Source organism: Ipomoea nil, unplaced genomic scaffold (genome assembly GCF_001879475.1).
Source record: "Ipomoea nil cultivar Tokyo-kokei standard unplaced genomic scaffold, Asagao_1.1 scaffold1848, whole genome shotgun sequence".
Lineage (NCBI taxonomy): Eukaryota > Viridiplantae > Streptophyta > Magnoliopsida > Solanales > Convolvulaceae > Ipomoea > Ipomoea nil.
In genome coordinates this window covers 743,283-815,371 of record NW_017618276.1, presented here as the reverse complement: position 1 = coordinate 815,371, position 72,089 = coordinate 743,283, and the positions used below count along the sequence as shown (strand labels likewise).

The 72,089-nt window shown below is 32.4% G+C and overlaps 4 protein-coding genes and 1 long non-coding RNA gene across 5 annotated transcripts; 1 reads left to right on the top strand and 4 right to left on the bottom strand.

Moving 5' to 3' along the window:
• Positions 1 to 1,038: 1,038 nt before the first annotated feature.
• On the bottom strand, positions 1,039 to 3,580 carry LOC109193275 (patatin-like protein 1). The gene is made up of 7 exons (XM_019344122.1): positions 3,313 to 3,580; positions 2,777 to 2,955; positions 2,500 to 2,686; positions 2,258 to 2,419; positions 1,868 to 2,170; positions 1,375 to 1,550; positions 1,039 to 1,270 (listed from the first exon to the last, which is right to left on the bottom strand). Exons 1-7 carry the CDS (start codon positions 3,508 to 3,510, stop codon positions 1,207 to 1,209), a joined length of 1,269 nt encoding a protein of 422 aa, XP_019199667.1. The 5' UTR covers positions 3,511 to 3,580; the 3' UTR covers positions 1,039 to 1,206.
• Positions 3,581 to 7,304: 3,724 nt separating this feature from the next.
• Positions 7,305 to 10,143, bottom strand: LOC109193274 (patatin-like protein 2). The gene is made up of 7 exons (XM_019344121.1): positions 9,848 to 10,143; positions 9,569 to 9,747; positions 8,922 to 9,108; positions 8,677 to 8,838; positions 7,943 to 8,257; positions 7,670 to 7,845; positions 7,305 to 7,564 (listed from the first exon to the last, which is right to left on the bottom strand). The coding sequence occupies exons 1-7, from the start codon at positions 10,043 to 10,045 to the stop codon at positions 7,498 to 7,500; spliced, it is 1,284 nt and encodes a 427-aa protein (XP_019199666.1). The 5' UTR covers positions 10,046 to 10,143; the 3' UTR covers positions 7,305 to 7,497.
• Positions 10,144 to 41,087: 30,944 nt separating this feature from the next.
• LOC109193284 (E3 ubiquitin-protein ligase RNF170-like) lies at positions 41,088 to 45,609 on the top strand. The gene is made up of 5 exons (XM_019344144.1): positions 41,088 to 41,379; positions 42,185 to 42,384; positions 43,977 to 44,078; positions 44,992 to 45,043; positions 45,167 to 45,609. The coding sequence occupies exons 1-5, from the start codon at positions 41,289 to 41,291 to the stop codon at positions 45,280 to 45,282; spliced, it is 561 nt and encodes a 186-aa protein (XP_019199689.1). The 5' UTR covers positions 41,088 to 41,288; the 3' UTR covers positions 45,283 to 45,609.
• LOC109193285 lies at positions 42,704 to 43,721 on the bottom strand. The gene is made up of 2 exons (XR_002056242.1): positions 43,023 to 43,721; positions 42,704 to 42,765 (listed from the first exon to the last, which is right to left on the bottom strand). It is a non-coding gene; the product is annotated as an uncharacterized LOC109193285 (long non-coding RNA).
• A 705-nt stretch (positions 45,610 to 46,314) lies between the features above and the next one.
• LOC109193283 (beta-amyrin 28-oxidase-like) lies at positions 46,315 to 51,465 on the bottom strand. The gene is made up of 4 exons (XM_019344143.1): positions 50,915 to 51,465; positions 49,227 to 49,688; positions 48,191 to 48,378; positions 46,315 to 46,752 (listed from the first exon to the last, which is right to left on the bottom strand). Exons 1-4 carry the CDS (start codon positions 51,423 to 51,425, stop codon positions 46,453 to 46,455), a joined length of 1,461 nt encoding a protein of 486 aa, XP_019199688.1. The 5' UTR covers positions 51,426 to 51,465; the 3' UTR covers positions 46,315 to 46,452.
• Positions 51,466 to 72,089: the final 20,624 nt, after the last annotated feature.

The following is a 72,089-nucleotide window of genomic DNA, read 5'->3' as shown; positions in this document are numbered from 1 at the left end:
TTTATTTTAAATATTTTTTATTTTGATGTATTTTGATTGTTCATCTCTAGTCAACAATATTTATGACTCAGCTCGGTCTATAAGTATTTTTTTTTTCTTCAAAATATCTCGTTAGTTTTAATCTTTCGCCGCCATTAGAGAAGATCATTTCTGGATCCGCCCCTACCGGTAGCTATCATATTATTTGTTTACATGTACATAAACTCTGTTAACTGTATCTACAAAATGGGTTAAGTGAAGGTACAAAATTTTTGGGGATAAAGTACAAATAAGCCACTGAACTATTTGGAAAACAGCAATTAAGCCATCGAACTCGAATAACCCTCAAATAAGCCACTGAACTCGCGAAAAAAAGAGCAAATAAGCCATTGAACCCTGAAAAAAAGAACAATTAACATTTTTTACAGGTTAACCCAGGTTTTTGCTGATTGGATTGCCAAATGTTTATTTTATTTACGTTTATTATTATTATTTTTATTAATATTATCCACTTGGATAGTATTATATTTTAAACTAATTATAATCAAAATAGTTTTGTCTTGTCGAGATTTGATTTATTTATTATTATTATTTTTTCACTGGATCTTTTGTTTAAAAAATAATAATAAATAAATAAATTAGATCTATACAAAACAAAACTACTTTAATTATAATTACTTTAAAATATATTACTATGTAAGTGTATTATAATAATAAAAAAACGTAAATAAAATAAACATTTGGCAATCTAGTCAGAAAAAACCTGGAGTTAACCTGTTAAAAATGATAATTGCTCTTTTTTTCCAGGTTCGATGACTTATTTGGGGGTTATTTGAGTTCGATGGCTTAATTGCTTTTTCCCAAATAGTACAGTGACTTTTTGTACTTTATCCCAAATTTTTGTATCAAGGATCACAATGCAATATGAACCCTTGACTGCATGGTATAACAATTGGTTCATAACTATGCAGGCCATAGAGTTTGTGGGGGGGGGGGGGGATGAGGGGTGAGGCTAAATTATATTAGTCCAATTCACATCATTACGATTACACAATAGCAGAATATATAAATTTTCATCGTGATGTTATAAATAAATTGTACAATAAAATAAAAAGGTAATATAAACCTTTATTTTGCCCATGACAACAGTACAATTCAAGAACCATAAATTAAGAACACTCCATCTCAAAGAAGTATTACATTAGAGATCACACATCATCAAATTGGTTACTGGCCGTCGGCAGCAACGGTGATTCGGCGTTTTCTCTCTTCAGAGAGCAATTTAGCAAACCTGAAACCCATAAAATACCAAATTCCATCACTATCCAGACAGATATATATCATAGTATGGTACGATGGTACTATGTTTTGTGTAGTATAAACCTCGTACTATACCTTTTCAGAGCATCTTGGTTTGTTCCAGCTCCTTCGATGGGTTCATACTGCCCTGTAAAGAGATTCAACTTGGAAACTGCTTTCTTCAACAAGTTTTTCCCAATCTGTTCAAGCGCATTCAAGTTTTCCTTTGTCGAAACATCCACCGAGGATGCTGTCCCTTGTAAATTTTCCTCCTACATAATTATATCAATCAAGTCATTATACAAATTGAACCATATGCTCCATCTCAACTAAGCTGATAGTTGGATTGCACACTAATGGTTATATGCTCAACACGCCCCTTCACGTGTGTGGTGGGTTCCAAGCAACACGTGGACCGTAGTCGCTTATCGGCTGACGGTTTGACTCTATACCAAATTGAAGCATATGTTTCATCTCAACTTAAAAGTCTAAGTTGATAGTTGGATTGCCCATTAATGTAATATGCTCAACAATACATACATATGAGTCAAATCAACACTAAAACATTCAAATTTGATCAATCAATTACCTGAATACGGAGATAATTATCTCCGGAATTAAGGGCTTGGAAAATGGTGGCGATATGATAATCCACCATATCCGAACTTGCATCGGAGAACACATCAATCAAAGGGTTGCCGTCCCCTTGAGACAGCCACCCCAAAACACCCCACGCCGCCGCCTGCTTCGCCGTGTACTTGGAATCGTATTTCGCCGTGCCGGTGCCGATCGACAATATCAAGAACCGGTGGCACCCAATCGGCTGCTTCGACGGGTTATCTAACAAGAACTTCGGATCCTTAGTGACCATCCTTTGCGTCACCACAAGAGTCTACACATACATTAAAAATCACAAAATTAAATATAACGTTACACTTTACAAAAAATAATGTTAGAATCTAATTAGTAGTATATATACCGGATTGTTTGCTGCTACACCGCCGTCGACGAGGTTGTACTCGACCTTTGCGCCGTTAGCGTCGGTGGTCTCGAAGTAATGGCCGGGTAAGTACGTCGGAGCGGCGGAGGTTCCGATGCATATGTCGGACAACTTAGCATTCTTTTCGGGGGAATCCTTAACCTGTATTATTATATTATATTAATCAGAATTTTATGCACTTAGAGTTCGGAAAAATTAATGATAGATAGATGGGTTCATACGTCACAGGTGGTAAAAACTACGGGTTGAAAAGTCTTGATATCAAAGGTAGGAATGACAACGTGAGTCAAAGTTTGACTCAACCGAGTATCTCCGCACAGGTTTTGTATTAACTTGTGTAAGTATTTTCCGTCATACTTGGGACCTGAGAGCAACCTGGTTGCGTCTCTCACCGTTTCAAATATTCCACTGTACAAGTAAAAACATCCCATAAATCATTAAATTTGTCAAAAAAAAATCATTAAACTTGTCAAATCATTTAGAAGACAGTAGTTTTACGCTGAGGGAAAGATCTTTGCTCCGTGCTCCTTGTAGAAAGGGACAATATCCTTGCCGGCGTAGAGGGGGCGCTTGTTCTTGTCCGGCGCGGCTAACATGGTGGTCATCAGCCCTCCGGTGCTGGTTCCGGCGATCACGTCGAAGTAGTCCGCAACTCTTGCATCCGGACCGTCCAACGCCTGATCATATACAAAAATAAAATATTAACTTTTTTAAATATTTATCTGAACTTTAACCTGTACACACTCTCGGGCAGTGACTACAGTTTCTATATATATATATACTCCCTCCGCCTCATTTTACCTGTCCCAAAATAGTGTCATATTTCTAAAATTGAACATAACTATCACTCTACATTTCTCAATTTACCCTTTTGACTTTTCAAATTTCTAGAGGTAAGTACAATTGTACTTTATACAAACAACACCTACTTTTGAGAGACAAAATTCAAAAGTTAGTAACATTTGTTATGTTGTATTAAAAACCGTGCAAAAAGCAAGTAAGGCAATCAATTAGGGACGGAGGGAGTATCTTACTTGAAGCTGCTTTTCAAGATAAGCGACAATGGTGCCGGGAATGATGCCACGGATGCCACCTCCGTCGATGCTAAGAATGGTAATAATGCCGCCGGGAGGGATGGCTGCAGAGTTGTACTCTTGGGTGGCGGGATCGGGGACAGTGGTGGTGGTGGTGTCAGCGACCGTGGACGATGCGGTTGTGTGGCTGTTCCCCATTTCAGATGTAATGAAGAGATCCAAATGTTAAAGATTTTGGTTGGTGGTTTAATGTGAAGATTAGAGCAGAAGTTGAGAGTTTATATAGGACTAGGAAATTTGATAAATTATAGGAGTATATTACTATATTACTATTTCTGCACGGATGCATGGGCTAACTAACCTCGTGCCCCTCGAGCTTTATTTTATTTGTCTTTATAGTACTGTTTGGTTGTTGGATAATGCCGTTCGCATTTCACTCAATAAATAAGATGTTTGGACATATTTGGTACGTACTTTCTTAACTTAATTACATCCGTCAACTTTATCATGTGCCGGCCAAAAAATAACGAAAACAAGAAAAAGAAAAACAAACATTTTTTACAGTTATAATGCTATTGAGAAATGTTTGATAATTAATACTGTACTCAAATTTTTTAATTATAACAATGCATTGAGAAACACAGGATGATGTGTCCGTTCATGCTCATCATGAAGCTAGCAAACACATATGCAGCAAAACTAATTAATTAAAAAAAAATAATAATCATGAAGATTAACTGTTTGCTCAAATAGCATGTAGTGACCTCTCCTATATGGGAGGTCATGAGATTGAGCATCAGTTTGTTTGAACATATACTACAATGTAATAGAGTCAGTAGCATTCAAAAAAAAAAAAAACACTTCTTCAAACTCATTGCACATATAGTCTTCCTAATGTGATTTATTGGGTTTCCCTCGTCATAAAGAAAAACAAAACAAAACAAAAAAAGATTAACCTATTTGATGCTAAATAAATAAAATTATAACTTACTTGATAGTGTAAATACTCTCAAGTATACATATTGGAATACGAATTATAGAATAGTTAGGGCACAATAGCTCGGTGGTTACGGCTGAAGGTCGGAGGTTCCCGAGCATGTAAGTACTCTAGAGAGAGTGAGAAAAAAGTCAATTTTGCAGGCATCAAATGTGGTATTTATAGGGGCGAGAAGGGGACACATATCGAGTTCTCGGCATGGCTGACACATATCGTACATGCAATCGATTGGTTCAGGAACAACACACTAATAACCACCTGTACTGATATAGTGATATGATATTCTTGACCATCCACTGAGGGATGTCGTCGAGCTAAAGATACGGAATTGAATCTTAATTCTCCAAGCAATCCTGCTCCGGACGACATCCTCGATCGAACTAAATAGGTCGGGGTCAATCCCCAAGTAACGCATCGCTACAGCAACAGAGCTTTAGATCGGTCGATGTACTAAGGTCGGAGATATCGGGCTCGTGGTTGGTCAAAATCGGGATGGACCTCTCTCGATGAGCTGACCGAGTACCGTATACTCGCTCGTGGTTGGTCAAAATCGGGATGGACCTCTCTCGATGAGCTGACCGAATACCGAACAAGTATACGGTACATATGGATAGGTACGTACACCCAGGATATATTCCATATCATTACTAAATCTTATAAATATTTTTAAATATATTTGTCACGGTTCAAACATGAACAAAAATGTGCTGCGCTGGTCGATCGCTACTAGATAGAAATTAATAATATAATACGTATTGTAGCACATGGTACAACCAAATTTTTATATGAAAAATGTTTAATACTGCATGATTGATGCCTGCTTTAATAAAATAAATTATGACTAGTATTATTGTTGTTGTTGTTATTCATGATTAATAATACAGAACATTTTTTACTTCAGTTTAATAATTAAGCTTAGTTTTGCTTTCAAAAATAATAATACAGACAATCAGCAAGTGGAAGATATGTTGTTTACCCACTGGACATGTGCATATATATTTCTACTTGTAGTGCTAAAAAATGTAATATGTGAAAGCGACATGCAAATAAAATATATACTAAATATTTTGCATCACTTTAAAAATGTGTAATATAATAATAGGGCATATAAATTTTTAGTGATGAGAAAAACTCATAACCACTATCTGAAGGTGTATACTAGGTAACTCTTGCCTTGTGACCCTAAGTCCCTAACCGGTAAATGATCACAAGAAGATAAATCAGTCTAGATTACCCATAGTTGACCGACTCAAATCAAGAAGGCCAATAGACTAGAAGGGGATATATATTTAACCAATTTAAAATGCATAACATATCAATAAAATTAAAATTAAATATTTATAATATTGAAATTAGAAAAATATAAATATATGTGATTATATCAAAATGAAAATTATGATGTGGACCATGATCCACATTACATGATAAACCACTGATAAATGTTTATTTTTAATATAATTTTTTTTTTGCCAATGAAAATTTATTTTTAATTACTATAAGATCACTTTTAGTTGGTACCAAAAATGAAGCTATAAGACACAAAATGAACATATTGTACATTAAAAAAGAATTTTTTAATATACTAAAAATGAATTTATATATCAATAGTTCACCTTGCAATGTGCATTACATCCACGATATAATGATTGATAAGTATACATAGGCTAGTCATATGGGCCATAGGGGTGGGAATAGGCCAGGCCCCTTGTAGGGGCCTATGTCATGGCCTAATTAAAGCCTAGTTAGGCCTAGCTCGTTTAGTAAAAAGGCCAGGCTTGAGCCAATTTCAAAGCCTATTAAACTAAACAGGCCAGGCCTATATATACCAGGCTCGGCCTTCAGGACTACAGGCCTGGCCTATATATATATATATATATATATATATATATATATATATATATATATATATATATATATATATATATAGGCCAGTATATATTATTTAGATATACTAAAGTTTTTAAAAAGTCTTAACATGTAGGCTTTAATAGGCTAGGGTAGGACATACTTTGAAGCCCTTTTTAATGACCTAAATATTAAACAGGCTTTAAAAAGGCTTCAGGCCAGGCCAGACTAATTGCAGGCTCAGGCTTGAGCCTAACAAAAAGCCTACATACAGGCTCAGGCCCAGGCCTAGGCTTTAGATTTTCGTAACAGGCCCAGGCCTAATTTTCCAAAGCTCGGCTCGGCTCGGCCTATTTCCACCCCTAATGGGCCACAAGCTAAAGCACCAATTGTTATACATTGGATTAATGTGCACTTTGCATTGTGAACCTTAGTCCAAAACGATATTTAAATTATGTGCATGTAGTTAATATATTATGTACATTGAAAAAATTGTGATTTTAATCCACTAATTCTACTTATATTGTATACTCAATCCATGAATTATTACCATATACATATTTCCCTTTTTAATTATGTGTAAAGTGACAGTTTTAATCCATCAACAACAAATTATATTAACATTAACATTATTGCACTTTAAATTCTCAAATTATTGAAAGACATATTAGTCCTTTCATAAAATTTTCTCAAATTAGTGCACCGTGGACTGTGCACTGTGGACCCTGTTGCATGTGTATGGGTATTATATTGTTAGATTTTGTGTTTTGTGTTATGAATGTACCTTTAAGAGTATGAATTCTATACATGAAACAAATTAGTAAGTGTGTCTTATGTTATGAATTTATGTGTCTTGTGTTGTGAAATTCTGTGTCTATGAACATAAATTATGTACATAAATTAAATTTAAAAAATAAATAAATATATAACATGTGTATAAGTTTTGTGTTGTAATTTTTTGTGTCTGTGTTATAAAATCTTGTACCTTGTAAGTATGAATTTTGTACTTTGCCTTTTCATTCCAAAGTGCATATTAGTATATGGACCTTGTTCCATGATATAAATTGCCCATAGAGTTTAGGTAGGGGATGTGAGATTGAATTAGCCACTTGACATCACAATGTTTACCACAATTTGTAAAAAGATTGTACAATACAGAAAAGGATTCAATACAAACCTTTATTGTTCTCATAACAAGTACAATTCAAGAACCAGAAAATAAAAGGCACTCAATCTCATTATTATTATGTAATTAAAGAAGTGATCTCGGGTATAATAAGGTTATGGACTTCCAGTAAATCAATTCAAAGTACTTCGGAAATCACTGATGATCAACATATCAATTACTGGACAGCGGTGGCAGAAGCGGCGATTCGGCGTTTCTTCTCGTCAGAGAGCAATTTAGCAAACCTGAAACCCATCAAATACAATACGAAATTCCATCAATATCCAGATAGATACATCATAGTATGGTACGATGGTACTATGTTTTGTGCAGTAAATTAAACCTCGTACCTTTTCAGAGCATCTTGGTTTGTTCCAGCGCCTTCGATCGGTTCATATTGCCCTGTTAATATATCCAACTTCGATACTGCTTTCTTCAACAAGTTTTTGCCAATTTGTTCAAGTGCATTCAAGTTTTCTGTTGTCGTAACATCCACCGAGGATGCTGACCCTCGTAAATTATCCTCCTACATTATTACATTAACGGGTTATTATGTACCTGTCTGGTCATAATGTACATGAGTCAAACCAGCACTAAAAGGTTGAATCCAATCAATTATGTACCTGAATGCGGAGATAATTATCTCCGGCGTTAAGGGCACGGAAAATGGTGGCGAGATGATAATCCACCATATCGGAACTTGCATCGGAGAACACATCAATCAAAGGGTTACCGTCCCCTTGAGACAGCCACCCCAAAACACCCCACGCCGCCGCCTGCTTCGCCGTGTACTTGGAACCGTATTTCGCCGTGCCGGTGCCGATCGACAATATCAAGAACCGGTGGCACCCAATTGGCTGCTTCGACGAATTATCTAACAAGAACTTCGGATCCTTAGTCACCATCCTTTGCGTCACCGTGCTAAGCGCGACAAGAGTCTACACATACATTAAAAATCATAAAAAATAATAACGTTACAACTTATACGACCCGACAATTACAATAGCCCTGTTTGGTAAAATGGTTATAGCTATTAGCTGATTGTGCTAATTAGAGGATATAAATAGTTGATAACATTGACAGAGTGTAGAAAAGTGTTCGGTAAATTAGCTGTTAGTTGATAACTGTTTAGTATAATTTCTTTTCTTAAAAAGCTAATTGAAAAAGTTGCTTGGAGTAGCTTTTTAAATTTCAGCCGAGTCGCAAAAAGTTAATTAACCAAATATTTATATTGATATTTTAATTAAATTAAACAATTAATAATAATCAAATAAGTCCAAATTAACCTATAGGTCAATTTTTTACCAAACAGGACCAATAAATTTAATTAGTAGTATATATATATATAAATATATACCGGATTGTTTGCCGCTACACCGCCGTCGACGAGGTTATACTCGACCTTTGCGCCGTTAGCGTCGGTGGTCTCGAAGTAATGGCCGGGTAAGTAAGTCGGAGCGGCGGAGGTTCCGATGCATATGTCGGACAACTTAGCATTCTTTTCGGGGGAATCCTTAACCTGTATTAATATATTATATATTAATCAGAATTTTGTGCACTTAAGAGTTCGGAAAAATTAATGATAGATAGATGGGTTCATACGTCACAGGTGGTAAAAACTACGGGCTGGAAGGTCTTGATATCAAAGGTAGGAATGACAACGTGAGTCAAAGTTTGACTCAACCGAGTTTCTCCGCACAGGTTCTGTATTAACTGGTGTAAGTATTTTCCATCGTACTTGGGACCTGAGAGCAAGCTGGTTGCATCTCTCACCGCTTCAAATATTCCACTGTAAAAACATCCAATAAATCATTAAACTTGTCAAAAAAATTATATATATTAAGAGTTTTTATTTTCACTTTAGGCCTCAATTATTTTCACATTTAACTTCAAACTATTAATTTTTTACATTTGATTTAATGGCTTTTAAATCATTACCATATTTTATCGTTTTGACTTAATTTCTAATTACTAGTAACTTATTTTAAAAGAGTAAAAATTGTCTTTTTTCATAAACTTCTTGAAGGCAAAACTGAAAATGACAATTTTACCCTTCAAGATAAGTCACTTGCTTAAAATTTAGTTACTATGATCAGAAATTAAGTTAAGTGATCAAATATGACAATGATTTAAAAGTCGTAAAATTAAATGTTAAAAAAGTAATAATTGGGAACCAAATGTAAAAATAGTCCTTAGTCGTCGGACCAAAAGTGGGAAAAAAAAAAAAAACTCATAACTAAGGCTCTTACGCTGATGGAAAGATCTTTGCTCCGTGCTCCTTGTAGAAAGGAACAATATCCTTGCCGGCGTAGAGGGGGCGCTTGTTCTTGTTCGGCGCCGCTAACATGGTGGTCATCAGCCCTCCGGTGCTGGTTCCGGCGATCACGTCGAAGTAGTCCGCAGCTCTTGCATCTGGACCGTCCAAAGCCTAATCATCAAACATAAAAGCAAAATATAATTATCTAATTTTTCTCGTGGCCCAAATATCACACTATAGAGCAGAACAGAGAGTAATTTATATATCTTACTTGAAGCTGTTCTTCAAGATAAGCGACAATGGTGCCGGGAATGATACCACGGATGCCACCTCCGTCGATGCTAAGAATGGTAATAACGCCGCCGGGAGGGATGGACGCGGAGTTGTACTCTTGGAGGGCGGGATCGGCGGCGGTGGTGATATCAGCGGCGACGGTGGTGTCAGCGGCGGTGGTGTGGGTGTTTCCCATTTTGGATGTGATTGGAATTGATGGTAGAAAGTGTTATGAAGAGATCCAAATGATAAAGACTTTATGGTTGGTGAAGATTAGAGCAGAGGGATATAGAGTTTATATAATAGTAGGAAGTTTGGTGAAGTATATATTACTATTTCTTTCTCGCGAGGGATGCATAGGTTAAGCTCGTGCCCCTCGAGCGTTATTTTATTATTCTTCTTTATAATATTCTTTTTTTTTTTTATTTTGTGTGTGTGTGTGTGTTTTGGAAAATGTCATTCACGTTTCTTAAAAACATTTCACACTGTCCAAGTAATAAATTTAAAAAGATGTTTGTCACACTGTCCAAGTAAATTTAAAAAGATGTTTGGAAACTGATATTTAATAATTCTTGTTTTTTTTTTTTAAGGAATTAGGTTCAAATATACCACTCAACTGTACAACAAATTACAATTAGGTCATTAATTTCAAAAAATATACATTTGGATCTCTAAACAACACAAACTTATGCAATTCAATCCAAAATGACATATTTACCTGAATATATGCTGACGTGGCGGTTACCAATTTTTTTAAATAAAAGAAAAATAACATTTTTTCTCCTGAATTATATACTTATAGCACTTTTTCTCTCCGAATTATTCAAGTGACTATTTTTTACCTCTGAAATGTTAAATGAACATATTTTCCCTTAAAATAAATATTTCATTTATTTTTCTTCTTTAACAAATTATGACCACGATTTGGTTCAAACCGAACAGACACTATAACAACAAAACCAAAATATTCCAATTACAATTTAGAATCGAAACGTGATATTTAGAGTTTATTAAAATCGCGAACTGGACGACCGGTTCATGTTCCGAACTGAAACAAATAAAATACAATTTTTGTTGAATTTATACTATTTTAAAAATAAAAAATAAAAAATAAAATTTTAAAATAAAGACGGTTCAAAATCGCGAACCGGATCTGGAATCGCCGATTCATGGTTCAGGATCCGGTTTTATCGATTCATAATTTTAATAAACTGAAATTCAAATATTAGGTTCTGGATTTGAATCATAACCGGAAATTTTCAATTCGATTGCTATAGTGCCAGACTGCCAGCTCAGTTCGAACCGAACCATGGTCTTCCCTACGTGCTTCTTGCAAAAAAAATGAAGAAAGACTTGTGGGAAGCTTGGTCAAACCAAGAAAGACATGGAAGTTTTTGGGCGTTCTGATTCTTTTTCTTAATCAAAAGATAGGAGAGCACCCCTTCTCCCGAAGTTACAGGGTCATTTTGCCAAGTTCCTAAGCAATAATTTGTCGAAGAAGAAAAATAAATAAAATGTTTACTTTAACGGTAGAAATGTCAATTTAATATATCAGGGGGGAAAACTGTCACTTTTAAAATAATTGAGGGGGCTAATGTGCTTACATGAATAATTCAAGGAGAAAATGTGCTATAAACATATAATTCAGGGAGAAAAAATGTCATTTTCTCAAAAACAAAAATTAAAATAAATACAAATTATTTAAAAAAAAAAAAAAAATACAAGAACAACCGGAAACGAAGACGAATTCGTCTCCATGGCCAAGAGACAAAGACCTTCGTCGTCCAGCCGTTGAGACGAAGGTCTTTGTCTCCGGTCATGGAGACGATTCGTCTTTGGTCGTTCTTGTTAATTATTTTTAAACTTTTTTTTGTTTATTTTAATTAATTATTTTATTTTAAAATTAGTGACCGCCAAGTCAGTATACTTTCAGGTAAACAATCATTTTGAGTTGAATTGCATGCGTGTGTGTTGTTCAGAGACCCAATTGCATATTTTTTTAAATTCGATGGCCTAATTGCAGTTTAGTGTACAGTTGAGTGATGTATTTGACCCTTATTCATTTTTTTAATAATAGTTTTTTTTTTTTTTTTTTTAACAATAGTAAAATAAACCAGTAACGAAGGTATATATACACTATCTTATTTTCAATCATATTTCTAATTAAAAGTAAAATTAATAATTTTCCCAACATAATCAATTCCGAGTTTTCAATTTGCTAAACGAAGCAATTGAAATAAATTAATGTCAATACAATTGTAATTTTGACCCATTATTACAGCTCGTTTAATTTGGTTCAATAAAATAAGAATTTTTTGCCTTAATAAATCATTCAAACTGTGCCAAGTAATTTGTAGCTCAATTGCATCTTGTTTAGTATTTTAAATTTCTAGTTACCTAAGAGAAACAATTGATACATGTGGCCCTGTTTGGTAAAAAATTGGTATAGGTCAATTTTGGCTTTTTAAATCACTATTATTTGTTTGATTTAGTTAAAATATCAATATAAGTATCTGGTTAATTAGTTTTTTACAATTTCAAAATGCTAAAATTTAAAAAGTTACTCCAAGCAACTTTTTCAATTAGTTTTTTTAGAAAAGAAATTATACCAAAAAGCTATCGGTTAACAACTAATTTACCAAACATTTTTCTACAACAGCTAATGTTATCAACTAGTTATACCCTCTAATTAACACATTCAGCTAACAGCAAACAACCATTTACCAAACAGGGTTTATGTTACACTCACATATATTTATTATGTACAAGCATTTGAATAATTACAATTATTTCAGATAATTTATTTACTACAAATCAAACAATGAAATATAAAATTGTCTTTATTAATTCAATTCAATATAATTAAATTTCATTCACTATAAATCTTTTTTACGAACAAAATGCATGAGTCACTAAGGTTTCATTTAAAACAGCATTTAGAGTGGTTTGAAATTAATAGCGCTAACTAATGTAATATCAATTTTAGTATCATAGCACTAATTATTTCAATCTCATCATAAAGAAAACTTTAAGTTTAATCAATGTGTGGTGTTTTTACTATTATTTATTGTACCATGACACTTCAATATTTTAATGTTACGTTAAATTTTGCCTAACTTTTAATAATCCAATCAAAATCTGTTTGATTGGAGGTCTATTTTTGGTACCTATTGCTTCAATAATAAAGCTTAAAGTCAAAATTTGTGTAATAATAAGTACCAAACCTATTTCAAGTAGTGCATAGATCATCCCCAACAAAAAATTTTGAGGTGTTTGTTTGCACACATGGACTAGAGAGACAATGAATTGGAGGAGAGAGAAAGAAGTGAAGAAAGAGAAAAAAAATTGCACTATGTATGATTTTTTTTGTGGGATAGGAGGGAAAAAAAGAAAAAATTGACCTCCCTTAACTATGATATTTTTCTAACAAGTTTTTTTTTTTTTTTTCTTTTTGCTCATATTTTCTCCCCTCTTCAATCTTATTTGGCCGGCAAAAACTTTGTAAAAAATAAAAAAGCAAAAAAAAGAATCACTCTTGAGGTTGTTTTTAGACATTGACAGCTTTTGATACGAATTTTGACTTTTTTTTTTAATAATAATTTTAAATTTTGTTATTTTATTATCTTTAGAAAATGAGTTTTGATATTTAAATGATGTAAATAAAATATTGTAGGATTAAAAATGTTATTTATATGATTATATGACACTAGGGTCCAAGATTGAAATTAGAAAGTGAGATTGAATTATAATGGTAAAGATAGTCTTAGTTATTTTACTTTTGATTATTCAAGCATAGTGAAGATATGACATATGGTATATCTTCATTACTGTTGAGGCTAATCCATATTTGATCCGACCTAAGACTACGCTTGGGATATGTTTACCATCTATGTCAAACTATTGAATCATTATTCAAGTACTAGTAAGAATACACACATTGCACGATTAAATTAGTGTCCAAAATAAAAAATTTTAAAAAATAAATACTTAATATAATTTTTAAAGAGTTAATACCCAAAATTGCCCTCGACTATAGTGGTTTTTCTCAATTTCGTCCTAAACGACTTTGGTGACCTAATATCGTCCCAGACTTTTGTGTTTCGCTCAATTTAGTCCCAGACTTTTGTGTTTTTGCTCAATTTAGTCCTTCATTTGTTATTCTATCCATTTGGTGTTAAATAAATAGACAATTCAGTAATTTTAATATTGGCATCTCTTTACTCATAGACATGTGAACTGCGAAATCCTTTTTTTTTACGAATTACTCCCAGAATTACTCCTAAAACTGCGAATATAAAATTTGATTTGCAGGTCCGGGAGTAATTCTGGGTGTAATTCGTACAAGAAAGAGGAATTTCGCACTTCACAAGTTGAAAGTAAAGAGAGATCAATATTGACATTACTGAATTGTCTCTTTATTTAACACCAATTTGATGGAATAACAAATGGAGGACTAAATTGAGCGAAACACAAAAGTCTGGGACGATATTAGGTCACCAAAGTCATTTAGGACGAAATTGAGAAAAACCACTATAGTCGAGGACGATTTTGGGTATTAACTCAATTTTTAAATATGAAAGTTAATTAATACAGAATTAAAAATTATTTTCAATATAATCAAAAAATTATTTTTGCTATAGTCAAGGGACCATTTCAGTAAATAACTTTTCGGAGGAAATGGTGCATGTGATGACCAAAATGGTCCCTTGACTATAGCAAAATTACCAATTTGGTCCCGAGTTAACGGATGTCTAACGGTAAGATTTTTAAAGTTGAGCAATTTAATTGGTTAAAAAAAATAGTGAAGGACCAAATCGGTAATTTCGCTGTAGTTAATGGACCATTTCGCTAAATATAATGAAAATAGCACAAGATTCAAGATCAAGAAGGAATTTCATAATAAACACAAGATAATAGATCGAGTTAATACCCAAAATCGTCCTCGACTATAGTGATTTTTCTCAATTTCGTCCTAAACGACTTTGGTGACCTAATATCGTCCCAGACTTTTGTGTTTTGCTCAATTTAGTCCTCCATTTGTTATTCCGTCAAATTGGTGTTAAATAAAAGGACAATTTAGTAATGTCAATATTGATCTCTCTTTACTTTCAACTTGTGAAGTGCGAAATTCCTCTTTCTTGTACGAATTACACCCAGAATTACTCCCGGACCTGCAAATCAAATTTTATATTCGCAGTTTTAGGAGTAATTCTGGGAGTAATTCGTAAAAAAAAATGGATTTCGCAGTTCACATGTCTATGAGTAAAGAGATGCCAATATTAAAATTACTGAATTGTCTATTTATTTAACACCAAATGGACAGAATAACAAATGAAGGACTAAATTATATTGAGCAAAAACACAAAAGTTTGGGACTAAATTGAGCGAAACACAAAAGTCTGGGACGATATTAGGTCACCAAAGTCGTTTAGGACGAAATTGAGAAAAACCACTATAGTCGAGAACGATTTTGGGTATTAACTCATAATAGATCAATGCAATAAAGCAAGAAAGTAATTAAATTGCAATAAAAGTAAATTGGAAAGAGCTTAGCTAAATGGAGATGAAATTGAATATTCAAGTCTTCAATCATTGCTTCAAATGTAAAGATGTAATTGAATCTAACCCCGTTATGAAGTTTCTTCTTACTCTCGGCAGCAATTCTGACTTCTAACTCATCTTTCATCTTGTTAACGTTCGAATTGAATTAGACTTTGTAGTCTGTATAGAAGTTGTAGCTTTTTCAATTATCTCTCTAATGTCATTTGAATCACTTGATTTTAACACTCTTAGTCTAAAATATGACTAAAATATCAAGACGTCGCCTGATAGAGAAAAGCAAGTGAGTAGTGACACAACAGAAAAAATACTAATTTTGCAAAAAAAAAAAAAAAAAAAAAAAAAAAAAAACATAAAAAAAAAAACAAAAACTTATGCGAGTTGATGTAATTTGTGATTAGCTATTTGTATATATTAATAATAATTTTTTCATGTCTAGTAAGGGGTGGTTGAGTGGGTGGAGAATGTTGTACTTGAAGGTTACACTCTCGGTCGATCGAGTCCGTCGCACAAGGTATTTCTAGTGCAATTTATATCACTCGTGTGGCTTGTGGTCTATTATACATGAATGGATATACCCAATGTACACTATCAAATAGTGACAGATGATTTCTCTCGTTACCCAAAAATAATAATTTTACCGATCATGGATTAATTAAATAAATAAAAGCATGTAAATAATATAATAAATGTAAAATACTGATGTTGCAAGCCACAGTATATTATTCATATAAAATAACTATTGGAGTATCTATTTATTTAAGATATATATTTAATTTATTTATATTAATGTAATCAATTTGAAGATCATTGGTGCTGGCATACAAGATATTATATATATGCATTATGCATATATATATGATTTGCAAATTGCAATATATTCGTTGCACTGACCATATCGGAATAGGTTTAAATTATTGCATAAAATATTGAATATATTATTTTTAAATATTTTGTTACGTCACAAATAATTTCTCCAATTATTCGAAGAGAATAATACCATTTTTTATTACATAATAAGTTTGTAACTCACTTCACGATCGAGTTCACGACAATTAGTTCAAAGACTTCAATAATTATATATGTAAATTAAAAAAAAATTATATATGTAAATTAATATATGAAGGATGACAGTGATTGAGCACCACTATACATGGATTTGTACCTTATAATAACCAATGTTGTAAATTAAAAGTTAGGCGGCAGAAAAAAAAAATAATTTAACATCATTTAGGCAAGTGACAATCAGTGGTCAAGGGCAATTGGGTAATGGTGTTAGAAAGTCTCACGGACATATGTGGAACGAGTGTGCCTAAGTTGCGGAGTTATGCGGAACGTTGGTGCCTGAGTTGCGGAGGTTTCTCTATTAGGTGTTTGGTAATTAGCTGATAGCTAATCGGGGCAAATCGATTCAGAAAGGTGGTGGCGCGGCATGAGGGACCAAGGATGACCCCGGCCAAGGTCGATCCTGGCTAAGGTCGAGGTCGAGCCCGGTTGGGGTCAACCTCGACTGAGGTCGACCTCAAGGTCAACCCTGGTTGGGGTCGATCGATCTCGGCTTGGGCGGACACGACCCCAGGACTTGTGGCGGAAGGCAGCTTCGGTGAAGGCGTCCTAGGCCTCGGGCGTTAGGACACCTACATCTTGTCTGAATATTACATTCGATCTTCTTGTAATTCTCCTACAAACTATAATCAATACAAGAATTGTCTCCGCGACATATATTCCTTGTCTTTTCGCATTTTATTATTTATTCTTTATTTATCGGGGTTAGTAATTCGGACTACTCCGAATTAATTAAATCCATCAATGTGGATTCTGATAATAATTATATATAAACACTACAATAACCAATAAGTATTAATGATAAATTAGACTTTTAAAATGAAAATGCAATAAGCTGGTATGAATAAGATGCTCAAAGTAACTTTTTCATTTTTACCTTTAATGGCATCAAGCCATCAATAAGCTGTCAAGCCAAAAGTTGTTTACCAAATACTCTTTTTAATTGTTTGACGGCTCAAACAAGCTAAACTTTGGTCGATAAGTCATTTTCTAAACATTCTCTATGATTATGTATAATTTTATGATTTGGTAGTTGTGCTCAGGGGCAGATCAGATTAAGAGGTCGAGAGGACAATAAGGGCAGTCCCCCCCTCCCCCCTCCTCTCTCTTTTCCCACCCTAACCTATTATATACATGTGTGTGTATGTGTATATATAGTAGATGCTTTAATAGAAGTAGATAATATAATCTTATATAGGAAAATTACTAAAATTTAAGGTAGCTTAGTTGGTAAAATGTATTTTATTATTTAAAAGAGATCAAGGGGTTCAAACTTGTTGACTACACTACTCTTTCTAAATGTTTTTTTTTTTTTTTTTTTTTTTTGTGAATTTCTTCATTTTTATATTAATTATTATATGAGATTTAAAATGTGTTATGTGTGATAATAATTATTTGAATTAATGAATTAATTAATATGAAATATGTTCTGTAATTTAATTATTAATATTATTTTAAAAGAAAATCTACTTGTTGTGAATTATTTAATCAATGTACTCTATAAGTTGTAATTGTGTGCCACCGTATTTAAATTCATATACAAATACATATATAGATCAAAGTTGTTAACTAAGTTTGAGTCTCTTTTGTGAATTTATAATATCAAGGTTGCAAAACTCGGCCGCCTAGCCGCCTAGGCGCTAGGCGGCACCGAGCCTTAGAGTTTCGGCCGGCCGCCTAGGCGGCCTGGGCGGCCAAACTCGGCCAACTCGGCCGAGTCGACCGATTTTGTCCGATTTTGACCGTTTTTTACCGATTTTGTCTGATTTTGATCGATTTTGTTCGATTTTGACCGATGTCATCTTTCATTAATTATTGATTTTAATATTATTATGACATTATGACTTATAAATTATCATTATTTCATTTATTTAGATGTATTATTTGAGTGAACGTTGAAAACAACCTCATTAAAATTGTCGAACTATAAGCCTGTCACTATTTTTTTTAATTTTTTTGATGCCTGCCTATCGCCGCCTAGAATCCGCCTAGGCGCCGCCTAGACCGCCTAGGCGCTAGGCGCTGCTCGGCCGCCCGACTAGCGCCTACCGCCTACTGCAACCATGATATATATATATATATATATATATATATATATATATATATATATATTGTTTTTATATATTGATTTAGGGTATAAATAATGTTTGGTTTATGACTTTACATACTAGGAGTCGGAATCAAAATCATAGTTAGTGTTTGGTTAACAAATTTTTAAAACACATGCAATTATGAGATTTGATTACCCCTCCAATTAAAAATCTCATTTTCTAATTAAAAAGGGGTATCATTTCATCTTATTAGTAATCTAATTTTTAAGTTTGGATGATTACTTTTAGATATTTGTTTTCATTTTTTTTGTTGTTCATATTGATGCTTTGGATGTTATTTTATTATGATCAATTGTCTTAATTTTTTGTTTTTTTAAAATATTTATTCTCATTATGAGGTCATATACAACCAAACATCAATATTGATAATCATTCTAATTCCACCCTATTACCAAATATACAAAATACTTTCACCAAAATCTATTACAATTATTAAGTATTTGATTTTCATTTCGAATCCAATTTTTATGTGCGAATCAAACATAGTACCCTTATAGTTAATTATATAATTGATTGGATAAGAACAGCAACAACGACCGATCATCCCAAGCCACCTATAAAGTCATTGTGTTTAAGAAATACGTTACTGTCGTAGTGTGGACGGATAACGTGCATTAATTAATGAAGCAATCACATATCTCAATACTGGTGCCTGATGGGCTAAATTTAATAATTAATTAAAAAGAAAATTAATTATAAATCATGCATGAAGATTAACCTATTAGGTGCTAAATCTCTACTATACTAATAAGAGCCCAAGAGAGTTAGGCCTATAATGGGTAGAAAAAATGGCGGTCACAGATTTTAATCAAATGAATAGCTTAGATTGATTAAAAGATTGATCAAGATTTGAATTTTACACTAAAATTTCCTAAAATACCCATACACCGTTACTAATTCCGTTAAAATTTTAAGAATTGCCGTTAGTTTACCGTTAACTTACTCATTGATTTCAATAAAAAAAGGTCTTAGGTTCGAACCTCATCCCAATCAAAGTTGGCATAATTAATACTCTATTTTACTCTTATTAAATTATATAAATAATAATTTAGTAGTTACAACAAAAAATAATACATATACATTTCTTTAATTTAGAATTATGTGTCCACAATGTCTTTATTCAAAAAAAAATTTATTCATTATCAATAAATTAAATAAGATAAATAATTTTATTAGTTATACTATCTTTATTTTTTTTAATATAAAAATTCTTTATATTCAAATTTATTAATTGATTATATTCACTACATTGTCCTTACTATGTCTTTATTCAGTGAAAAACAAATTATTAATTATCAATAAATTAATTAAAAGAAATATTTTCATTAGTTATATTGTCTTTATTTTTCTCAAATGTAAAAATTTTTACATTCAAATTCATCAATTGATTATATTCACTACATTATCTATTATCTTTTTTGTGCACTATTTTTCTAATTAAATATCAAAGTTATAACATAAAATAAGGAATAAGGTTCAAATTGGCCACTGAACGTAACCTGAAAATGCAATCAGGCAACTGAACGGAAAAAAAGTGCAATTAGGCCATTGAACACTTCAAAAATGTGCAATTTCACCTGATAGCAGATTACTATCAATTTTAGCAAGTTACCTGCTTACGTGGCAGCTGAGTTGGCATTTTTAATAATTTTTAAATAATTTTTAATAAATTTTAGTAATAATTTAAAAAAAAAAAAAACTACGGGGTGACCGGTCGTTTTATTTAATTTTTTTTTTTAAATTTTTTAAAATTTATTATTAAAAATTATTTATAATTTATTAAAAATGCCAACTCAGCTGCCACGTAAACAAGTAACCTTCTAAAATTGATGATAACCTGCTATCCGGTGAAATTGCATACATTTAGAGTGTTCAGTGGCCTAATTGCACTTTTTAGAGTGTTCAGTGGCCTAATTGCACTTTTTTTTTTTCGTTCAGTGGCCAAATTGCATTTTCAGGTTACGTTCAGTGGCCAATTTGAACCTTATTCCCATAAAATAATGCTATGTATTTATTTACCAAGTATTTTATTAATACCATGAAAAAATAAAAAAAATATAATTAATAAAGCCAACCATATTAACTACTTGAGAGATTTTGTGACAAAGAGAGTATTCAAATCACACAACAAATTGAAGTGAGAACTACCTCGCAATGTCCTTGTTTGACAATCAGCAATTAGCGGTTAGCGTTAGCGGATTATACTAGCGGATTTGACCAGCGAATTTATTTAATTATTAACTTTGGGTAGAAAAAATGACCGCCAAATTATTAAATCAAATGAATAGTTCATATTGTTCAGGTTTTAATTTTTTTCTTTTAAGATTTTCTAATTTATCCTTAATTATATGATTATCCATTTAACTTTTCCGTTAATTCACCGTTAGTCTAATTCTAATATTAAAGTCTAATATAGAATTATAACTACACCATTAATCTAATTCTAATATTAAAGTCTTAATAGAACTTAACCACAAATCCTAATGTGGGAATCTCCTCAAAAAATATTAGTATATATTTAATATTTTATGCCCTAATTTTTATTTGTTCTCCCTTATGTCCCTATTTGGTTTCAACCATACCTATACAATTATTTTATTGACAATTATAATCAATATTGACTATATTATCTTGCATTTGTAAACTTAGAATTACCTATTTAACCCGCACGAGCTTAGCTCAATGGTTTAGTGGGTAGTATTTGGGAGAAGAGACCAAGGTTTGAACCTCGGCGGCGGCAATGCGGGAATTATGTCCAAAGTGGGCAGATTCCTTGTGCATATCAGCATTTGGCCCTGTCTGCTAAACCATTGAGTCACCGTGAGCCGTGATTTACAACTTCCCACAATGCTCTGTCGGGTTGGAGTGTGGGGGCCCTTGGGGTTGGGGACTCAACCTTTAGGAGAAGAATTACCTATTTAAATACGCAAATTCAACATTCAATTATCTATGCATGAACAATTTCAATATAATCATGCCTTAATATATTTTAAAGTACTTATTTAAAAAAAAAAAAAAAAGCATTGGGCATTATCCCAATCGCGCAATGCGCGTAAAAAACGATGCTCAACGTGTTCACTGAGGACTTCATAGGGGTTCTACGGATACGCTGAGTTTATGAGAATGACATAGTGTGGTGATCCACTCATTTTGAATATATACATACATACATACATATATATATATATATATATATATATATATATATAACTTATCTCGGTAAAAGATGAGGTTTAATCTCAATCATCAACAGTCTAAATTGAAGATTTTTTTTTTTTTAAACGCAGTGATAATGTTACGCCATTCATTATAATTATGGAGCTTAATTAGTCAGAATTGATTATATTTCTGGAATTAATATGATAATTAGGATGGTACAACTTAATTAGAGGGAGAGTTAATATTGTGCCTAAATTAGTATAGGGAAATTATGTAAATCACAATATATCATTACCTTGTATAGTTAGTATAATTTTAGTAGGTTAATTATTGTAGGTATTAGTAAATTAGTATAAATAGACCATTGTATATGAAGATTGGAGAAGCAGAGAAATATATTGTCATTCTAGTCTTTTATATTGAAGAGTTCTTCATTCTCTTCTGTTATATTATATTTTTCTTTTGGAGTTACCGTAATTCGAATATGGATTGGAGCCAGAAGCCTGCTTGAAAGGTTTCTTCCGTTGCGTACTAAATTTCAGTACGTAACAGATAATTTGATCATTTTCTGTATTGTTGAAAGTTAAGGTTAGTAGTTTTTGTGCTAAAGGTGCGTTGATTTAATACTTAATGTGCGTTGTTCCTATGCTTAAGGTGCGTTAGTTCTTTAGTTGAGAACTTAAGGTGGGTTTTTTGTTGAAACCTTAAGGAGTTAAGGTGCATCGTCAGTCTAAAGCTTTAGGTGTGTCTTTCCATAGCTTAAGGTCGGTGTGTCCTTTTTACACTTAAGGTGCGCGGTTTCTGTGCTTAAGTTGCGTCAGTTCATCAGTTGAGAACTTAAGGTGGGTTTTTTGTTGAAACTTAAGATACGTCAGTCTAAAGCTTTAGGTGCGTCTTTCCATATATAACTTAAGGTACGCCTTTGTAAAACTTAAGGTGCGCCATGTTTAACACTGAAGGTGTACCAATTTAACAGTTAACGCGTGCCATTATTTTAACACTTAAGGTGTGTCATCCTACAACTTATTAAGGTGCGTCTTTGTAACACTTAAGGTGCGACACTTTTACACTTTGCTTCTTTCAACTCAGGACATGCCTTTTAAAAAAAAAAAAAAAATTCATTGGTTTGAGCCATTGATCTAGATTTGATCAATGACTCAGATCTTATCCCATCTTTCACATGGGAGCCTTTCCGCACTTGAACTGATCCCTATATATACTCCCATTTAAAAATGATCACTAATATGATCCATCAATTTGAATAGATCAACTGTTGAGGTAGTCGGTAAATAGGAAGAAAATGTGGGCTTTTATTTATAAATATTGAAAACTTAAAAGTTTATAATAATTATAAAATTAATCCCGTAATTTTTTTACTAAAACCTTCAACTATTGATGAACCTTGAAGCCTATGATTTTTACTAAAACTCTCAACCATTGATGAACCCTAATGGGCACCTGAGATGAGTTCTCACTTTTTATAGGAAGATTATGTTCACATTTAATTGATCCCTTTTATGTGTGTGTGTGTATTTATTTATTTATTCATCTATTTACGATGAAGAAAAAATTCGTAACTATTACTCGTAAGTGTACACTGTAAAAACTCCGCTCATGTGTAATAACTCACAAATCACACGGGAGGACCCTATGTGACGAGCTTAATTAAGAGGGTCTAATGAATAATAATTGAAGTTGTGACCTTCTGATACGAGAATGCTCTACCCACTCATTCATCCATTTATGGGACAAACCTAAACATATTTTTTAAATATATTTTTCGCGATTCAAACTTTAAAAAAAAGTGCTGGTGACAATTAAAAATTTATAATATATATATATATATATATATATATATATATATATACTTAAAATAAATTTTACTAATGGAAATTGCTCTTAAGTCTAGCTAGTTTTTATAAGACAAATGATTGATACTACATGGTTGCTGCCTACTTTAATAAAATAAATTATCATTGTTGTTACAATAATATAGACAAATAGACAATCAACAAGTGGAAGACAAAGAAGTGATTTTTGAATTGCCATATTAAAGTCACTTTCAAGAATCACTTAACCAAACCTCATCTCCCAGCGAAATAGAACCGTACCCCCTTGGTAAATTGCATTACTATGGGTGTGTATTATATAATATTATATAATACAAAGTACTAGAAAGGAGAAAATGTCGAATAAAGTTTTGAATTATAAAAAAAAAATTGTGAAAATGAATTCTTTAACTTTAAAAAGTTGTAATTATATACTTTAGATTCATAATTTCTAAAATCGTAGGATCCATAATTTAAATACAGTACATCCATAATTTCTATACAGTAGATCCATAATTTCTATACTGCACTGATTTGTGAAAACATGGTTCAACAATTGGAATTTAAAGTATAATTTTTAGCTCATCGAGATTCTAAAAATTATGAATCTATAGTATAGAAATTATGGATCTACAATATAGAAATTATCGATATAGATTCGTGCGCACCATGTGCATGGTGGGCACGTGCTCACATCATAATTTGCCTTTTAAAAGGCTTTAGGCCAGATAGGCCAATTGTCAATAGTTATGCTGTGCAACCGAATGCACCATGTGTATGGTGCATACGATGCAAAACGACGTCGTTTTGACTAAAAACGCGCGTCCAATTTAAAAAAAAAAAAAATCAGGTTCGATTCTCGGCAATAGCATTATTGTGGATATATAGTTATGAATTTCTGGATATATAATTATGAATTTCTGGATATTTAGTTCATTCATTGTGGATATTTAGTTCATTCATTGTAGATATTTACTTCATTCATTCACTGTGGATATATAGTTATGAATTTCTGGATATATAGTTATGAATTTATGGATATTTAGTTCATTCATTGTGGATATTTAGTTCAATCATTGTGGATATTTAGTTCATTCATTGTGGATTTTTACTTCATTCATTCACTGTGTATATATAGTTATGAATTTGTGGATATATAGTTATAAATTTATGAATATATAGTTATGAATTTATGGATATATAAAAATGCTATTGCCGGGAATCGAACCTGATTTCTTCTTTAAGTGGGACGCGCGTTTTTTTTAACCAAAATGACGTCGTTTTGCATTGAATGCACCATGCGCATGGTGTATTCGGTTGCACAGCATAATTTGCGGCCAATTGTATGCTCCTGCTTGAGCTTAACAAATAGCCTACATACAGGCTTAAAATTAGGCCCAGGCTTAGGCCTTAAATTTTGAGTTGTTATACCATAGAGGCATAGACCATTGTCCATCTTACAAAGTGGACCCTGGCCTTAAAACGACGTATAAATTTTCTATTTTTAAAATTTTAGTACTAAAATTGTGAACTTTTAGAATATAAATTGTGTTTCTAAGGCAAAACACATAACACCTGTAGAAGGGAATTTATGAATACAATACAGGATCATCAAATCTTAATTTATTAATATTGCATGACTGCAGTATTTGAAATGAACTTGGGAATACAAAATAATGTAATCAATTACATATATGTTAACATTGTATGTTCGTAGTATGCAAATTGTGAATTTTTAAAAGGTAAATTGTGAACATTTAGTATGTAATCGTGAACATTTGGATCCGGGTCCACCTTGCAAGGTGGACTCTGGTCCACAGAATAATTTACCTTAAAATTTCGTAAAAGGCTCAAGCCTAATTTTCTAAAGTTGAGCTTGACTTCGCTTATTTCTATCCCTTTAAGTACATAATTAACAATAAATACATAATCTGGGCATTTTTAGTGACAGAGGGGGCAAATTATGCTGTGCATCCGTATGCACCATGCATGGTGCATACGGATGCAAAAACGACGTCGTTTTATTATTATTATTTTTTGGTTGGAGGGGAATACCCAGATAGAATACAGACGATAGTCAAACAGTATTACATGTGAGTCTCCATGAAGGTAGACCAGCTACATCATCCTCTATAGGACCTAAAACTGAATCAGGAGGGTCTTGTAATATATGCATGCCTACTGGGAAGCTTCGAGCGAGTTTGGCTAAGGCATCGGCAACGGAATTTTGTTCGCGTGTAATGGCGCACAGCTGCACGACTTCAAATCTGAGTAACTCTTTTTTGCAGGCCACTAGAATGTTGTGGGCAGCACTCCTTGGCACTCTGTTGTTCTTCATGTAATCCACTACTAGGGAGGAATCAGTTTCAAATATAACTCTTCTATAGCCCATATGAATGGCTAGTTGGATGCCTTTGAGGAAGGCCCAGGATTCAGCTTCTAGTGTCGAGGCGTTGCCCATGTTGAAGACAAAACCATGCTTCCAAAATCCATTATGATCTCTGATGACACCTCCACAGCAAGCTCTGTTTGTCGTGAGATCAACCGAGCCATCGATATTTATTTTGACAACACCTTCCTCCGGTTTAGACCAAAACAACATTTTCCAGACATCACCCCTTGCCGCTTGATTTCCTCCTCTTGCTCTTGCAAACGCTGACAAGACCTCATCTGTTTGAGCTTTGATCCACGCAACTTTAGATTGTAGCGATATGGAGGTGCCATTGAAGATAGCCGCGTTCCTCCACTTCCAAATCCACCACAATGTGATAGAAAAGAGGGTGCTGTCGCTATAAGGTTTGTTTCCTTTGTTCCTGCTTGAGATTCCCTGCTCGAGCCATTCCAGAAAAGGGAGGGTTGACATCTTTCCATAGTTAGACTGGAGAATTAGTTTCCAGACCTCAGTTGCCATTGGACATGATCGAAGGACATGATCAATATCTTCTGTTAGGTCCGGACATACTCTGCATTTGTCACAGTTCGTCATGCCTCTTCTTAGTCTGTTACTATTGCATAAAATTTTTCCATGCCTAACCAGCCACAAGAACGTGCGAATACGGTTTGGGACTTTTAACTTCCATATGCTATTCCATTTTGAGGCTTCAAGCGGTTCCACATCCCCGAGCAAAATATCATAGGCAGAAGCGACAGAGAAGCAACCGGATGCATCGAGTTTCCATCCAAGGCTATCATTCTCTTCTGTTTCTTCATGGATAAAGAAGAGAGCCAATCTGTTTAAAACTTCGTCAGGAAGGAGATTGTTCAGGTGGTTCCACGACCATCCACAGTCTGGTGTCCAATAGCTATCAACTAATCTTTCTTGGTCTGTGAGGGAAATTTCCATAAGTGCACTATCTAGTAGAGGTGAGTCTAGGAGCCAGCTATCCTGCCAAAATAGGGTGTTTCTACCATTCACAACGTGTTTTCTTAATCCTTTCATCAAGGTAGGCACCGCTTTGAGGATGCCCCTCATCGCATTAGACATATTGTTCTTTGGTTTCCACGAAAGGCAATCTGCAGAAGATAAGCTGTATTTGGTCTTGAGGATTTTAATCCAGAGGCTGTCTTCATCCTGCAAGATTCTCCATCCTAATTGACGGTAATAATGTTACCGGAAATATAATATAAGAGTAACGAATAAGAGAGTAACAATAGTTGTATTGCCTTTGTCTCAGTATAGAAAGTACAGTGTGTCCCCTGTTCAGCTGAGGGAAGTTCTATTTATGCTAGGTCCTAACGGTAACAACATGAAGAGACATCTTTGGGGAGCTGAGCTAACGGCAAGAATATGAAGAGTCATGAATGAGGCGTTGAGGCTTTAACTCTCTCTCATCAATGGTGGCATCAAAGGTGGCTTCAATGACAATAAATGTGACACCTGTTGGATTCTAACAGTTGGAGTTCTGCCCGTTGGGTTCCCATGTGATGCTGAGTCAGATGCTCATTTGTGATCCGGGTCGGGTGCCAGCCCTATTATCCTGTCACTAATTTTGCCATGAAAGCAATATTCATGTACTCAAGCTTTCGGATCCCCAAGCCTCCCTATGATTTGCTTCTTGTAATTGTATCCCATTTAACAAGGTGGCATTTTCTATCCTCAGTACCACTTCCCCACAGAAAGTTGCGGATGATTTTCTCTAAGGCTAATAACACCCCAGTAGGTAGAAATGTTGTTTGCATTGTATCGATTCCCAGCAACAACATATGAATTAAAATTCCAGAATCGATGAACTATAATTCCAGAATCGATGAACTATAATTCCAGAATCGATAAACTATAATTCCAGAATCTAATCTATGAACTAAAAATTCCAAAATGAATGAACTAAAATTCCAGAATCTATGAACTAAAATTTCAGAATCGATGAACTACAATTCCAGAATCGATGAACTATAATTCCAGAATCAATGAACTAAAATTCCATAATCTATGAACTAAAATTCCAGAATGAATGAACAACATAATGTTGTTGCTGGGAATCAAACCTGAATTTTTTTTTTTTAAGGGGAGACGCGCGTTTTTAATAAAATGACGTCGTTTTTGCATCCGTATGCACCATGCATGGTGCATACGGATGCACAGCATAACTATCCGACAGAGGGGGTCGAAGACAAAGAAGTGAGTTATTTATACAAGCATTTTTCTTATGACTAGATCCAATCTCTTGGTTCTTGTAGAAAGGGGAGAAAAAGGGAAAATTGTAATTTATGCCCCTCCATAATATGTCAATTATCAATGTCACCGTTGAATTCTTAGTAGTGTAAATGTTGCCCCTCAATTTTCAAAATGGTACATATATTGCCCATCACGTACCGTACGGGAGGGGCAATATATGTACCGTTTTGAAAATTGAGAGCAACATTTACACTATGGATGGACAATATATGTACGATTTTGAAAATTGAGGGGCAACATTTACACCACTAATAATTCAGGAGTGACATTGATAATTGGCATATTATGAAGAGACATAAATTACAATTTTTCTGAAAAAAAATTAACGATTTTTCTTTCAGGATTCAGGAATGGATAATTAAGGAAAACCTATTTATTGTAATTTTCTGTAGACTTCAAGAAAAAAGCATGAAAAAAGGGCTGGAATGATACTATCCCTCTGTTACCCGATTGTTAATTTGTTATACCATGGATCATCGTTCAATTGCATTGCGAATTATAGTTCAAAAATTATGTGTTTGTACTCTGTAGTAACACATTTTGTATTTATAGTTAACAATTTATGTACTTGTAAACAAATTCAAGGCACATAACATGATAATTATAAACACATAATATGATAACTACATACACAAATTTTTAACAACAGGTACATAATATGTTAGTTACAAATAGATAAAATGTTGGTTAACATGTTATGTGGCTGCAGTTAACATATTCTATATATACATGCAATTAACAGTTTATATGTCTGTAGTTATTATGTTATACTAGTATTTGCACCCGTGCGATGCACGGAATGAATTTGTTGTAATATATTAATAATATATGAATCAATATATAATTATTTAAATTAGAACATCAAATATAATATAGTACAATTAAAGATATGATTTAGATCATTTATATATTTTGATGTTATCATTGAATTTGTGCAAATAATTGCTCAAATTAATAGTTATATTTAGATGTACGCATGCGGTGCTATATTTTGAAGATTTTATTTATCATTATTTAGTATTTTCATAAATTAGGCAAATGTGCTCGTTCTCTAACAACTCAGTTATATAAATGAATTGCTATCATTATTCACTTGTATTTGGAAGATATATTTTTTTGTCAAGATATATAGCAATTTTTTCATTTAAAAAAAAAAACATAATATCACCGATTATATTTACACATTATTGAAACCTCTTTGTAGACGACATTGGTAGTGGCAACACAATCTTGTTCATCTTCGTCTATAACTAACACTTTCAATCCATCAAGACGGGTTACCTAGTTGAAAATATATAATGGTAGAATATCACTTAATTAGTTATCATTTTATATTTTCAGTTAATTAGTAATATCAGATTATTTTTAGTCAATTATTTTTTTTTTATATTTTTTCAGTCAATTAGAATATCAAATGCAATGATATTTTTACCTAATTTTCGTTCCATTTTTGTTTGATGATGTAGATATTATTATTGAAATATTTCCATTCCATTTTTAATTTACCTTTACTATTGTTTAAAATATTGCATTTACTATTGATAATGTAGAATATTATTATTGAAATATTTTCTTTCAATTTTTAATTAAAATGCAATGATCTGACCATTTCTTTATTTTTTTGTGTCAATTATGGATCATTTTTTATTTGCAATCAATTATTAATTAAAAACTAAAACAACACATACATTTTGAGTTAATCTTTTCCAAACCCCACTAATAATAAATAAATAATAAAAAAGTAAAAAAAAAAAAAAAAAAAAAGAAACAAAGCTAAAGTTTCTTAAATAAGAACATTTTGACTTCTCAATACTTGCCACATTGATGGACAAACAATTATGTTTGTATCTCTTATATAGAAAAGCTCAATAGCTCCTCTTTTCAAACATTTTCAACGTGGGATCAAAATGATCCCACATCATTTACAAAGGGAGCTCGTGGCTCCCCTTTGTCTTCTTCGTCTTTTTTTTTTCTTTTTTAATTTTAATTTTATTTTGTATTTAGTTTTGTTTGGATTATTATTGTTATTAGTATTTTCACCCGTGCGATGCAGGGAATGAATTTGTTGTAATATATTAAGAATATTTGGATCGATATATAATTATTTAAATTATAAGATCAAATATTATATAGTGCAATTGAAAGTATGGTTTGGATCCTTTGTGTTTTTATGTTATCATTGCTTGAATTTGAGCAAATAATTGCTCAAATTAATAGCTAATGTGTAGATGTACGCATGCGGTGTTGTAGCTTTGGAGATTTTATTTATCATTGTTCAGTATTTTTATAAATTAGGCAAATGTGCTCGTTCTTTAGCAACTCAGTTATATGAATGAATTGATATCCTAATTCATTTGTATGAAAAATATATTTTTTTTGTCTAGATATATAGCAATTTTGCCATTAAAAAAATATAATATCACCGATTGTATTTACACATTATTGAAACATCTTTATAGACAACATTGGTAATAGCAACACAATCTTGTCCATCTTCGTCTAGAGCTAACACCTTCAGTCCATCAGGATGGTGACTCGGGTGAAAATATATAATGGTAGAATATTAGTCAATTAGTGATCCTTTTATATTTTAAGTCAATTAGTAATATCATATTCATTTTAGCCAATTATTCTTTTTTATTTTCAGTCAATTAGACTATTAGATGCAGTGATATTTTTACCTAATTTCCGTTCCATTTTTAAATGATGTATAATATTTTTATTGAAATATTTCTGTTATATTTTTAATATACCTTTATATTGTTTAAACTTTAAAATATGCATTTCCTATTGATGATGTAGAATAATATTGAAATATTTTCGTCTAATTTTTAATTTTTGTTCTTTTTTTTTTTAATTAAAATGCAATGATCATGACAATTTCTTTTTTTTTTTTTATATTATAGTCAATTAGTCAATTAGAAATATTATTGTTACCAATTAAGCTTTATTAATTTTTTTACTATTTAATTAATATTCATATTAATTTGGGCGGGAATGTTGAAAATGAGGATTTTACTTTTATTAATAGTATAAATGGATTAATTTCAATTTTAAATCATTGGTTCACACATTTGAATTATTTATTTTTTTCATTAATTATTTGCATGATAAACATAAATGATATTGCAATAATTAATTTATGATATCTATCAAAGTGTATCTTTTTTAAAATATAAAACTTTCACATGTTTATGGGTTGAAAAAATTTTAAATTATTTTTGTTTTAAAATATTTTCCAGCAACCAAAACGCTCCATTAATCTCCCATCAAAAACTGATAAAGAAAAATTATTTTATTAAGGAAATTAAAACTAATTAAATTAAATATAATCATGATATATTTATTTGTAACTGTATATTAATTTTATTTTGAAATCATTGGTTCACATATTTGAATTATTTATTTTTTCTTTAATTATTCTCATTGTAAACATAAATGATATTGCAATAATTAATTTATGATATTGATCAAATTGTATCTTTTTTTAAAATATAAAATTTTCTCACGTTTAGGGGTTAAATAATATTTTAAAATTATTTTGAATACATATTATACATTAAGTATGTATATATATATATACACACACACACACACACACACACACACACACACACACACACACACACACACACACACACTTTTAATTCTATATTGATAAGCATAGTCCGTGTATATACTTTAAGAAAATATTCATTATTGAAAATGAGATATAATTTAAAAAGTAAATTATTAATTAGATTACCTAATATAATTGTCCAACTAATTGATTCAATGCTACTATGTATAATTCATATATTTGAAGACTTGTTAAAGCTAAATACCTATTAATTGTCTTAATAATAATTAAGATAATTTTTAGTCAATCAATATTCAATAGTACTAAAAGTATTACTTTGAATTTTTATAAATAAGATATAATATTATTAAACCAAAATAGTTAAAAATATGTGTCCATAATACAAAAGATTTTATAATAGTAATTTTTATTGCCTAATAGAATTTATCAATTATTAAACATTATTTATGGAAGATTTTACTTTTATTAATAGTATAGATATAGAGTGGTGTAAATAATAATTAATAAGTTATTATTTCCTTATAAAATTAAACCAAAATTATAGTATAGATATAGATTGATGTAAATTATTATTTCCTTATAATATCACTGGCCTGAATTACACATTATTAAAAATCTCTTTTTAGATGACATTGGTAGTAGTAACAGAATTTTGTTCATCCTCGTATAGAGTTAAAACCTTCAGGCCATCAGGATGGGTGACTCGGGAAAAAGTCACGTACAATTAATCGTGATTAAAGATTGATTTTTTAAGTAATAACCCAACGTGAGTTAGTGTTTGGCCCTGACTTTTGTTGACAGTCATGGTATATGCGAGCATCAACAGGAATTGTTTATGCTAGAACTTGAATTAGGACAATCTCGTATCAAAAGGGGTAAGAGACATTTTAATGGAAGATTTTACTTTTATTAATAGTATAAATATAGATTGGTGTAAATTATTATTTACTTTTATTAAATTAATAGTATAGATGGATTAATTTCATTTTGAAATCATTGCTTCACATATTTGAATTATTTATTTTTTCTTTAATTATTATAAACAGAAATGATATTGTACTAATTAATTTATGATATTTATCAATTTGTATTTTTTTTTAAAAAAATATAAGATTTACACATGTTATTAAGGGTTAAAAATATTTTAAAATTATTTATTATTATTAAGTATTTTTATTTTTAAAATATTTTCCGGCAACACAAACACTCCTATCAAAAACGGATAAAGAAAAGTCATTTTATTAAAAAAATTAAAACTAATTAAAGTAAATCTAATCATGCTATATTTATTTGTAATTGTATATTAATTTCATTTTGAAATCATTGGTTCACATATTTGGATTATTTATTTTTTTCTTTAATTATTATAAACAGAAATGACTTTGTACCAATTTATGACATTTATCCAATTGTATTTTTTAAAAATATAGTGTTTTACTCGTTCGTTGCACGAAAATTTTTTGTTATTAAGAATTTAAAATTGAAAATAGATAAAAATGATGAAAAGACGTTAAACTGTACAATATAATAATATAGTTAGACTTTTACATATTTGACAAGTATCTATTTTCATAACATACAAAATTTAAATTTTGTATGGTTAATAGAATCTCTAATCAAATACATATTTAGATAAATTTATAGAAAAAATTCACATAATTAAGTTGATTTATTCCTAATTATATTTCATATATATTAGAATTCTAAAAATATGAATACCAACTAACAAAATTATATATACTTAGAAATCAATTAAAAAATTTAAATTTTAAATTTTGTATGAGTAAACTTAAACTCTAATCAGATGCATTTCCTTATATGATTGTATAATAGATTGTATATACACATAATATTTATTAATATGTATATAGGAAAATTATATAATATAATTTCATTAATTATTAATTATATTGATAGATTTTATTGAGCGGTTAGCATTATTGTGATTGTTAGAATAATTCTATGTTAGTTTCCTATCATTTAGCTATTCTTTGTGTATATAAAGCCTGTAACCTTATTCTCTAAAATACACTGAAATAAACACTGTTATGTGCACTCATCGATTTATAATTAAAAATTACATTTAGAATTTTTTTTTAAAAAGCAATATTTAAATTTTGTATTATTATTAGTATAGTGCATAAGTGTATGTATGTATTTATCTAAAAAAAAAAGTGTATGTATGTATATTTTTTAAAAATTATAAATATTCATGTTTTGTTAATTTTATAATTTTATTTTCTTAATTATATTTTATATTTTATTAATTATAATTTAATAAAATTGCCATAAATATTTCCACCGAATAAATCTTATATTCATTATTGAAAAGGAGATATAATTTAAAAAATAAATTATTAATTAGATTACCTAATATAATTGTCCTACTAATTGATTCTATGGTTGTATAATTCATATATTTGAAGACTTTTTAAAGCTAAATACCTATTAATTGCCTTAATAATAATTAAGATTATTTTTAGTCAATCAATATTCAATAGTAATAAAAGTATTACTTTGATTTTTTATAAATAAGATATAATATTATCAAACCGAAATAATTAAAAATAATGTATCCATAGTACAAAAGATTTTATAATGCTAATTTTTATTATCTAATAGAATTTGTCAATTATTAAACATTATTTATGGTAATTATGCTAAATTTACAACATAAAATAATATCTCAAAATCAACTTAGTAATTAAAACTGAAATTACTATACAACAATATTTTCCTCAAAATAACAAATAATTAAACTTTATTCCTTCTCAACTTGTTCATCCCGAATTCGTATCCATGTTCACCTGCATAAATAATTTTACACAAAAACAGAATGTAGACAAAAATGAGCATAAGCTAAGTAAGTTTCACTTCACCCCGTAAAATAATGGTTTGAATTTTTTATATTTTCAAAACTCATATAATTTCATACTTTTCTAAAATACATGTGGAGTTATACATTTTCTTGTATGGAGAATAAATAGTTATTTATGGAGAAGTAACCAAATTTTTTGAAATCCACTTTGAAACTGGACTAAAACCTATGTGCACACCCAGAAGATTTCAAGCCACTGGGTAATATATGATCAAAATAGTTAGGTTTTCCTACCTACTACCACTCAAACAATTTGGAAACTGAATCATAACTTATGTGATACACTCTCATGTGATTCCAAGCCCAATGAGTAGTAAATAGTCAAGTAAACAGTACTCACTCTTACTTGGACACCACACAATATATTATTTTCTCAAAATTTCATTATTTCTCCACAAATAAATACTTTCTCCACAAAATACAATTTTCTCCAGAATATGTAATTTTCTCCAAATACATTTTTCAAAAAAAAAAATAATAATAATTTTCTCCACATGATTTGTCCAAAATATAATTATAGTCCATAATCCAGTATTAATACAATACTTCGATATTTCGAGAATCACCACTTACAATATTACCATTTATCGATAAATGTACTTGTGTTCACATGAATAACATATATCATATAATATCACATATAATATCAATACATACAATACTCGGGGAAAATAATAATTTTGGTGAATATAAAATCTTACCCTCAAAGGCAAACTTTCTATCAACCTTAATAGCATCCTAACCACCTTGATAAGAAACATGTGAATCAAATAAATTGAATAATAATAATAAGCGAAGCATATTATTCATTGATCATCATCATCAATCTCAACAAACTTAGATTTAAACAAAAGAATTTGGAGAGTAGAAACAATTACCTGAAATAGAGATTAAGTGAATGAGTTTTGGTAGTATTGAAGAAAACGTAGGAATATATTGAAAATCATGAACAAACCAGTAGTGTGAGGGAAGATGAATGAATGCCAAAGTCTATAAATTTGTATTTATAGGTGAAAATAGTAATTCGAAAGGAAAGTATAATAATTTATTTAAAAAATATAAAAAGTAAAGTAAGTAAGGTAATAAAATTATTATTATTATTATTATTATTAGTATATATAGATTAAATTAAATATTAATTGTATAATGTATATAATGTCTATATATATCACACGGAATATTTACTATATTTAATTATTATTTTACTACCTAATTTATATATTATTAATACCAATATATACATCTAATATATATGTATAATATCACACGTATATATAAATGAATATATTTATTTATTTTATATCTATAATTATTATTTCCATAAACAGAATATATATGAATTCACATAAATGATCCTAAGTTTTGGGGGGAAAATTGGTTTGGAGGATTTTACTTATATATATATATATAGATAGATAGATATAGATATAGATGTCTGTAATTATCATGTGATGTGCTTTCAATTTATTTACATTTTACAAGTGTATAAATGATTATATAATTATATAGGTATGGAATGTGTTCACTACAGGTATAAAATCTAAATATTATTTTTGAATTAAGGTTTATAATGCAAGATAAACCATAATCCATGATATAGTTTGCCTCTTTTTACCCTAGAATAAGTAGTTCATGATATAATTATTCATGCTTCATTGCCCACGTCCGTTTTGACAATGGCCCAATATCTTTGTCCCAATAATAATACTCATATGAAGAGTTAATACTTTCAATAGTCCTCCAAGCGCAAATTATGCTCTGGATCTGTGTCCATAATGTATTATGGACGCGAGTCCAAAACGATGTCGTTTTAAGGAAAAACGTATCTTTTCAATTAAAAAAAAAATTGATTTTGTCTCGACGTTAACGGCGTTATTCGTTTGTGCCATTATAAATGTACAGTTATGGGATTATGAATGTACAGTATTATGAATGTAAGTTATAAAATTATGAACACAGAGCTCTGACATTATGAACTTACAATTATGAACATATAGTGATAAAATTATGAACATAGAGCTCTAAAATTGTGAACATAGAGCTTCGAAAATTATGATTTTACAGTTATTGAATTATGAATGTACAGTTATGCAATTATGAATGTACAGTTACGCAATTATGAACACAGAGCTCTGACATTATGAACTTATAATATGAACATATAGTGATAAAATTATGAACATAGAGCTCTAAAATTGTGAACATAGAGCTTCGAAAATTATGAAGTTACAGTTATTGAATTATGAATGTACAGTTATGAAATTATGAATGTACAGTTATGGAAGTATGAATATACAGTTATGGAATTATGAACATAGAGCTCTGACATTATGAACTTACAATTATGAACATATAGTAATAAAATTATGAACATATACTCCTATAACGAAGCGGTCTGAAATTAAAAAAAAAAAAAGTGGAAGATAACAGTGCCACTAACGGCACTGTTATCCGTGTCCAGCATGCATGCTGGACACAGGTCCATAGCATAACGATTGTCCTCCGAGTATTAGGATCTTACCAGGTGTAGTCCTTCGAATTTAAAACGATCACAAGATATTCTTCAAGTTTTAAAAAATAACCATATGTAATTTTGTGTTAGGTTTGATGTGAAATGGACATTAAATGTAAAAGCAAATATGTCATTTCTCATATATTTAATCCTTAAGCGCTTCGTTCAGTTCGTAGGTCGCCATTATCATTTTGCCCTCACCGAAATTGTGAGCGCTGCCGAAATTGTTAATAGTTAATCTCTTTCCCTAATCACTATGTGTAACATGTGCAAGATCGAATATCTGTATTCAATAAATAGATATGCATTCATATATACTACATTTTGCCGTCACCGAATATATACCTAGTAAGATCCTAATACTCAGAGGATCATTGGAGATATTAACTCCTCATACGAATCATTTGTTATAGCATTACAAATTGACAATCATTATTGCGTGAATTGCCCCCACCAAAAAAAATTAGGAATAAGGGTCAAATAGGCCATCGAACTGCACACGATAAAACAATTAGGCCATTGAACTTAAAAAATCAACAATTAGGTCCCTAAACTAATCAATTTCAAACAATTCTTCCAATTTGAAGGTTTCCAACAGGTCAACAGGTCATCTCCCAAATTAATTATTTTTTTAAAATATAAATTTTAAAAATTAATTATTTTTAAATTAAATTAAAAAAAAAAAAAACTGGAATCCAGCCGGAGAAGACCGTCTCCGGCTGGAACCAGTTTTTGTTTTTTTTTTTTTTTTAATTTAAATAATTAATTTTTAAAATTTAAATTTTAAAAAATAATTAATTTGGAAGGATGACCTGTTGACCTGTTGACCTGTTGGAAACCTTCTAATTGAAAGAATTGTTTGAAATTGATTAGTTTAGGGACCCAATTGTTGGTTTTTTAAGTTCAGTGGCCTAATTATTTTATTGTGTGCAGTTCGATGGCCTATTTGACCCTTATTCCAAAAAATTATTGTATGGTCTAAAAACAAATATAGTACATTATTCTAACTCATAAAATACACTATTCTAGCGCATAAAATATATTATTCTAACTCATAAAATACATCATCTTACCTCAGAAATTTCATTATTCTAACACAAAAACATTATATATTATTCTAACTCATAAAATACATTATTCTAACACATAAAGTACATTATTCAAATTCATAAAATACATTATCTTACCCCAAAAATTTCATTATGCTAACACATATCAAGTACATTATTCTAACACATGAAATGCATTCTTCTAACACAAAGTGCATTATTCTAACTCATAAAATACATTATCTTACCCCAAAAATGTTCATTATTCTAACACATGTTTGGAACAGAAAATGTATTTTTTTAACATCAAAACAACGTCGTTTTGGACCGTAGCTGTGTGGACCGAATTTGCCATACCATAGACCATGGTTCATCTTGCATTAAGGACCCTGGTCCAAAAATTGTGTCTACAATTGATATATTATGTACATGCAGTTAATAATTTATATGTCTATAACTAAATTGAAAGCACATAACATGTGAACTACAGATCGACACATAAATTGTTAACTGCAGGTACGAAATATGTTAACATATTATATTCTGCAGTTAACGTATTATGTACATGCAGTTACCAGTGTATGTATTTTTTTATTTTTTTATTTTTAAAATAAAGAAGCTAATTCATTAATCATAGGCTGACACGTTTACAATAAAGATCGATGGAATGGTCAAACATTCCTTACAGTCAGACATAGAAACAACTTCCCTAGCAATGCTACAGAAAACTTGATTCGCAGATTGTTTTACAAATTTGAATCTGAATTCTTTGGATGAACTTAAAACTTCTTTAATGATTTGGTCAAACGTACCTAAGACTGACACTGGTTGAATAGTCTTGCACACCACATGAGTATCTATTTCCATTCTTCTATCCATTGACAATATCACCATCGGGCTAAACTTCATATCATAGTTCAGAGGAGTCGTTTTTTCATTGTCATATTTGTCCCCAGGATGAGGTTCACATCCGCCATAACCAGTTTTATCGTTTCACAATTTATGAAAAAGAACTCGCCAAGTAAACGAGATGAAGAAACTTGTCAAAACAATGAGAGGAAAAACACATAAATTGCAAACAAAATTAAACAAGTAAAACAAAGCAAAGGGAAGCAACAGTGCGAAAATAAGAGAGAAACGACGACCGGTAGCGGTGGAGATGGAGGGGTGGGGCAAGGCGTAACCGGTGGCGAAAGTGGGAAACGGAAGACAAGACGGTGAAGACAGAAAAGACAATAAAGGCAAACGCTGTCCGCGGTGGAGATGGCAGCAAGGGAAGACGATCGGACTCCGCCTCCGATCCTCTTACTTCACAGAAGCGGCAACCGTGTAGAAATTTGAGCGTTCGAAAACCAGAGATGAGGGAGAATTAGAGAAACCCTAATATGCACGTCAAGGGTTTAATTAACTGTCTATGTTTTTGCAGTAAACATTTTATGTGTCTGTACTAACATGTTATGTGCCTTCATTTTATTTACAAACACATAAACAATTAAGTGCATGTGCAAAATATGTCAATTGCAAACACATAGGCCCTGTTTGGTAAAATGGCTGTTAGCTGATAGTTGTTTGCTGTTAGCTGATTGTGTTAATTAGAGGATATAAATAGTTGATAACATTAGATGAGTGTAGAAAAGTGTTTGGTAAATTAGCTGTTAGCTGATAGCTGTTTGGTATAATTTCTTTTCTCAAAAAGCTAATTGAAAAAGTTGCTTGGAGTAGCTTTTTGAATTTTAGCCTTTTGAAGTTGCAAAAAGCTAATTAACCAAATATTTCTATTGATATTTTGACCCTGTTTGGTAAAATGGCTGTTAGCTGGTAGCTGTTTGCTGTTAGCTGATTGTGTTAATTAAAGAGTATAAATAGTTGATAACATTAGATAATTGTAGAAAAGTGTTTGGTAAATTAGCTGTTAGCTGATAGCTGTTTGGTATAATTTCTTTTCTCAAAAAGCTAATTGAAAAAGTTGTTTGGAGTAGCTTTTTGAATTTTAGCCTTTTGGAGTTGCAAAAAGCTAATTAACCAAACATTTCTATTGATATTTTAACTAAATCAAACAATTAATAGTGGTCAAATAAGCCAAAATTGGCCTATAGGCCAATTTTTTACCAAACACGGCCTTTAACTAAATCAAACAATTAATAATAGTCAAATAAGCCAAAATTGGCCTATAGGCCAATTTTTTACCAAACAAGGCCATAATCTTTTGATTATTTTGCCAATCATTATTGTGGAGACCATAAATAAATAGTACATTATTTGTGTACATAAAGTACATTATTTGAGAACTAAAAATACATTATTTTGTATACTATCAAATAATGTATATTCGTGTATATATATATATATATATATATATATATATATATATATATATATATATATATATATATACACGAATATACATTATTTGATAGTATACAATGTAACTATATATTCAGTACACAAATAATATATGATAGTCTACAATGTAAAGTAGATCATAGTTCATGATAGACATCTTATTTGTCTTATTTTATACGATAGTCCTCAATGTAAAGTAGATCATAGTCCATGATAGATGTCCTATATGTCTTATTTTATACGATAGTCCTCAATGTAAAGTAGATTATAGTTCATAGTAGTCTAGCACAAATTCGAAGAAAGAAAAACGAAAAAGGAAAAACTACGATTTCTCTTATTTTATACGATAGTCGTCAATGTAAAGTAGATCATAGTCCATGATTGATGTTTCATTTGTCTTATTTTACATAATAGTCCTCAATGTAAAGTAAATTATAGTCCATAGTAGTCTAGGACAAATTCGAAGAAAGAAAAACGAAAAAGGAAAAACTATGAAAACGGACGGAAAGCGCATGAGGCATGACAACCAGAAGCCAGAGACATCAAATCTTACGAGTTAAGTAAATTCATCACTTCTGGATTAACCGCTTCGTCAACTTCGCCATCCATTCCTTAATTAACTAATCAATCTGAGAGGGAGCGAGAGAGAGAGAGAGAGACAGAGGATCCTCCGATTGCAATGGACTTGCCGCCGGAGAACGATTTTTGTTCAGTATGCCATGGCAACTTCCACATTCCTTGCCAGGCTAATTGCTCCCACTGGTTTTGCGGTGCGTATTTCTCCCTCTCTCTGTGTGTATGTAGGTTTTACAGTGAAATTAGTATCGCAGCAGTATCTAATTACATAGATTGTGCTAATTGTGGTAGCAGATTTCGGTTTATTGCTTTGCCAAATTGGGATCGGATTTTAGTAGTAGATGTTATTCCACTGGAGTTGTAGTGTAGAGCTGCCGGAGATGTTAACAGAGGCCGTGCAGCCTAGAAACGCATAAAAACTATGATAGATGCGAGTAGGACCATTATTCTCCTTGACTTAACTGATTGTTTATATTATTAGAACTGATTGTTCACTGGATGTTCACATTTAACTATGTTCACTTTGGATGAGCTGAACGCTTAGCGGAGTTTGACTCATAAAAGCTATTCTATAGAAGTCATAACAAGTGTTATGGGCAAATGACTGGAGCTTGTACTATTCTTAGCTGTAATTTATCACCTGAAAGTTTTCCTACCCCTCATTTGAGTACAGAGGTTTTCTTTGGATTAAATTAGTTTGCTGGGAATGAAGTTGTTGGTGTTCTTGTAGAGGTAAACCTCATAGCTCAGGAGTTATACCATTCAACTTGTTGGACTTAGAAATCAACATACCTTCAAGTTTGAACATTGGACTACTAGTATGCTGATATATCTGTCATATTGGAGTCAGATTCAGATATACCTTTCTAGCCGTGCAAACATAGCATACTTATGTTAAGAAGTTGAAGCAATGCTTTCAGCATTTTGGAGCAGTAGCTATTTAAATTTCATTTTCTTATACTTGATAACATTTCACCCATTTTGCTTTTCCCATTACAGGAAATTGTATTCTACAAGTTTGGAATCATGGATCAGCCCTTCAGCCGTGTAAATGTCCATTGTGTCGTCGCCAGATTACTTTGTTGGTTCCTTCTGAAGCTTCATCAAGGCAGTGCCAAAGTCCTGAAGTGTCTGATGTTTTTACAAGAATTGAAACTTATAACCGTTTATATGGTCAGCAGAGCAATGGACTTCTTCAGGTACTTAGTTTGCCCTTTTTGCATTCTCAGTCTAACTCTCAGATTCTTGAACATTTTTGCGAGGTGGTCATGTTCATGTTTGCATTCAACTATGCAAAACTATGTTCATTGGGCCCTTGTGGACACCACATGCTTTAAGCTAACACATTCTCTTTACAAATAAAATAATATGACATGAGTCTCTCACACTGGGAATCTCAGTTTGATTTGAGCACTTCTGGCTTTGGGGACTTTAGTTATTTATGCTTGTCCTTTGGTTATTAATATAGGTCTGAGTGCTTGTATGTTATGTATATTGACAATTTTATTTTATTTCTTGTTTTAATCAGTGTCCTCATTTTTGTTTAATTCTCAAGCCTATGTAGTTCAACTTTTCTGTTTCTCTTTTGTTGAAATTGTGGGATTCTTGGCGGGTGGAGAATAACAACCAAGGCCACTTAGGCGGAAGCAAAATATGTGAGAAACCAAAGAAAAAGAGAATAGAAAGAATATATTATAATGAAAGATAACAATTTATTGTCTCACTGTGTTTCTATGCACCTCTATATATACTAAATCAATCCTAATAGCAATAGGAAACTAAGCCCACTCCTACTAGGAGTTTCCTAATATTCAATAAAGGTTTCCTAATATTCAACTACTTTAAATTGGTAAACAGCATAAGATGTGAGCCTTGTAATTTAACATTTATGAAAAGGGAAAGAGAGTCTGGTACTACTGCTGCCACTGAGGATTTTGTAACAATCTTTGCTTCTGCTTTAGAGCGACACGTACATATTTGGCACTGAGTTTTAGACCTGCTTTTTGTTGGCAAACCCCATTCCAAAATATTCACCTTTGATTAAAATGTGAAACTCCTTAGTCTACGGCTCCTGTTCACACATGTCCACTGGATTAAAAGCGTCTAATTTCTTTGAACTATTTAAGTGTGGTGAAAATTCATTTATCCTTGAAGGAGCACTTTTATTTTGAACCTACTAACCATGACAGTACTTGATCTATGTGTAGAAATCTAATTGACATGTAGGCATTTTGCCTGCATTATTTTAATGACATTATGGATACAAGGTTGCGTTACTGTTTTAGATTATTTTTCATATCAATTGTTGCTGAAGGTATAACTGCTAATCTTTTCCCTGAGAAGAGATGCCTTCACTTTTTTCTTTTTATTTGAAGAGGGGGGCTAAGATACTTTAATGTAATAATGGAATGGAATGGGGTTGTGATTATTCTTGATGTTATCCATATTGTTGCAAAATCTTTGAAATGGAAGATCTTTCAAATGTAACTGTAATATACTAATATATACCTTTTCTTTTTTAAACTTTAGCTACCATAACTATTGTTAGAGGAATAGGGTGTTAGTTGAGAGGATCTCTCCTAGCCTTAGTTTTAGGTGTTTGAAATCTATGGCTAGGATTAGTTCTTGTCTTATATAAATAGCTCTATACTTGTACATCGACACAGAACATATAGAAATATACAAGTTTAAGTTCATTGTTTAACAACTATCAACGGTGTTGCCACTTCTAATTATCCACTGATTCAACAAATACAATAATGATAATATGCTCCTCTTTTTTTTTTGTCAGAAATTGCAAGATCTTCCTTTTCTCCTCAGGAGATTGTTGCGAGAGATTACAGACCCTCAAAGATCTCTTCCATTTGTTATCCGGACGCGCGTATATCTGGCTGTAAGTCATTGATGCAAATTATAACTATATATCCAACATTATGTGATTTGCCCCCGCTTTCTTTGGCTCTTAGATACACTCCGCTTTTGTTGTCTTGCCTAACATCTCAAATGTTGTTACTCTTCTTTCTGTTGGACTCTCAGAACATGTAATAGTGAAGCTATTTGGAATAGTTGATATTGGTAGTGGGTCATATTGAAACAATCTAGTACTTGTTTATTTATTTATTAAGAACTAGGAAAATGAGAAATTGTTTGGTTACAAGCCTTACTTTTTTTTTTTTTTTTTTTTTACCTGGGGCTGGGGTGGGAGGTAATACATCAGAGAAAGGGCTGACTTGAACGTCTGTTATGGTCTAGGAGGCTGCACCTTGTCTAGGTAAACCAAGAGTCATTCGCTGTCCTCAAGCTATGGGGCTTGCGGAGCTCTCCCTTTTTTGTCTTTACTAACTATAGAGAGTTGGGTATCTTTCAAAAAAAAACTATAGAGAGTTGGGTTCTGTGGCTAGCTTCTTTTTCTTCTCTTTAGGGGAAAATGTATTTGTTGGGCGGAGGCCGGTAAAGTGTAAAGGCCAAGTCCAGCACCCAGCGTCTCGAAAATGGGGCGGTCTATAATGAAATAAAGTTGCGCCTTCGCTACTAGCTATAGCTATAGCTTTGGCGTAAGTGGTAAGCGCTTGATCCTAACAGTATTGTTAACCTGTTAGGTCTCTTTGCCTCGCCCAATCTTCTTTATTGATTGATAGTAGCAGCCACTCTACCACTGGCACAGAAACTCTGTAACCTGCTGTTGAAGGGAACATTGGTGCCTTTTGACAACCTGATTTACATTAATCCTATAGATAATGGTGCTAAATCGTATTTGAACCCACCCCTTATTTGATATGTAATTTTATGCAATCTTCATTTTGCAGACTTTTTTAAGCGTACTCTATGTCCTCAGCCCTATTGACATTATTCCAGAAGGTACTAAGCTGGCTCTTTTTTTTTTTTTTTTTTTTTAAAATCTATAATCCGATGTTTGCCATGGAGGATTTTCTTTCTGTTTTTTAAGTAACCGGCCTTCCCCACCTATTTCATTCTTGTCAGGAGTTCTGGGTATAATTGGCTTCCTGGATGATCTCATTTTCGTGTTCATGTTCTTCCTGTATATTGCTGCAATTTATCGTTCATTACTTGTTTCCCGTCATGGAGGCTCCCGCTGAGTGCTGAGTTTCACTCTGTTGTGACATCAAATACTCTTCTTGAGGTAGAAGCAGAGACAAGGGAAAACAAAGAAAGAATCATCAACTAAAATTCAGAAGAAAGAAGAGGAACACGTACACACGAGGCCTTCTCCCAAGCCTATCATTTTAGCATATCGCATTCAATGATTGCTTGTGTTCCAATTTTGGATTTGCAGTTGAATTTCAAGAATCAGAAAATATAGGATGTTTGAGCTTTGATGTTTAGTGTTACTTGCGTAGCTCACGTGTTTGTACATATACCTAAACTGTTTTGAGAATGGAACTATGTTTCCTCCTTGCCTATCATTTACAATATTATGTTCCTACGTAAATTGTAAGGCAAAAACTTGTGTGATACCGTCTCACGGATCCTTGTCCTTAGGACGCGTCGGATATTCGAGTCAATATGAAAATATAATACTTATACAAAAAAATATAATACTTATTAGGAATAAAGCTTTTATTAGTAAGTGTAATACTTTTGTTTTTTGATTTAAAAGTATTATATTTTTTCTCATAAGTATTACATTTTTTCCGGTAACAAAATACTTGCCAACATTTCTTATAAGGACAAGTGTAATACTTTTGTTAAAAAATGTAAGTATTACATTTTTTCTAAAAAATATTACACTTTATTCACATGATTAGTATTACACATATTTTAGTATAAATATTAGATTTTCATATTGGCTCGACCAGACACGTCTCACGGATAAGAATCTGTGTGACGATCTCACTCAAGTGTGCTTAGACTAAGAAGAAGAGCATTGCTTAGACTAAGAAGAAGAGCATCATGTACTCTGATCAGTTAATTTGTGTTGTGTATGTCTCATATGTGCCGTGGGAACTACAAAAAAAACCCACTCCTTGCCGGAAGTGAGGAGCTCACATTTTCTCTTTCCTACATTTCTCTTCTCCACATCACCTATGTTACTCTAACAAATTGTGCAAAATGCACTAATGGAGATGGCCTAAGACATAACATTTATAGTCCCATGCATGTACAATCATTTTACATAGAAGAAGAGCCTAAAAAATTTCTTCATCTCATATTTTATTGGGATTATATTAATAGAGAGAGAGAGAGAAATACAAGTATTTGATTTATTAAGCATATATATGTATATATTTTGCAGTGCAGCAAAAGAGTTATTTGTGATGGGGTGTAAGTCTGACAGGAAGGGCATTGAGTGGAATCGGCGATGTATGGTAGACTATCTTTTCATCTGGCACAAGTTTCTTCATTTTAAAGTTGGTGACAACATTGTGTATGAACACAAGCACTGCCAGCCGAGCGTACTCTTTTCCGGGACACATTCTCGGCCCGCCGCCGAACGGCACATAAGTGTAGGGTGCTGGTCCACTTCCCTCGAATCTTGATGGATCAAATTTTTCTGGTTCTGGAAAATATTTAGGATTCTTGTGTGTTGAGTACACACTCCAAAACGTCTGTACGAACAAATGTCACTCACAAAAACAAAAAGTTATGAGTTTCTTTTAGAACTCAAGTGGCCTGGTAACAAATTAATTAATGCAGGTATATATAGTGGCACAACATTAACCTAGGGTTGAAATTTTTGAGATTTCTTATCACCGGAAATTTATTAGATCTTGATCTGGAGTGCCTGGCATTTCCGATGATGTTAGGGATTTGAAAAATTTTTACCGGGCGTTTGGTTGGGGAGGCGGAATTACATAGGAAAGGAATTGCAATTCCATGGGGATGAATTACTGGGAATAAAATGAGAATTTAAATTTCACTATTTGGTTTACAGGAATAGAATTACAGGAATTTCAATTCCAATGTTTGATATACATGAGAATTGAAAGAAAATAAGTAGTATAAAGTCAAAAATGTCGATTGTTATTTTTAGGCATTAATTTTAGGTTAAAAAGGAAGGGGTAATTTTGACTCATCACTATTTTTTTTTTTCTTCCTAACATCCCAGGAATTAAAATCCCAGGGGACATGAGATTTTAATTCCATGAAATTGGGGGAATTGTAATTCCATGGAATTGCAATTCCTTTCAACTAAACAATGAACTTTTGTCGCCTTTGAAATTAGGTGGGAACGGAATTTAAATTCCCTTCAAGCAAACGCTTTGTTAGCTCATTTCTTTTATTTTTCATTTATTATTAACTGGAAGTGTGTTGGTAATATCAATCACCAACAAAAGTAGAGGTTAAAATATTATCGAAAAAGTTTTTAAAAATATTTTAATATATTGCTCACAAAAGGTGAAATTTCTGGTCGTGAGGCCTATACACCTGACTCAATATTATTGTGAAGGAGTAAATCACGATACCACATTAGATGCGAGAACTCATGTCTGGTGCTCACAAAGAGTCTATACCATATTAGGTGTAACTCCTACACTGCGATTATTATATTAAGTCTTGGTCATTTTACACCCTTATACACAATCTACACCTGAATATTACTCCCTCCGTATCATTTTACCTGTCTTAGTTTCCTTTTTAGTTTGTCCCAAAATAGTGTCATATTTTTAAAATTGAACATAACTATCACTCTACATTTCCCAATTTACCCTTTTGACTTTTCAAATTTCTAGAGGTAAGTACAATTGTACTTTGTACAAATAACACCTACTTTTGAGGGGCAAAATTAGAAAGTTAGTACAATTTGCTATGTTATACGGAGTAATAAACTCCGTGCAAAAAAGCAAATAAGACAATCAATTAGGGACGGAGGGAGTGATCGAACTACCCATGCACACATATATTTTAATCTATGTCCATTTTTTTTTTTTTTTTGAAAACAATCTATGTCCATTTAGTTTGAGCAATGATAGATTAACAAGTTAAGCTTTTTGAGTACTATAATGAGTATAATCTATCTATCATGCATGCATGTTTATGACTAACCTTCCATCCTTTTGGAATAGTAAATCCAGCATAGGTAAAATCAGTGACAGCCTCTCTAAAGGCACCTTGCCCTGGTGGGAATATCCTTAGTGCTTCACATGCTACATTCCATGAATATTTCATCTTCTGAATGTCTTCCCAACTCAATCTCTCTTTTGGACCCTTGGACTTGGCAATCTCCATTTGTTCTGCAAAAATAAAATAAAATATTGTAACTTTCAGATAGGAAATTATATAATTAAAATCATATTTCAGTCACTTAATTATCTTTTTTCTGAGAATTATATTAAATATTTTGAATGATGATTTGAACGGCAACAGGTAACATGTTAAAGTTATTAAAAAAAAAGGAACTATATTTTGAGTTTAAATATAATACTTATTTATTTTAATTAAAAAGTAGTATATCTACAACTAGAGCCGTCAAAAATGGATTTTACCCGCCGGGTCGACCCGTCCCGTACCGCCGTAGGTAGGGGACGGGTTCTTCAAATTTTGATCCGCCAGGAGGCGGGCTTTTTAGCCCGCCCCGCCTGGGTCACGGGTTTAGCCCGCGACCTGCTAATACATATATATTTTGTATATATATTTAGTATTTAATACATATTATTTTTTGTGTTATTTTGGTTTGTGTAACTGTGTTAGTGTGTTATAACTTATAGGATTATAGATTTATAGGAATACCATACTAGGTAGTGTTACTGTGTTAGTGTACTGTACGTCTGCACAGTGATTCCTTTTTTTTTTTTTTTTTTTTTTTTTTTTTTTTTTTTTTTGAAGGATATTGTATAGTGAATTTTTTTTTTTTAAAACAAAAAAATTAACACAGTGAAAATATTGATTGGCGGGCTAGCCCGCCCCGCCAGCGGGCTTTGGCATGGCGGGCCGGGCCGGGCCGACAACATTCCAAGCCCGCTAAGAGGCGGGCTTTTTAGCCCGTCCCGCTACGAGGACGGGCTTTGGTGTATTTTGGTCCGTCCCGCCCCGCGAGACCATTTTGACGGCTCTATCTACAACTAGCTGCGCTATTGTTTACCTTTATAGACTTGTTCATAAATATGGGGAAGTTCTGCAAGATACTTCAATATAAAAGTTATGGCGGCACTGGTAGTATCGTAGCTAGCAATGAGGAGTCCAACAATATTGTTGCAAATCTCTTCCTCGTTCATATGTTGTCCCTCCTCATCGGTGGCGCTGAGGAGGCGGGCCAGCAAGTCTCGCCCCTCATCCTCCACCTTACCTGAACTACTCATCATCGCCTCCGCCTTCCTCTCCTTAATCACCTCCATGAGCTGACACCGCACCATGCCCCCGCCTTTTATGGCGTTGTTGTAGGCGGTGCCAGGGAGGTTGATCGGCAGGCTTAACAGGCCGGAGGTGAGGAGGATGAAAGGGTCCGACAGTTTTTTAACCTCCTTGTGGCCCTCAATGCTCAAGAACAACTTGCACGCCAATGTGAAGGTGTATGATTTGGAGAGAGGGTAAACCTTGACTTCTCTAAACCAGGCCCACTCCTACAAGCATATAATCTGTTAACTGAAGACCCGTAATATATTAATTACATGCACATAATTACCTTAATGTTAATTTGGATCTGAGTCCACGACAAATTATACCATGGACCAAGGTTTACCTTATAGTGTAAATCTTGGTCCAAAATAATCTTCAAACTCAGCAACCCACAATTAATCGTTTATGTGGCTGTAAATAAATTAAAGGTTCATAACATGTTAACTACATACACATAACATGGTAACTACAAACACTACAAAATATGTTAACTATTGACACATAATATACTGTTAACATATTATGTGTCTGCACTTAGCATATTTTGTACCTGCAATTAATAGTTTGCGTGTCTATAATTACCATTTTATATGTTTGTAGTTAACATGTTATGCGCATCCAATTTATTTATAAGCACATAAACGATTAACTATAGGTACAGAATATATCAACTTCATATAAATAATTTTTGGACCATGACTCATTACCCCTTGGCTTGTGGTCTAATGGCACTCAGGTTGGACTCCCATATGGGCAAGGACGGAGCCAAAGACTGCCCCCCTCACCCCACCCCCACCCCATATATAACCTTTGTATGTATATATGTATATACAATACAAGTTTAAGTATTAGTATAAAAAGCATATGAATGTTAACAAGAAGTGAGTTAGATTAGTTGGCAAAGCATGAGTTCAAATCTTGGCGTTAACATATTTTTATAGTTTTTTGGCTTCTACACAATCACGTTTTAATAGTTTTTTTAATATTTAATAATTAATACACACACATAACATTTTTTTTTATATTAATAATGAGGTGTGTAATTCATAATGTTTTTTTTATTCAAACTATTTTATCAAATTAATTATGTTTCATATTTTGTTATGAATATTTTTATAAAGTTTTATTTATACCTATATTTCTTAGATTTTTTTTTTTTCAAATTATATCTTTTGTTTTAATGTTTTGCCTTCACTGAAACAAATTTCTGGATTCGTGTCTGCTTCTTCGCCACCCCCTCAACGGAATTCCTGGCTCCGTCCCTACATATGGGAGGTTGTGATTTCGAGCCTCAGTGGAGGCATTATTTGCTCTTTGTGTTTTACTACATTGTAAAAAAAAACAATTGAGAGTCCATAATAATGTAATTAATTAATTACATGCAATTAACATGTAGATCAATGTCCATGGTATAATTTGCTATTGAGAGAGAGAGCTTAAACCTTGACTTCTCCGGCGGGGCCCACTCCTGGGCGATATGTTCCTTGGCCATGGAATCCATGGTGGGGATATAGTGTTTGAGATTCTCCGGCTTGAGAATCTCGTGGATGAAGGTCCGGTTGAGAAGCGTGACCTTCTGGATGGTGCTTTGGGCGGCGGTGGGGCACAGCAGCGGCTTCGTCACCGATTGCGGCCACCACGTGGTCAGGAGGGTATTCTCGTTGGAGAACAAGAACTTGTTCCCGGCGGCGCCGCAAAACACGGCCATTTTCTCCCCAAGTATCGAGGTCTTGAAAACCTCGGACGAGTACTTCTTCATCCTGTCGGAAATGTATTTCTCCGGCCCGGACACCACCATGTCAATGTTTTCTCCGACCACCGGCCAGCCGGTGGAGCCCGGCGGGACATTTGGGTTTGAGGTATTGGCCTTAGTGATGAAGTAAATGATGGAAAGGGACACGTAAAGGACTGTGAAGACAAGTGAGTAAAGGAGAAAAACATCCATTTTTTCACTACTTGTCTTCTTCAATTAATCAATCTAGAAAAGGGTTTAATTTCTAAGCTAAATTGTGCTTTTAGTCTGTTCTTGAGGCTATTTATAGAGCCGTGTTTGGTTGTTGGTTGGGGAATGTCATGCAGAATTACACACCGGAGCAGCAGGAACTGATTACCTACGGTTGCCAAGCAATATGGCATGCAAGGAATAAATGACAGTTTTACCAATTAACTTGGTTGGGTTAGTTGTCCCCGAGTTCTATATAAGGAGTGACGTAGTGATCTGAGTGTTTTTTTTTTTTTTTAATTTTTTTTTTCAGAAGTCTTATTCCCCACATTGGGGATGCGATCCGAGGTCTATGCCGTTGAATGGACCAAGATATTAACATCTAAGATTACGACGAGAGTGTTTGATTCAAATATTGAAATCATAATTGTAAAAAGGATTGAATAATTTCATTCATTCATATGATAGATCAATGGTGAGAGTTATTGGAAAATAAGATAAAATGGCAGAGTAACTTTTATAAATATTGTAAACTTAAAAGTTTGTAACATTTTTAAAATTGACTTGTATTTATTTATTTACTAAAACCCTCAGCTTAAGTGTTAGGTAATACACTAGAAATAGATCTTCAAAAAATAACATGTAATAAACTAAAAATAACATGTTAACAATTTACCTTACAACATGGATCATGGTCAACAGTATAACAATTCACCATCTTTACGGACAATCATTATACCATGGACCATGATCCATCTGGTAAGGTGAACAACTGACATAATGTACATTTTTAATATACTGAAGGTACATTATTTAACATCCTTTTAACTTTTATGGTATAATTTTCCCTTTACTGAAACATAGAATCCCTCTAAATTATATGTTATTTATTTATTATTATTCAATACTCCGTATTTTTGGCAAATATTTTTAGAATTGAGTGAATTCCATTTTTGGTCCTACTGTTATAGGGGTCATTCCAATTTTAGTCCACCATAATTATTTTGCCACATTGTGTCCACTATTATTAAAAATCTTTCAATTTTAGTCCATGAAAAATCTTAAATGGACTAAAATTGGAACACTTTAAATAATAGTGGACGCAATGTGGCAAAAATAATTATGGTGGACTAAAATTAGAAAAGCCCCTATAACAATAGGACCAAAAATGAAATTCACTCTTTAGAATTTGAAAATTTTGTAAGTGGCCAACTCTTGTCAATATAATACATCTCATGCACGATTCGATTTTATTAAACCAGAGCTCCATGGCCCATTGAACCTCACCTCAATCATTATTGTGTGGACCATATTTTGTCTATTGTAAAATAATGTACATTCGGTACAAAAATAATGTACATTGTATTTGTACATTTTTTTTTGTTCTGAGAGTACATTATATTATTGTATAATGTACATTCAATACAAAAATAATGTACATTTACTATATTAAAAATGTACTTTTTGTTATGATCTACATAACATTGTGTAAACCATGGTCCACACAATAATTTGCCACCTGACCTTAAGGGGCATCTTAGCCAATATAATGGACTCAGTTAAATCAAATCCACCATACTGGTAACAAGTCGAATTGACTTCAACTTTTCTCACCTTAAGTGGTTTCTTGAAAAGTAAAGCTTTTAAGTGCTACTGCATTACATTTTTAAATTAAAATAAGAAAATCAAAATATTTTAATGTAACATGTTGCTCCTATGTTGGCATAGCCGACACTATGCTAGGAAAAATATTTAATTTCTTACAATAGTGGAGAGCCACGATTAGGTAATCTTAACTCTGGACGCCTAACCGTTTACCACTTAATATTTAACTAGTTTTTTTTTTTTTTTTTTTACGCGATTTGCGCGAATGGGATAATGCCCAATGATTATTTTTAAATAAATATTTTAAAGTATATCAATGCAATGTTATATAGGAGATGTTTATGCATAAGTAAATAAATATTGAATTTGTTTTTTTAAATCGGTAATTTAAAGTATATAAATTCAAGATAATATATGCAGGGACGGAGCCAATATATAATTTTTGTATGTATATATGTATATATAGTACATGTGTTAGTATTAGTACAATAAAACTATTGAATATTAACAAGAGTTGATTTAGAGGAGTTGGTTGGGCACATATTGAGGTATGATAAAGGATAAGAGTTTGAATCTTGGCATTAACATGATTTTATAGTTGGCTTCAACAGTTTTTTTTTTTTTTTTTTTTTTTTTTTTTTTTTTTTTTTTTTTTACTCCTTCCCTATAATTTCAACACAGTCACCTTTTAAATAGCTTCTTAATAATTAATGCACACGCATATATATAACATTCTTTTATATTGATAATGAGATGTGTTTATTTTTTTTTTTTAAATTATCTCTTTTGTTTTAATGTTTAACCTTTACTGAAAAAAATTCCTGAATCCGTCCCTACTTCTTCGCCCCCCCTCAACCGAATTTCTGGCACCGTCCCTGAATATATGAGAGATTGATTATAATTGTCACTAAAATAAATGTTTGCAACTTTGTAATAACGTTAGTCTAAATACATAGTCTTAAAGCGATAGTCTAAATAAATACAACTTTTAGTTTAAATTTGTCTATTCTTCTTAATTCTAATTTGGGTAGCATGGTCATCGTTTTTATCTTCAGTACATGTCCTATCTTTTTATTTATTTATTTATTTATTGGTAGTGTGTCATGTGAAATTAGGTTATTGGTGGCAGCATAGATGGATTCATCATGCAATGAGATTATGGTGTAGGAAGCTTTAGATTTGTCTTAATGTGTATATGACTGAAATTTTAGTCGTAATATGAATTTTTTATCTTACAAACACCTATTGATATTTAGTAGTGGTAGTTTTTCCCCTACATGTTTCATGTGTTGTGAGATGTGTGTCGTAGGTTATCATGTGAAAGTACTGAACAAAATATTAATATTTATTATATTTGTGTAAATTACTTGGTAAATAAATATATATAACATGATTTGTATTATAACTTTGATATTTAATTATAAGATAATGTAAAAAGAAAACAATGGACAATGTAGTGAATATAATAAATTAATAAATTTGAAGGTAAGGAATCTTGAATTATAAAAAATAAAGATAATATAACTAATGAAATTATATTTCTTTTAAAAACTTTTATAACGAATAATTTTTTTTTAAATAAAGCATTATAGAAATCTAAGTCTAAATTAATTAAATGCATATGTATTATTTTTTGTTGTAGCTACTTTTATTTAATTTAATAAGAGTAATAAAATGTCGTACATACTTTTCATCAACAATAATGAAATAAATGATTTTGTTTTTATTTCCATTCCTTGTTGAAACAAATTGTTTTGAGAGTTTGTCAATGACAAATGCTACAATTGTTGTCAACAGCAGATGATAATAAATAATTTAAAATATATGGTTACAATAGATATTGTTACAATGATATAGTAAAAATTAACTTACAAATTTCTTTAGACTGCTGGAAAAACGTCCAGAAAGAAAATGTTTGTAATCAAAACGTCCAGAAAGAAAATGTTTGTAATTAATAATGTGCAATGCTACATAATATGACTAGTTTTTGGATCTATGATTTCTTCTATGCTTACGCACATAAGACTTGTTCTCCATTCTTGATTTCTAGGAGTGATCATAATCATAAAAACTAAAATGATGGACTAGAATTGGTGGGGTGCGCCAGGTCAAGGCAATAGTGCAAAGCCAAGGCGACACTCAAAGACCCAAGCAGCAAGCTACATCAGTGAATCTTTACCCTAAAAAAATTGAGTTAATATCGTGTGAGCCATTGGCTCACGTATCAGATATTAAACTGATAAGAACAGATACTACACTTGATCTTAGCCAATAGGCCGAGAAAGGTATGCTTTTCTTTGTGAACAGCCTACCTCTTTTATATTGCTCATGCACTTGCACAATCTTTCTACATTTTTAATGTGGGCCATGAGGAGAATGTGGGAAATTTTAATAGCGCGGCTAGTTATTCTATAAAACTGTTAAAAATAAATTTTTGGGAGCTTATGTTAACATACTAGTTTACTATTATGTATAAAATGCCACCATCATCACATTTTAGAACCAGAAATGAATTATTGCGTTAGTGGTTGTTTTTACTAGTCACGGATATACTCGACAGATGATTTTATTATTCCATATTATCACCATTTATTTGGGACTTGAGCAAACAGTGGAAACAAATTATTTTGCATTGCTTATAATTATTAGTTTATATACTCTACTATGCACATATGATCTATCTGCATATACAGATTAGACTGCTGGAAAAACAAAAAGTCATCCGAAAGAAAATGTTTGTAATCAAAAAGTCCGGAAAGAAAATGTTTGTAATTAATAATGTGCAATGCTACATACTATGACTAGTTTTGGAATCTATGATTTCTTCTATGACTACGCACATAGGACTTGTTCTCCATTCTTGATTTCTAGGAGTGATCATAATCATAAAAACTAAAATGATGGACTAGAATTGGTGGGGTTTGCCAGGTCAAGGCAATAGTGCAAAGCCAAGGCGACACTCAAAGACCCAAGCAGCAAGCTACATCAGTGAATCCTTACCCTAAAAAAATTAAGTTAATATCGTGTGAGCCATTGGCTCACGTATCAGATATTAAACTGACAAGAACAGATACTACACTTGATCTTAGCCAAAAGGCCGAGAAAGGTATGCTTTTCTTTGTGAACAGCCTACCTCTTTTATATTGCTCATGCACTTGCACATGTTTTCTACATTTTTAATGTGGGACATGAGGAGAATGTGGGAAATTTGAATAGCGCGGTTAGTTAATCTATAAAACTGTTAAAAATAAATTTTTGGGAGCTTATGTTCACATAGTAGTTTATTATTTTGAATAAAATGCCACCATCATCAAATATTAGAACCAGAAATGAATTATTGCGTTAGTGGTTTTTTACTAGTCACGGATATACTCGACAGATGATTTTATTATTCCATATTAACACCATTTATTTCTGTTTTTGTGCTTATAATTATAAGTTTATATACTCTACTATGCACATATGATCTGTCTGCACATACAGATTCTGATCTGGAAAAGCAAAAAGTCATCGGAAAGAAAATGTTTGTAATCAAAGTCCGGAAAGAAAATGTTTGTAGTTAATAATGTGCAGTGATAAATACTATGACTAGTTTTGGAATCTATGATTTCTTCTATGACTACGCACATGAGATTTGTTCTCCTTTCTTAATTTCTACGAGTGATCATAATCAAAAAAAATAAAATGATGGACTAGAATTAGTGGGGTGTGCCAGGCCAAGGCAATAGTGCAAAGCCAAGGCGACATTCAAAGACCCAAGCAGCAAGCTACATCAATGAATCTTTCCCCCCAAAAAATTGAGTTAATATCGTGTGAGCCATTGGCTCACGTATCAGATATTAAACTGATAAGAACAGATACTACACTTGATCTTAGCCAAAAGGCCGAGAAAGGTATGACTTTCTTCATGAACAACCTACCTCTTTTATATTGCTCATGCACTTGCACATGCTTTCTAAATTTTCAATGTGGGACATGAGGGGAATGTGGGAAATTTGAATAGCGCGGCAAGTTAATCTTTAAATTTCTAAAAAATAAATTTTTGGGAGCTTATGTTCACATACTAGTTTACTATTATGAATAAAATGCCACCATTATCAAATATTTGAACCAGAAATGAATTATTGCGTTAGTGGTTGTTTTTACTAGTCACGGATATACTCGACAGATGATTTTATTATTCCATATTATCTGGGACTTGAGTATACTCGACTATGCACATATGATCTATCTGCATATACAGGTTAGACTGCTGGAAATATAAAAAGTAATCGGATAGAAAATGTTTGTAATCAAAAAGTCCAGAAAGAAAATGTGTGTAATTAATAATGTGCAATGCTACATACTATGACTAGTTTTGGAATCTATGATTTCTTCTATGACTACGCACATAAGACTTGTTCTCCATTCTTGATTTCTAGGAGTGATCATAATCATCATAAAAACTAAAATGATGGACTAGAATTTGTGGGGTGTGCCAGACAAAGGCAATAGTGCAAAGCCAAGGCGACACTCAAAGACCCAAGTAGCAAGCTACATCAGTGAATCTTTACCCTAAAAAAACTGAGTTAATATCGTGTGAGCCATTGGCTCACGTATCAGATATTAAACTGATAAGAACAGATACTACACTTGATCTTAGCCAAAAGGCCGAGAAAGGTATGCTTTTCTTTATGAACAGCCTCCCTCTTTTATATTGCGCATGCACTTGCACATGCTTTCTACATTTTCAATGTGGGACATGATGGGAATGTGGGAAATTTGAATAGCGCGGCAAGTTAATATTTAAATTTATAAAAAATAATTTTTTTGGAGCTTATGTACACATACTAGTTTACAATTATGAATAAAATGCCACAAGCATCAAATATTAGAACCAGAAATGAATTATTGCTTTAGTTGTTGTTTTTACTAGTCACGGATATACTAGACAGATGATTTTATTATTCCATATTATCACTATTTTTTTGGATTTGAGCAAACAGTGGAAACAAAATTATTTTGTAGTGCCTTTAATTATTAATTTATATACTCTACTATGCATATATGATCTATCTGCATACAATGATTAGACTGCTGGAAAAACAAAAAGTCATCGGAAAGAAAATGTTTGTAATCAAAAATTTCGGAAAGAAAATGTTTGTAATTAATAATGTGCAATGCTACATACTATGACTAGTTTTGGAATCTATAAATTCTTCTATGACTACGCACATAAGACTTGTTCTCCATTCTTGATTTCTTGGAGTGATCATAATCATAAAAACTAAAATGATGGACTAGAATTGGTGGGGTTTGCCAGGTCAAGGCAATAGTGCAAAGCCAAGGCGACACTCAAAGACCCAAGCAGCAAGCTACATCAGTGAATCCTTACCCTAAAAAAATTGAGTTAATATCGTGTGAGCCATTGGCTCACGTATCAGATATTAAACTGACAAGAACAGATACTACACTTGATCTTAGCCAAAAGGCCGAGAAAGGTATGCTTTTCTTTGTGAACAGCCTACCTCTTTTATATTGCTCATGCACTTGCACAATCTTTCTACATTTTTAATGTGGGCCATGAGGAGAATGTGGGAAATTTGAATAGCGCGGCTAGTTATTCTATAAAACTGTTCAAAATAAATTTTTGGGAGCTTATGTTCACATACTAGTTTACTATTATGTATAAAATGCCACCATCATCACATATTAGAACCAGAAATGAATTATTGCGTTAGTGGTTGTTTTTATTCGTCACGGATATACTCGACAGATGATTTTATTATTCCATAATGTCACCATTTATTTGGGACTTGAGCAAACAGTGGAAACAAAATTATTTTGCAGTGCTTATAATTATTAGTTTATATACTCTATATGCACAAATGATCTGTCTGCATATACAGATTCTGATCTGCTGGAAAACCAAAAAGTCATCGGAAAGAAAATGTTTGTAATCAAAAAGTCCGGAAAGAAATTGTTTGTAATTAATAATGTGCAATGCTACATACTATGACTAGTTTTGGAATCTATGATTTCTTCTATGACTACGCACATAGGACTTGTTCTCCATTCTTGATTTCTAGGAGTGATCTTAATCATAAAAACTAAAATGATGGACTAGAATTGGTGGGGTGTGCCAGGCCAAGGCAATAGTGCGAAGCCAAGGCGACACTCAAAGACCCAAGCAGCAAGCTACATCAGTGAATCTTTACCCTAAAAAATTGAGTTAATATCTTGTGAGCCATTGGCTCACGTATCAGATATTAAACTGATAAGAACAGATACTACACTTGATCTTAGCCAAAAGGCCGAGAAAGGTATGCTTTTCTTTATGAACAGCCTACCTCTTATATATTGCTCATGCACTTGCACATGCTTTCTACATTTTTAATGTGGGACATGAGGAGAATGTGGGAAATTTGAATAGCGCGGTTAGTTAATCTATAAAACTGTTAAAAATAAATTTTTGGGAGCTTATGTTCACATAGTAGTTTATTATTTTGAATAAAATGCCACCATCATCAAATATTAGAACCAGAAATGAATTATTGCGTTAGTGGTTGTTTTTACTAGTCACGGATATACTCGACAGATGATTTTATTATTCCATATAAACACCATTTATTTCTGTTTTTGTGCTTATAATTATTAGTTTATATACTCTACTATGCACATATGATCTGTCTGCACATACAGATTCTGATCTGGAAAAACATAAAGTCATCGGAAAGAAAATGTTTGTAATCAAAAAGTCCGGAAAGAAAATGTTTGTAATTAATAATGTGCAATGATAAATACTATGACTAGTTTTGGAATCTATGATTTCTTCTATGACTACGCACATGAGATTTGTTCTCCTTTATTGATTTCTACGAGTGATCATAATCACTAAAACTATGGTGGGGTGTGCCAGGCAATAATGCTAAGCCAAGGCGACACTCAAAGACCCAAGCAACAAGCTACATCAGTGAATCTTTCCCCTAAAAAAATTGAGTTAATATCGTGTGAGCCATTGGCTCATGTATCAGATATTAAACTGATAAGAACAGATACTACACTTGATCTTAGCAAAAAGGACGAGAAAGGTACGACTTTCTTTATGAATAACCTACCTCTTTTATATTGCTCATGCACTTGCACATGCTTTCTAAATTTTCAATGTGGGACATGAGGGGAATGTGGGAAATTTGAATAGCGCGGCAAGTTAATCTTTAAATTTCTAAAAAATAAATTTTTGGGAGCTTATGTTCACATACTAGTTTACTATTATGAATAAAATGCCACCATTATCAAATATTTGAACCAGAAATGAATTATTGCGTTAGTGGTTGTTTTTACTAGTCACGGATATACTCGACAGATGATTTTATTATTCCATATTATCACCATTTATTTGGGACTTGAGTAAATAGTGGAAACAAAATTATATACTCGACTATGCACATATGATCTATCTGCATATACAGGTTAGACTGCTGGAAATATAAAAAGTAATCGGATAGAAAATGTTTGTAATCAAAAAGTCCAGAAAGAAAATTTTTGTAATTAATAATGTGCAATGCTACATACTATGACTAGTTTTGGAATCTATGATTTCTTCTATGACTACGCATATAGGACTTATTCTCCATTCTTGATTTCTAGGAGTGATCATAATCATCATAAAAACTAAAATGATGGACTAGAATTTGTGGGGTGTGCCAGACAAAGGCAATAGTGCAAAGCCAAGGCGACACTCAAAGACCCAAGCAGCAAGCTACATTAGTGAATCTTTACCCTAAAAAAACTAAGTTAATATCGTGTGAGCCATTGGCTCACGTATCAGATATTAAACTGATAAGAACAGATACTACACTTGATCTTAGCCAAAAGGCCGAGAAAGGTATGCTTTTCTTTATGAACAACCTCCCTCGTTTATATTGCGCATGCACTTGCACATACTTTCTACATTTTCAATGTGGGACATGATGGGAATGTGGGAAATTTGAATAGCGCGGCAAGTTAATCTTTAAATTTTTAAAAAATAAATTTTTTGGAGCTTATGTACACATACTAGTTTACAATTATGAATAAAATGCCACAATCATCAAATATTAGAACCAGAAATGAAATATTGCTTTAGTTGTTGTTTTTACTAGTCACGGATATACTAGACAGATGATTTTATTATTCCATATTATCACTATTTTTTTGGATTTGAGCAAACAGTGGAAACAAAAATATTTTGTAGTGCCTATAATTATTAATTTATATACTCTACTATGCATATATGATCTATCTGCATACACAGATTAGACTGCTGGAAAAACAAAAAGTCATCGGAAAGAAAATGTTTGTAATAAAAAATTTCGGAAAGAAAATGTTTGTAATTAATAATGTGCAATGGTACATACTATGACTAGTTTTGGAATCTATAATTTCTTCTATGACTACGCACATAAGACTTGTTCTCCATTCTTGATTTCTTGGAGTGATCATAATCATAAAAACTAAAATGATGGACTGGAATTGGTGGGGTTTGCCAGGTCAAGGCAATAGTGCAAAGCCAAGGCGACACTCAAAGACCCAAGCAGCAAGCTACATTGTGAATCTTTACCCTAAAAAATTGAGTTAATATCGTGTGAGCCATTGGCTCACGTATCAGATATTAAACTGACAAGAACAGATACTACACTTGATCTTAGCCAAAAGGCCGAGAAAGGTATGCTTTTCTTTGTGAACAGCCTACCTCTTTTATATTGCTCATGCACTTGCACAATCTTTCTACATTTTTAATGTGGGCCATGAGGAGAATGTGGGAAATTTGAATAGCGCGGCTAGTTATTCTATAAAACTGTTCAAAATAAATTTTTGGGAGCTTATGTTCACATACTAGTTTACTATTACGTATAAAATGCCACCATCATCACATATTAGAACCAGAAATGAATTATTGCGTTAGTGGTTGTTTTTTTTAGTCACGGATATACTCGACAGATGATTTTATTATTCCATATTATCACCATTTATTTGGGACTTGAGCAAACAGTGGAAACAAAATTATTTTGCAGTGCTTATAATTATTAGTTTATATACTCTATATGCACAAATGATCTGTCTGCATATACAGATTCTGATCTGCTGGAAAACCAAAAAGTCATCGGAAAGAAAATGTTTGTAATCAAAAAGTCCGGAAAGAAATTGTTTGTAATTAATAATGTGCAATGCTACATACTATGACTAGTTTTGGAATCTATGATTTCTTCTGTGACTACGCACATAGGACTTGTTCTCCATTCTTGATTTCTAGGAGTGATCTTAATCATAAAAACTAAAATGATGGACTAGAATTGGTGGGGTGTGCCAGGCCAAGGCAATAGTGCAAAGCCAAGGCGACACTCAAAGACCCAAGCAGCAAGCTACATCAGTGAATCTTTACCCTAAAAAAATTGAGTTAATATCTTGTGAGCCATTTGGCTCACGTATCAGATATTAAACTGATAAGAACAGATACTACACTTGATCTTAGCCAAAAGGCCGAGAAAGGTATGCTTTTCTTTATGAACAACCTACCTCTTATATATTGCTCATGCACTTGCACATGCTTTCTACATTTTTAATGTGGGACATGAGGAGAATGTGGGAAATTTGAATAGCGCGGTTAGTTAATCTATAAAACTGTTAAAAATAAATTTTTGGGAGCTTATGTTCACATAGTAGTTTATTATTTTGAATAAAATGCCACCATCATCAAATATTAGAACCAGAAATGAATTATTGCGTTAGTGGTTGTTTTTACTAGTCACGGATATACTCGACAGATGATTTTATTATTCCATATAAACACCATTTATTTCTGTTTTTGTGCTTATAATTATTAGTTTATATACTCTACTATGCACATATGATCTGTCTGCACATACAATTTTTGATATGGAAAAACATAAAGTCATCGGAAAGAAAATGTTTGTAATCAAAAAGTCCGGAAAGAAAATGTTTGTAATTAATAATGTGCAATGATAAATACTATGACTAGTTTTGGAATCTATGATTTCTTCTATGACTACGCACATGAGATTTGTTCTCCTTTATTGATTTCTACGAGTGATCATAATCACAAAAACTATGGTGGGGTGTGCCAGGCAATAGTGCAAAGCCAAGGCGACACTCAAAGACCCAAGCAGCAAGCTACATCAGTGAATCTTTCCCCTAAAAAAATTGAGTTAATATCGTGTGAGCCATTGGCTCATGTATCAGATATTAAACTGATAAGAACAGATACTACACTTGATCTTAGCAAAAAGGACGAGAAAGGTACGACTTTCTTTATGAACAACCTACCTCTTTTATATTGCTCATGCACTTGCACATGCTTTCTAAATTTTCAATGTGGCACATGAGGGGAATGTGGGAAATTTGAATAGCGCGGCAAGTTAATCTTTAAATTTCTAAAAAATAAATTTTTGGGAGCTTATGTTCACATACTAGTTTACTATTATGAATAAAATGCCACCATTATCAAATATTTGAACCAGAAATGAATTATTGCGTTAGTGGTTGTTTTTACTAGTCACGGATATACTCGACAGATGATTTTATTATTCCATATTATCACCATTTATTTGGGACTTGAGTAAACAGTGGAAACAAAATTATATACTCGACTATGCACATATGATCTATTTGCATATACAGGTTAGACTGCTGGAAATATAAAAAGTAATCGGATAGAAAATGTTTGTAATCAAAAAGTCTGGAAAGAAAATGTTTGTAATTAATAATGTGCAATGCTACATACTATGACTAGTTTTGGAATTTATGATTTCTTCTATGACTACGCACATAGGACTTGTTCTCCATTCTTGATTTCTAGGAGTGATCATAATCATCATAAAAACTAAAATGATGGACTAGAATTTGTGGGGTGTGCCAGACAAAGGCAATAGTGCAAAGCCAAGGCGACACTCAAAGACCCAAGCAGCAAGCTACATCAGTGAATCTTTACCCTAAAAAAACTGAGTTAAAATCGTGTGAGCCATTGGCTCACGTATCAGATATTAAACTGACAAGGACAGATACTAGACTTGATCTTAGCCAAAAGGCCGAGAAAGGTATGCTTTTCTTTGTGAACAGCCTACCTCTTTTATATTGCTCATGCACTTGCACAATCTTTCTACATTTTTAATGTGGGCCATGAGGAGAATGTGGGAAATTTGAATAGCGCGGCTAGTTATTCTATAAAACTGTTCAAAATAAATTTTTGGGAGCTTATGTTCACATACTAGTTTACTATTATGTATAAAATGCCACCATCATCACATATTAGAACCAGAAATGAATTATTGCATTAGAGGTTGTTTTTACTAGTCACGGATTTACTCGACAGATGATTTTATTATTCCATATAAGCACCATTTTTTCTGTTTTTGTGCTTATAATTATTAGTTTATATACTCTACTATGCACATATGATCTGTCTGCACATACAGATTCTGATCTGGGAAAACATAAAGTCATCGGAAAGAAAATGTTTGTAATAAAAAAATCCGGAAAGAAAATGTTTGTAATTAATAATGTGCAATGGTAAATACTATGACTAGTTTTGGAATCTATGATTTCTTTTATGACTACGCACATGAGATTTGTTCTCCTTTCTTGACTTCTACGAGTGATCATAATCACAAAAACTATGGTGGGGTGTGCCAGGCAATAGTGCAAAGCCAAGGCGACACTCAAAGACCCAAGCAGCAAGCTACATCAGTGAATCTTTCCCCTAAAAAAATTGAGTCACTATCCTGTGAGCCATTGGCTCACGTATCAGATATTAAACTGATAATAACAGATACTACACTTGATCTTAGCCTATAGGCCGAGAAAGGTATGACTTTCTTTATGAACAACCTACCTCTTTTATATTGCTCATGCACTTGCACATGCTTTCTAAATTTTCAATGTGGGACATGAGGGGAATGTGGGAAATTTGAATAGCGCGGCAAGTTAATCTTTAAATTTCTAAAAAGTAAATTTTTGGGAGCTTATGTTCACATACTAGTTTACTATTATGAATAAAATGCCACCATTATCAAATATTTGAACCAGAAATGAATTATTGCGTTAGTGGTTGTTTTTACTAGTCACGGATATACTCGACTGATGATTTTATTATTCCATATTATCACCATTTATTTGGTACTTGAGTAAACAGTGGAAACAAAATTATATACTCGACTATGCACATATGATCTATCTGCATATACAAGTTAGACTGCTGGAAATATAAAAAGTAATCGGATAGAAAATGTTTGTAATCAAAAAGTCCGGAAAGAAAATGTTTGTAATTAATAATGTGCAATGCTACATACTATGACTAGTTTTGGAATCTATGATTTCTTCTATGACAACGCACATAGGACTTGTTCTCCATTCTTGATTTCTAGGAGTGATCATAATCATAAAAACTAAAATGATGGACTAGAATTGGTTGGGTGTGCCAGGCAAAGGCAATAGTGCAAAGCCAAGGCGACACTCAAAGACCCAAGCAGCAAGCTACATCAGTGAATCTTTACCCTTAAAAAATTGAGTTAATATCGTGTGAGCCATTGGCTCACGTATCAGATATTAAACTGATAAGAACAGATACAACACTTGATCTTAGCCAAAAGGCCGAGAAAGGTATGCTTTTCTTTATGAACAGCCTACCTCTTTTATATTGCTCATGCACTTGCACACGCTTTCTACATTTTTAATGTGGGACATAAGGAGAATGTGGGAAATATGAATAGCGCGGTTAGTTAATCTATAAAACTGTTAAAAATAAATTTTTGGGACCTTATGTTCACATAGTAGTTTATTATTTTGAATAAAATGCCACCATCATCAAATATTAGAACCAGAAATGAATTTTTGCGTTAGTGGTTGTTTTTACTAGTCACAGATATACTCGACAGATGATTTTATTATTCCATATTATCACCATTTATTTCTGTTTTTGTGCTTATAATTATTAGTTTATATACTCTACTATGCACATATGATCTGTCTGCACATACAGATTCTGATCTGGAAAAACAAAAAGTCATCGGAAAGAAAATGTTTGTAATCAAAAAGTAAGGAAAGAAAATGTTTGTAATTAATAATGTGCAATGATAAATACTATGACTAGTTTTGGAATCTATGATTTCTTCTATGACTACGCACATGAGATTTGTTCTCCTTTCTTGACTTCTACGAGTGATCATAATCACAAAAACTATGGTGGGGTGTGCCAGGCAATAGTGCAAAGCCAAGGCGACACTCAAAGACCCAAGCAGCAAGCTACATCAGTGAATCTTTCCCCTAAAAAAATTGAGTTAATATCGTGTGAGCCATTGGCTCACGTATCAGATATTAAACTGATAAGAACAGATACTACACTTGATCTTAGCCAAAAGGCCGAGAAAGGTATGACTTTCTTTATGAACAACCTACCTCTTTTATATTGCTCATGCACTTGCACATGCTTTCTAAATTTTCAATGTGGGACATGAGGGGAATGTGGGAAATTTGAATAGCGCGGCAAGTTAATCTTTAAATTTCTAAAAAATAAATTTTTGGGAGCTTATGTTCACATACTAGTTTAATATTATGAATTAAATGCCATCATTATCAAATATTTGAACCAGAAATGAATTATTGCGTTAGTGGTTGTTTTTACTAGTCACGGATATACTCGACAAATGATTTTATTATTCCATATTATCATCATTTATTTGGTACTTGAGTAAACAGTGGAAACCAAATTATATACTCGACTATGCACATATGATCTATCCGCATATACAGGTTAGATTGCTGGAAATATAAAAAGTAATCGGATAGAAAATGTTTGTAATCAAAAAGTCCGGAAAGAAAATGTTGACTTGTTTTGGAATCTATGATTTCTTCTATGACTACGCACATAGGACTTGTTCTCCATTCTTGAATTCTAGGAGTGATCATAATCATAAAAACTAAAATGATGGACTAGAATTGGTGGGGTGTGCCAGGCAAAGGCAATAGTGCAAAGCCAAGGCGACACTCAAAGACCCAAGCAGCAAGCTACATCAGTGAATCTTTACCCTAAAAAAATTGAGTTAATATCGTGTGAGCCAATACGTATCAGATATTAAACTGTTAAGAACAGATACTACACTTGATCTTAGCCAAAAGGCCGAGAAAGGTATGCTTTTCTTTATGAACAGCCTCCCTATTTTATATTGCTCATGCACTTACACATGCTTTCGACATTTTCAATGTGGGACATAATGGGAATGTGGGAAATTTGAATAGCGCGGCAAGTTAATCTTTAAAATTCTAAAAAATAAATTTTTGGGAGCTTATGTACACATACTAGTTTACAATTGTGAATAAAATGCCACCATCATCAAATATTAGAACCAGAAATGAAGTATTGCTTTAGTTGTTGTTTTTACTAGTCACGGATATACTAGACAGATGATTTTATTATTCCATATTATCACTATTTTTTTGGATTTGAGCAAACAGTGGAAACAAAATTATTTTGTAGTGCTTATAATTATTAGTTTATATACTCTACTATGCATATATGATATATCTGCATACACAGATTAGACTGCTGGAAAAACAAAAAGTCATCGGAAAGAAAATGTTTGTAATCAAAAATTTCGGAAAGAAAATGTTTGTAATTAATAATGTGAAATGCTACATACTATGACTAGTTTTGGAATATATAATTTCATCTATGACTACGCACATAAGACTTGTTCTCCATTCTTGATTTCTTGGAGTGATCATAACCATAAAAGTTAAAATGATGGACTAGAATTGGTGGGGTGTGCCAGGTCAATGCAATAGTGCAAAGCCAAGGCAACACTCAAAGACCCAAGCAGCAAGCTACATCAGTGAATGTTTACGCTAAAAAAATAGAGTTAATATCGCGTGATCCATTGGCTCACGTATCAGATATTAAACTGACAAGAACAAATACTACACTTGATCTTAGCCAAAAGGCCGAGAAAGGTATGTTTTTCTTTATGAACAGCCTACCTCTTTTAAATTGCTCATGCACTTGCACATGCTTTCTACATTTTCAATGTGGGACATGAGGGGAATGTGGGAAATTTGAATAGCGCGGGTAGTTAATCTATAAAACTGTTAAAAATAAATTTTTGGGAGCTTATGTACACATACTAGTTTACAATTATGAATAAAATGCCACCATCATCAAATATTAGAACCAGAAATGAATTATTGTGTTAGTGGTTGTTTTTACAAGTCACGGATATACTCGACAGATGATTTTATTATTCATGTTATCACCATTTATTTGGGACTTGAGCAAACAGTGGAAACAAAATTATTTTGCAGTGCTTATAATTATTAGTTTATATACTCGACTATGCACATATGATCTATCTGCATATACAGGTTAGACTGCTGGAAAAACAAAAAGTCATCCAAAAGAAAATGTTTGTAATAAAAAAGTCCAGAAAGTAAATGTTTGTAATTAATAATGTAAAATGTTTGTAATAAAAAAGTCCGTAAAGAAAATGTTTGTAATTAATAATGTGCAATGCTACATACTATGACTAGTTTTGGAATCTATGATTTCTTCTATGATTACGCACATAGGACTTGTTCTCCATTCTTGATTTGTAGGAGTGATCATCATAATCATAAAAACTAAAATGATGGACTAGAATTGGTGGGGTGTGCCAGGCAAAGGCAATAGTGCAAAGCCAAGGCGAAACTCAAAGACCCAAGCAGCAAGCTACATCAGTGAATCTTTACCCTAAAAAAACTGAGTTAATGTCGTGTGAGCCATTGGCTCACGTGTCAGATATTAAACTGATAAGAACAGATACTACACTTGATCTCTTAACCAAAAGGCCGAGAAAGGTATGCTTTTCTTTATGAACAGCCTCCCTCTTTTATATTGTGCATGCACTTGCACATGCTTTCTACATTTTCAATGTGGGACATGATGGGAATGTGGGAAATTTGAATAGCGCGGAAAGTTAATCTTTAAATTTCAAAAAAATAAATTTTTTGGAGCTTATGTACACATACTAGTTTACAATTGTGAATAAAATGCCACCATCATCAAATATTAGAACCAGAAATGAATTATTGCTTTAGTTGTTGTTTTTACTAGTCACGGATATACTAGACAGATGATTTTATTATTCCATATTATCACTATTTTTTTTGGATTTGAGCAAACAGTGGAAACAAAATTATTTTGTAGAGCTTATAATTATTAGTTTATATACTCTACTATGCATATATGATCTATCTGCATACACAGATTAGACTGCTGGAAAAACAAAAAGTCATCGGAAAGAAAATGTTTGTAATCAAAAATTTCGGAAAGAAAATGTTTGTAATTAATAATGTGAAATGCTACATACTATGACAAGTTTTGGAATCTATGATTTCTTCTATGACTACGCACATAAGACTTGTTCTCCATTCTTGATTTCTTGGAGTGATCATAATCATAAAATCTAAAATGATGGACTAGAATTGGTGGGGTGTGCCAGGTCAAGGCAATAGTGGAAAGCCAAGGCGACACTCAAAGACCCAAGCAGCAAGCTACATCAGTGAATCTTTACCCTAAAAAAATTGAGTTAATATCGTGTGAGCCATTGGCTCACGTATCAGATATTAAACTGATAAGAACAGATACTACACTTGATCTTCGCCAATAGGCCGAGAAAGGTATGCTTTTCTTTGTGAACAGCCTACCTCTTTTATATTGCTCATGCCCACAATCTTTCTACATTTTTAATGTGGGCCATGAGGAGAATGTAGGAAATTTGAATAGCGCGGCTAGTTATTCTATAAAACTGTTAAAAATAAAATTTTGGGAGCTTATGTTCACATACTAGTTTATTATTTTTTATAAAATGCCACCATTATCACATATTAGAACTAGAAATGAATTATTGCGTTAGTGGTTGCTTTTACTAGTCACGGATATACTCGACAGATGATTTTATTATTCCATATTATCACCATTTATTTGGGACTTGAGCAAACAGTGGAAGCAAAATTATTTTGCAGTGCTTATAATTATTAGTTTATATACTTTACTATGCCCATATGATCTATCAGAATATACAGGTTAGACTGCTGGAAAAACAAAAAGTCATCGGAAAGAAAATTTTTTTAATCAAAAAGTCCGGAAAGAAAATGTTTGTAATTAATAATGTGCAATGCTACATACTATGACTAGTTTTGGAATCTACGATTTCTTCTATGACTACGCACATAGGACTTGTTCTTCATTCTTGATTTCTAGGAGTGATCATAATCATAAAAACTAAAATGATGGACTAGAATTGGTGGGGTGTGCCAGGACAAGGCAATAGTGCAAAGCCAAGGCGACACTCAAAGACCCAAGCAGCAAGCTAGATCAGTGAATCTTTACCCTAAAAAAATTGAGTTAATATCGTGTGAGCCATTGGCTCACGTATCAGATATTAAACTGATAAGAACAGACACTACACTTGATCTTAGCCAAAAGGGCGAGAAAGGTATGCTTTTCTTTATGAACAGCCTACCTCTTTTATATTGCTCATGCACTTGCACAAGCTTTCTACATTTTCAATGTGGGACATGAGGGGACTGTGCGAAATTTGAATAGCGCGGCAAGTTATTCTTTAAAATTCTAAAAAATAAATTTTTGGGAGCTTATGTACACATACTAGTTTACAATTATGAATAAAATGCCACCATCATCAAATATTAGAACCAGAAATGAATTATTGCTTTTGTTGTTGTTTTTACTAGTCACGGATATACTAGACAGATGATTTTATTATTCCATATTATCACCATTTATTTGGGACTTGAGCAAATAGTGGAAACAAAATTATTTTGCAGTGCTTCTAATTATTAGTTATATACTCGACTATGCACATATAATATATCTGCATATACAGGTTAGACTGCTGGAAAAACAAAAAGTCATCGAAAAGAAAATGTTTGTAATCAAAAAGTCCGGAAAGAAAATCTTTGTAATTTTAATGTGCAATGCTACATACTATGACTAGTTTTGGAATCTATGATTTCTTCTATGACTACGCACATAAGATTTGTTCTCCATTCTTGATTTCTAGGAGTGATCATAATCATAAAAACTAAAATGATGGACTAGAATTGGTGGGGTGTGCCAAGCCAAGGCAATAGTGCAAAGCCAAGGCGACACTCAAAGACCCAAGCAGCAAGCTACATTAGTGAATCTTTCCCCTAAAAAAATTGAGTTAATATTGTGTGAGCCATTGGCACACGTATCAGATATTAAACTGATAAGAACAGATACTACACTTGATCTTAGCCAAAAGGCCGAGAAAGGTATGCTTTTCTTTGTGAACAGCCTACCTCTTTTATATTTCTCATGCACTTGCACAATCTTTCTACATTTTTAATGTGGGACATGAGGAGAATGTGGAAAATTTGAATAGCGCGGCTAGTTAATCTATAAAACTGTTAAAAATAAATTATTGGGAGCTTATGTTCACATACTAGTTTATTATTTTGAATAAAATGCCACCATCATCAAATATTAGAACCAGAAATGAATTATTGCGTTAGTGGTTGTTTTTGCTAGTCACGGATATACTCGATAGATGATTTTATTATTCCATGTTATCACCATTTATTTGGGACTTGAGCAAATAGTGGAAAGAAAATTATTTTGCAGTGCTTATAATTATTAGTTATATACTCGACTATGCACATATAATCTATCTGCATATACAGGTTAGACTGCTGGAAAAACAAAAAGTCATCGAAAAGAAAATGTTTGTAATAAAAAAGTCCGGAAAGAAAATGTTTGTAATTAATAATGTGCAATGCTACATACTATGACTAGTTTTGGATTCTATGATTTCTTATATGATTACGCACATAGGACTTGTTCTCCATTCTTGATTTCTAGGAGTGATCATAATCATAAAAACTAAAATGATGGACTAGAATTAGTGGGGTGTGCCGGGCCAAGGCAATAGTGCAAAGCCAAGGCGACACTCAAAGACCCAAGCAGCAAGCTAGATCAGTGAATCTTTACCCTAAAAAAATTGAGTTAATATCGTG

Bases quoted from the DNA above. Each gene is read 5' to 3' on its own strand.
- LOC109193275 (XM_019344122.1), bottom strand. From the start codon at position 3,510: ATGGGGAACAGCCACACAACCGCATCGTCCACGGTCGCTGACACCACC. The intron at 2,687-2,776 runs GTAAAACTACTG...TTACTTGTACAG, and splicing joins GCAAAGATCTTTCCCTCAGC to TGGAATATTTGAAACGGTGA. The intron at 1,271-1,374 runs GTATAGTACGAG...TATGGGTTTCAG, and splicing joins AACCAAGATGCTCTGAAAAG to GTTTGCTAAATTGCTCTCTG.
- LOC109193274 (XM_019344121.1), bottom strand. From the start codon at position 10,045: ATGGGAAACACCCACACCACCGCCGCTGACACCACCGTCGCCGCTGAT. The intron at 8,839-8,921 runs GTATGAACCCAT...ATATTAATACAG, and splicing joins TAGTTTTTACCACCTGTGAC to GTTAAGGATTCCCCCGAAAA. The intron at 7,565-7,669 runs GTACGAGGTTTA...GATGGGTTTCAG, and splicing joins AACCAAGATGCTCTGAAAAG to GTTTGCTAAATTGCTCTCTG.
- LOC109193284 (XM_019344144.1), top strand. From the start codon at position 41,289: ATGGACTTGCCGCCGGAGAACGATTTTTGTTCAGTATGCCATGGCAAC. The intron at 41,380-42,184 runs GTGCGTATTTCT...TTCCCATTACAG, and splicing joins TTGCTCCCACTGGTTTTGCG to GAAATTGTATTCTACAAGTT. The intron at 45,044-45,166 runs GTACTAAGCTGG...CATTCTTGTCAG, and splicing joins TATTGACATTATTCCAGAAG to GAGTTCTGGGTATAATTGGC.
- LOC109193283 (XM_019344143.1), bottom strand. From the start codon at position 51,425: ATGGATGTTTTTCTCCTTTACTCACTTGTCTTCACAGTCCTTTACGTG. The intron at 49,689-50,914 runs TCTCTCTCTCAA...GGGCCTGGTTTA, and splicing joins GGAGAAGTCAAGGTTTAAGC to GAGAAGTCAAGGTTTACCCT. The intron at 48,379-49,226 runs GTAAACAATAGC...TTATTTTTGCAG, and splicing joins TTATGAACAAGTCTATAAAG to AACAAATGGAGATTGCCAAG.